We start from the raw sequence: 72,089 nt of genomic DNA on the forward strand, positions 1-72,089 counted from the left end.
CTCCACCACCACTTCTGACCAAGGGGATTTAAGACGATCTACGTAACCCTAGCAGTATTTAGGTAGAACCAAGAGGACCAGGCTTTGTGTCTGGCCCCAAGCACATATTCAGTATTGATGTTGATTTTGCACTTTGTTGGACTTTCGATACTGGAGCCTGACAGTAAAGCAAAGATGGCAAGCCACATTCACCATGAGAATGGTTCTGCTCAGAAACCAGTCACCGCTGCTTTGATATTTCCTCTTATAGGTTTAATCCCTTACCAGACCTGCCCCAGTGTAAACACTTTCCAGTGACCAGCTCTTGGGCAGTCTGACCTATTATGTCGCTTTCCCTGTGATAAAATATGGCCAAAAGCATCTTAAGGAAGTTAAAGGGTTTATTATGGTTCCAAAGGGACAGTCCATCATGGCACCTATAATGTGGAGGCAGGGGCAGAAAGTTGGCTGATCACATTTTTATCCATACACAGTGTATTGGAAGTGAGGCAAAGATATAAACCCTCAAAAAAACTTGATCAGTGACATACATCCTTCTCGAGCAAGGTTCCATCTCCTAAAGGTTCCACGGCTTTCCCAACTAACACCACCTACTGGTGTTCAAATACACTAGTGTGTGTGTGTGTGTGTGTGTGTGTGTGTGTGTGTGTAAATGTTTATTATTTAAAAGACCATACTTGACAACTGAACTACTGCCCTGAGTTCAATGTTCATCTTCAGAATCCTGTACACCAACAAGTACAGAAATGTAAAATTGTTATTTACATTTTACTGGATGGATTAAGAACTTCAACACTCCTTATTGAATATGTGATAAAATAATATAAAGTATAAAGAACATTTATATATAAAGATATATATATATGTATATATATATCTCTTTAAGTTTTATAAGCCTGTAAAAATAAAATTGACATAAATTAGAGGTTAACTGCCTTCCATGCAAGGACAAGTGAGGGAAATGTTGAGGAATTAACGATCAAGATTAGGCAAGTGTGGACATTTGTAGAAGCATGAGTAACTGGGTGGGGGGGGGAGGGGGGGAGTTTCTGGTGAAGGAAGTAAAGCCAGATACATCATGCTGCACCGACAATGTTGAGATGACAGAGGACAATGGAGGGCGTCTCCCCCTTGTGTCTGAGACTCACAAAATCAGTTGCTTTGCTTGCATAACATATTTGGCTTGCTTGGTGCTGCCAAAGGGCAACATTTCCCAGCTATTTATATTAATTTAGAGGAATGAAAGATTCCTAAAGCTGAAATCAGGCCACCGAAGATACAAATTAGTTCTGTTACAGAAAACTTAATGTCAGAGCTCATTTCCTGGAACATGGTAAATATATCCAATGGTTTGTTTCCCACAGCAGAATATTGCCACAGTTTTAGAGCAAAACGGGGAAAATAAAAAAAACAGCTCCCCTGTTAACAGGCTGACTGTACTTCTTGGGGCAGAAGAATACATACCCAAAAGCAAATGTTATGCCTCAGAAATAACTTCTAAATCAGACTGCTAATACTGAAACATCTGTTTTAAAAATAGGATCAGAATCTCCTTGAGTTATTAGTTAGCAACTTTTCTTTTCTCCTTCCCTCCTCCACTTTTCTCCCTTTCTGTTTCCTTCCCTTCCCTCCCTCCCTTCCATTTTTTTGGGAGGAGGATAGGGTCTCATGTCCCCATACCAACCTTGAACTCACTATGTTGCTAACTAGGCCTGACTTCCTGATCCTCCGGCTTCTATTATAAATTCTGGGCTCTCATCGATGTGTCATCACACTTGGACTAAATAACCTTTCTTGTGGGAATCACTTCAGAAGGCTAATAGCTGTCATTATAATGAATAAAATAGTATATAAATCAAAGTATTTTAAAAAATAGGTGAAAAGATCGTTGGTTAAGTGGTTAAGAGCACTGACTGGTCTTCCAGGGGGCTGGGATTTGATTCCCAGTACCCCACATCGTGGCTCACAAATGTCTGTTTCTACAATTTCAATGTATCCTGTGCTTTTTAGACCTTTTCTGCCTTCTGTGGCAATAGGTACTCAAGTGAGGCACAGACACATGCAGGCAAAACAGGTGTATACATAAACAAACAAAAGCAAGTAAAAAGAGTTAGTCCTTCACAAAGGCTTCCCAGCTGCTGTATCTAATTTTTCAGTAAATCTTGCACATAGTAAATACTAACCTCATATTCTTAAATAAAATCACTTTTGATATAAAATACCTTTTTAATAACTACAATGTTAAGAAACGTGTCATATTGTAACAATATTCTACATGTGGCTTGAAATATTATTTAGTTTCTACACATATGCTGGTTTACTTATGTCCATTCTTTGAGTGCCTATGGGAAAGACAGCAGGTTGAGGTGAAGGCTGTAAAGGTCACGTGACTCACCAAATGCCTCAGGTCCTTTTATATTTTTGTGCTTCATTTTCTGTCCCTATAAAGTGTGAACTAGAAGAATCAACATGAGTTACCGCTTCACCATTCCACAACCCCGGGACTGTACCCTCAAATCAACTGGTGCAGATATGTAAACAAGGGACCCTGTTTCACCATTCCACAACCCCGGGACTGTGTCCCCAAATCAGATGGTGCAGATCTGTAGTATTTTTTTTTTTTTTTTTTTTTTTTTTGTCAAAGCCCTTTCACACTGAACTGTAGTGCATACTTATTACATTTAACACTTTCTCTGTTCCCATGGTAAAAATTTTTTGACAACTACTTTACCTTATCTATACACCCACCGACTTTCTGCCTAGTCACTGATGTACCTATTTCCATATTTTGAACTTTCTACCTATCGTCATCTACTGATCTATCCCACCTACTCATCCCTTCTTCAACTCATTACTAAGCACATAATCTGTGCCAAGCTTAGCTTGCAGTGATGAGGAGACATCCATGCAATCCATTATAGCTCACTAAGGTAAGTAATAAAAAGTACACATAAAATTATATGCATTGCAAAGTTGGCTTGTGGGACAGACAGGGAAGTTTTCCACTCTGAGGTAAGAGTGTCACAGTGGTGAAAATTGGTAGGGACAGATGGAATATAAGAGACAAAATGACACATGTTCAGAATAAAAGATCACAAGGAGTGGGAAAGAAATGTGCTTGCTTCTGGTGTGTTGCTGATGACGCTTGAAGAGAGGTTAGAGAGTAGGAGGTCACGGGAAATGAGGTTGGGAAATTTGTGTTTCATAATCCCCTCTATCTATCGTATGAAATATGTGTAAGCTTGGGTAAATTTGTTATATATCATAAGCTGGTTGACATGTTCAAAGGTATTAAGTGAATATTTAAACATATTTCTTTCTTTGAAAATTTCATACGTGTATCTAGTATACGCAGATTACCCTCTCCTTCCTTCCCATCCATTCTAATCTTCCTCCCATTCCCATCAATGCTCTAGCATCCCTATCATTAACTTTCCAGGATTCATGGCATTTGGGTTTGTTTTGTGACCCGTTTAGCTTAACCAGGGCATCAGTATGATGGTGGCATTTGAACTGTCCAGGAGAGCCTGGTGGAGTTGCTTGTGAGTGCACACAATGACACTTACATCAGTCCTTAGCAAATAGTTCAGCTGTGATGGATGTGATGCCTAGATCCAGTCCTCATCCATGCTTGACCAGTGACCAGCCATTACTGTGTAGATTCGGTGCAGATATCTGTAGCTGCTGCAGTTTGTGGTATCAATGGCTGTGTCATGTGCAGAGGATGACATTTAATCTGATGCCTCAGCTCTTAACATTCCTTCTGTCTCCTCTTCTGCAACCTTTTCTGAGTCTTAGAGGGGGTGGCATAAATGTCTTGTTAGGGATGAGCAGTCATCTCTCACTTTTTCCCAGCACTTTGTGCAATGTATCTCCAAGTGCTGCGTTCAGTGCTCACTGGAAAGAGGCTTCTCTGATTAAGTCTAAGAGTTAAGATAATATTGTCATGGGGCCATTGTACCTGTTAAGACATTAAAGGTGTTCTCATTGAAAAAGTTATTTTTTAAATGTGTGTATCTGAGTACAGGTACCCAAGGAGGCCTTGGATATTAGGCCCCCTTGATCTGGAGTTAATGGAGTTAACAGGCTGTTAAGAGCTGCCCAGCATGGGCCCTGGGACTGAACTTGGGTCCACTGGAAGAGCAGTATGTGCTCTTAACCATGAAGCCATGTTTTTTCCAGCCTTGTGTTTTTATTTTTGAATATAATATGTCTGACAAGATGACATTGATATGTGGCATAATAATTGAAAAATTATTTAAAATATAATTCACATAGTAAACTGGGAGATTTAACTAATAGAAAAAAATCCCATGCATATTAAGTAAAGAAAAGATTGATTAACAATAATTACTTCTCTGGGGGGTGGTCTCTAAGGGTCTGTCACGTATTCATTCTTTTTTTTTTTTTTTTTTTTTTTGAGACCGGATTTCTCTGTGTATTGTCAAATATTCTTATGCATACATTTATACAACATTCCCATTTTAAGCCTAGGGCTATTATTTTGATTTATATTCAGAGAAATGAGAAATGCTTCCATCTTCAAGAAAATCTTAAAGAAAAATAATAGTGCCACAAAGGAAAATGCTAAATTTGGAAATGTTAAAGTAACTAAAATTTAAAGAAAGGGGCTTTCCTGTCTTCTGAAATCCTCCCAGCTTCCCTCGGTTTGAGCTGCGTTGTGTCCAGAATTCCTCTTTCTGCTAGAGCTAGGCCCCAGAAAATTCATTAACGTTCACTGTGGGGAGCAGTCAACGTTATTTGGTATAGAGATAAGGACGTGGGAATCTAAAGGCGTAACATAAATCCTTAACTTAATTAAATAATGGCTGTAAACAGCCTCGGATATTAGGAGCCAGCAGAGACAAAAGCAACTTAAGGGAAGCTCTTGTTTGTCTCATAGGAAACAGGCCAGCATCTAAATCCTCTGCAGTGGAACAACCCCTCCTGCAACAACAGGTTGTCCTAAAAGAGAAGCAAATGAGGGACACATTGTATCTATCCTTAAAAATTCCAGTCCATAGTTTTATAGCACTCCCAAAATAAAGTTAAGTAGATACGTATAGCACTCCCAAAATAAAGTTAAGTAGATACGTTCCCCCAATTTTACAGCAGTGCTTGTCCTTTAGAAAATAAACTCCATTGAATATATATTAAGGCATATAACAGGGTGTTGAGATTAACAGAAAGTAAGGTGGTTATTAAAGGCCACGAAAGGACATATTCATAATTTTGTGATTACCCTCTTTATTCTACCATGGTCTACACCAGACACATGTACTCATGTCACGGAAACTGTGAGCACACTACATTAAATTCTAGTCCCCAAATTGTCTCAAGGCCTTCCAGAGTTCTTTATCTGGTATATCTGCTATTTTGTATCCTTTGGCCCATATATTCCCATATTTAACTATCCATTATTATCTGTATATTTGTCTTTTTTGTTTTGGATTTTCAGATTTCACATATAAGTATGATCATGGCTTCTTTATTATTATTATTATAATTATTATAATTAGTATGGTTTTCCATTGCACTTGGAGGTTTTCCATTGCACTTGGAGTAACGTCCTTCTTGCCTACCTCTTGATTGGCATACTTCCCATTCATTTCCTTGCTTTTTTTTTTTTTTAAATGCCATGAAGAATACCCCATTATGTTCTCTTTCTCTCTGTCACTCTTCTCATAGTTTGTTTATTCACTGTTTATGGACACCTCAGTGACTATATCTTTGCCATTGTGTGTCACACTGCAATGAACCGGGGAGTGTAGTTAGCTATTGCTTCAAACTAACTGACTTCATTTCCTTATTAGGGAGAAATTCTCAGAAGAAGGATCTCTGACGTCTTCAGGAACCTTTGCACTTTTTTTTCCCATCACGTCTCTGCCTCTGTCAAGTGCCCACTAGGGATGTGCAAGGGCCCGTACGCTGTACTCTCACCAATACCTCTCTCATTTTCTGTGTGTCAAGGCTGCTGCTGCCGCTTACTGACACATGCATTTAACAGGCAAAGGCTCTTGCCGTTTACGTCTCGAAGTCAAATAGACAAGCTAGTGAATAGTCAGAGGGACCAAGCTGAGCAGGATAGGAGAAGAGCGCTGCTCTCAAGCAGGAGAGCATCTATTCCTCCCAGCAACATCATTGCCCCAACACGATGGAAGCTGATGATTCCAGTAGTTTCTCTGTCCTGTTTTATTTTTAAAAAAGTATTTGTAATTTAGCAATATAGATGACATTTTTAAAACACTCTCCTCGTAAATGCATTTTTGGAAGGGCTTCAGCTCGTTGCTACCATAATTCAGCTCCTTGTTACTCGGCCTGTCAATGTTTCTCTGTGCCAGTCTCTCTGGCTGCCAGCACCATTCACCCCATTGTACTTGCAGCACACGTTTTGAATTATTTGAAATCTACCGTCAATTTCATTATAAAGAACTTGAAAAAAAAATCTATGAGTGTTCATTCACTAAACAAGAAGTTTAAACAATTACAAGCATGATTTGTCACACATGTATCTGTTAACTAACGACCAATTTAAAGGTAAATCACTGATTAGAAATATCGAGGAAGAATGATTTAGTTTGACTCAGTTCCTATAAAATGAACTTTCTGTTGTGAGATGATATGTTGTTTATAATTTTTTTTTAAAAGCCACTGGACATCAAAACAGCAAAAACAGCCATACCAGTTAGCCAGGCAGTGGTGGCACACACCTTTAATCCCTGGACTCAGAGCAAAAAAGGCAGATGGACCTCTCTGAGTTCAAGGCTACCCGGGGCTGTACAAGATTGAATCAGTCTGAAAGAGTAACCGAGCTTATGCCTTTAATCCCAGAACTCATGAGAGGTATTTACGACAGCAACAGGGTCTCAGAACTGGCATTCATTCTCCAGCCACATTGAAGAGAAGTAGACTTTGGATTCTCCAGCCAGACTGAGGAGAGGCAGCAGTCCAAGGCTTGGTGAGAACTCATGGAGACAGGCTCAGCCCTTTCGGCCTGAGGTAGAGGTAAGAGCTAGTGGTTTTCTGACCTTCAGCTTGAAGTTTGAACCCCAATATCTGTCTCTGGGTCTTTTATTTTTCGAGTTACACTCTTTTGTTTCTTTTCTCCTTTTTTTTTTTTTTTTTTTTTTTTTTTTTTTTTTGGCTGTTGCTCTGGCTATGTTAGTACTCTCTCTGTAGACCAGGTTAGCCTTGAACTCAAGAGATCTGCCTACCTCTGCCTTCCAAGTGCTGGGATTAACTGTGTGGGCATCCCGGCTTTGCTGTTATTTCAGTAAAATCCCAAAGACTACTTTGCATGGTAGGGAAATCAATCTCCACAGTGGAATAACCCTTGGTAGAGTTCAATTTGATTGGAAGTGGTGTAATTAATAGTTAAGGAAAATGTGGATGGGGCGGCAGCTAAGGGCACTGGCTGTTCTTCCAGGTTTGAGTTCCAGCAACGACAGGGCCGCTCACAACAGTCTGTAAATTCCAGTTCCAAGTGGTTGGCCCCTGTTCCTGCTCTCTCAGCCAATGCTGTGGTGACTGGCACAGTCTACAGAATTGGGACAGGGCATCAGATTGACCTCTCAGCTCATTCAGTGTTTAGGTGGCACCAGAATGCTCAAACAAAATGTGTGAAGTACCAGTCTCTGTTCACAGCAGGGGAATGCCTCTGGAGACTTATTATTTTTAAATACAAATGAGAAAGTGAGATGCCACGTTCAACTCAATTAGCACTTTACATTTGTGTCTTTGTTGCACACTGTCTGAACAAGTAAGAGAAGACTATTTGAAAATCAAACCAAATTACAGATAAACCTGAAATTACGCACAAGGCTTGATCTGTGTCCTTGAATACATGAATACTAAAAAAGAGAAAATTCACACTTCATAAAATTTAGAGCTGGAAAGTCTGCTAGTTAAACAATGATCGGCACAGTTTTAGTCTGAGGAAGTATTATATCAAGGTTTCGTGGCTTAATGTGTGTACAGTCCAGTTGGATTCAGATCTCCATTTACTAGCAGACTGGCTATAGAAGTTGAAAGAACTGACCCATCTTTGGTTTGGTGTTAGCTCTTTTGTGGTGAGTGGGAAGAGACCTTTAAAGATATATATGCATGTATGTAGATCTATCTATCTATCTATCTATAATCTAGCTATAATCAATCATATGTATCGATAGATATATATATATCTATATCTGTAGTTGGCTCTTTATATATAGATTGTATCTTTAAGATATAGCTATATATAAAAATAAATTTCTCTCTATATATACATGTCTCTATATCTATATTTATCTATCTATATATATATACATATACATACATACATACATACATACATACATATATTTGACTCTCCATGTCTGTGGCATCTTCACCTGTGGATACTACTAACAGTGGATGAATGCAGAATGCTGGGGGAAAATACTGCATCTGTGCTTTATGTGTCTGACTTTCCTTCTGCCATTATACTTTAAGCAGTATAGTATGACAAGTGTTTATACAATGCTTGCACTGAATCAGTGAGTGCTTTAGAAACGATAGAAACTATGCCAGTGGAGATGCATATGCAGATTTTACAGTGTTTTATAGAAGACACTAGACAATTGCTTCTAGAGGGTCTAAACTTACATTCTGGGGTGACTCTACTTCTTTGAATGGCCAACATAACAGAACAATAGCTATAGTAGACCAATGCTTCTATGGGGTGGCTCTATAGATAGAGTTTTTCCAGGTAGATTTTATCTTTATTATTGATAAGAAAGCTGAAGGATGGAAAAGTTAATTTGAATTCAGGTTCTTTGACTGTAGATCCTGTTCTTTCCACCATGAAACACTGCCTTGGAAATAATCACTGAAGCAATCACAATCATTCTTGCTGTGGAAATGAGAACTCCTACTGATCGCTGGAAATAGAAATGCTATGTGAAAAGATTTATATGCTTAAATTTTCTTGGGTACTGATAACAAAATTAGATAAACCCTGGCAGAATATACCTGCAGCATATTCTACTCCATCCATCATCCATCCATCCATCCAAACATCCAACCATCCACCATACACACACACACACACACACATACACAATATTTTTCATCAACACTTTTCATCTATTGTTACAATATTTTCCCTGATCATATATCTTTGAAGCACTATTAATTAAATAAAATGTTATCAGTAGGACAATTTCTTCCTAGTCATCAATTACAAAAGCTGAAGCCACAGATCTGTTGATGAATTCTGATATCAACAAAGTGGGTTGAAACACCTATGTGAGTTCAATGTGATGCTTGCCCTTCTAAGTTCTACAAGATTTAGGAAGAAGATACAAGACTGTGTGGGATATTGAGAATATGTGTTGAGCTGGAAGCTTGACAGGAATGTAGGCTTGACTTAAATTATCTCTCCCCACCCTCCAATTCTCCCCACCCAGGTATTTTAATTAGTCAGCTAGATTGATAGCAATCAGGATTTTTGTAAAGTTGACAATTGAGTTAGAAAACATTTCTGAATTACTAGCCTACAATCCACACCACCAGAGAAGCCAGGAAAAAAGGAGGACCCAAAATAGACATACATGGTGCCCCTGAGAAGAGGAAAGGGACAAGATCTCCTGAGCAAATTGGGAGCATGATGGAGGGGAGAGGGAGTTAGGAGAAAGAGAAGGGGAGAAGAGGAGGGGAGATTGAGTCAGGGAAAAAATAGAGGAGAGCAAGAAAAGAGATACCACAATACAGGGAACCATTACAAGTTTAAAGAGAAATCTGGCACTAGGAAAATGTTCAGAGATCTACAAGGATGACCCCAACTAACAATCTAAGTGATAGTGGAGAGGCTACCTTAAATGCCTTTCCCTGATAATGAGATTGATGACTACCTTATATGCTATCCTAGAGCCCTTATCCAGTAGCTGATGGAAATAGAAGCAAACACCCACCCACAACTAAACACTGAGCTTAACTCCTGGAATCCAGTTGCAGAGAGGGAGGAGTGATGAGTAAATGGGTCAAGACCAGACTGGAGAAACCTACAGAAACAGTTGACCTGAACAAGGAGGAGCTCATGGACTGATAGCTGAGAAACCAGCATAGGACTGACTCAGACCCCCTGGTCGTGTGTGTCAGTTAAGAGGCCTGGGAAATCTATGGGGCTTCTGGTGGTGGATTAGTATTTATCCCTAGTATATGAATGGACTTTGGGAGCCCATTTCACATAGAGGGATACTCCCTCAGCCTAGACATATGGGGGAGGGTCTAGGCCCTGCTCCAAATGTTATGACAGACTTTGAAGATCCATCCCCCTGGGAAGGCCTCACTCTCCCTGGGGAGCCGAAAGGAGATAGGGGAGGGGTTGGAGGGAGCAGTGGAGGAGGGGAGGGAGAGGGAACTGGGACTGACATGTAAAACAAGCTGGTTTCAAATTTAAATAAAAAGGGTGTGGGGGGAACATTCCTGAAATGTCTGAATGAATGTTACAAAGAATTTGATGTTCAAGGCAAAAAAAGACTCATTGGAGAATGGAATAGCTAATTTTTTTTGGTCATTTTTTCATGACAAAGGGCTACAGAGTGAGACATTTTGACAAACATCAAGATACCATTCAAATGACCTAAGTGACAGCAGAGAGCAGTCTGAAGGAGTTCAGACATCAACTATTTTAGAAGTTGATTGTTCTCAATGTGCATAAGGATATAGTCTCAATTCTACTCAAGCAGATAAAAGCCATGTGAGGTTTTGCAAGAAAAAGACAGTGTTTGGCAAGTTTTTTTTTTTTTATTTTAATAAATGACTTATAAACACATTCTAGCTAGATGCTCTTGAACAACACAGATTCTCTCATGCTGGTGCTCTTAGTCACTTATAGTCTTGTTTGAGATGCCATTCTGTTCCTGAGTCGTTTTGCAATAAAAATATGTTAGTAAACCAGTAAGAGAATACATGAAAATCAGGAATAAGATTTGCTATATTTAGAAATAAACTCCAAAATTCTTATGACCACTTAGGTCTGTTTTGTGTGCTAAGTTTGTAGATGCTGAAGGTAATTTGAAAGGGGAGATGACATGTTGGATTTATCATTTTTAAAAGCATCAGTCTGATACTAAACTTGGAAGCTTTTATTTGGAGGTTCAAGATTGTTTGATGCTGATATTGTGACTTAACAATGAAATGATACAGTAATATGTTTTGTACTTGTGACTTTTAAGTTGATGACTGTGAGAAGGGAGAGGCTATCTTCTTGACACATATGATTATTTGAAATAATGCTTTAGCATTCTGGAATCAGCCTTTCCAGGCTCATAACTATTTGGTTGACTGTTTAAGGGCTTGTTGTTTATTAGGTTTATAAATTATTCTTTGTAGGTGTTTGAAATGCTTGAGGAATTAGATTGCATTAACATTTGCAATGGTAATTTAAAGTGTCTGAGGGAATCGAATTAATTGTGTTTATAGGTGGTGGTAAATGTTTGGGGGAAATTAATCCATCAACATTGTAAGTCAATTGAGGAGCTAATCAAAGATTAAGGAAGAAGTACATTTTTATATTTCAGCAAAATATTAGACTAGATAGAGATTGACTACATAGAATTTCTTTGAAGATTTGAGAATAAAACTATAATTTGACATGATGTCAATAACGAGACATTCTCTTATGTGTATGTGTGCATGCATGTGTATGCATACATAAAATTCGATTCTTGGAAATCAGGAAAAAGAATTGATTTGTGGCATATTTGGGGAACTTTTGCTCAAAGTGTAGCCTTATTCTTGCATCAATGTATATTTAAAAAAGGGTGTATGTGTGTGTGTGTGTGTGTGTAGAAGCATGTGTTCATACATGTACTTGTAGATTCATTATTTAGTCCATGCATGCATATGTAGACATCAGAGGACAATGCTGGTGGCCTTCTTCTGCTGTTCACCACTGACATATGGTTCTCAATGAACCCAGAAGTGGCCATTTAGTTTAGACCAGTTGGTCATCAAATCTCCAGGGACCAATCTATCACTGTCCCCTCAGGACTGGTGTCACAGAACTGCTGGACTTGGCCTTTATGTGACATTTAAACTAAGACTTCACACTTGAGGGGCAAAACCCTTTGCCACTGAACCAGCTCCACAGTCCTACTGTATTTTAAGATTTATTAGTATTTTGAAAAACTTTGTGTGTATCTGTGAGTGCCTGTATGTTCATCACATTTGTGCCTGTTGACCTCAGAGCCAAGAAAAAGGAAACTGGTCCCTTGGAATTGGAATTGTAGGAGGTTGTAAGCTGCCATGAGGGTTCTGGAAACCATCCAGCATTTATTGCAAAGAACAACAAATGCTCTTAATCTGAGCCATCTTTCCAGTGCCTATATGTATGTTTTAAAACCAACTTAATTTTGAATGGTAGGAAGTAACTTCCTTTTTTTTTTTTTTTCTTAATTTATTTTTATTATTTTCTGTGTTTGAGTATTTTTCCTGCATGTAAGCCTGTGTACCACATGAATGCTTGGTGCCCAAGGATGCGGTGTACTTCCATGTGAGTATGGGGAAGTGAACCCTAGTCTTTCACAACTAGTGCCCTTAACCACTGAGCCAATTTTCCACTCCAGAGAAAATTGTGTTCATTATTTCATCAAAACCCACATGACCTTTGCTGTAGAACTGTACATTCTACAATTGAAGTGCAAAGTTACCACATCTGAGTCACTGTTAAATTGCTGAATTAATTTTTCCTTGTCAGACAGCAAGTTAGTAATTATGGAGAAAAATACATTTCTGGTCATTAAATTATCAGACGGTAACTGCCAAGTTCAACATGGTTCAATTAAGGAAGACAAGAAGACAATTTTTTTTTTGGTAGTCTGGATCATGAGACAGGATAGTCCTCACTTGAAAGACCCTTTTAAATCCTCAGTATTTGTTTTCTTTGTAGCTTCTCAAACCTTGATATAGAAGGAAAGAAAAAAAAAAAAAAAAAAAAAAAAAAAAAGAAACTTCAATTTTCAATGGACGAACACTTCTCCTAATTTGGGAGAAAAAGAAGATATGTGTTCTAGGCTTAAGTTGATAAAAGTAGATCTTTTGTGTTTTAGAAAGCTACAATTCTTCTCTGAGCAACCCAAACTCCAAAAATTAGTCTTCTGTTGTAATTGAGAAATGGCAGGATGTAAGAAGGAAAATGTGATTTCTTTCTTTTTTCTTTTTCTTTTTTTGTTATTGTAACATCAGTTAGCTATACTTTTTTCTTTTTGCAATTTTTTATTTCCTACTTTTTTATTTTAAATAATTTATTCATTTTACATACCAACCACAGTCCCCCTCCCCGACACAGCCCACCTCCCACCCACCCCTCAGAAAGGGTAAGGCCTCCCGTGCAGAGTCAACAAAGTCTGGCACATTGAGGCAGGACCAAGTCCTCTACACCCTGCTGTAGCACTAATAATAAAAACCCAGAGACAGATATTGGGGTTCAAGCTGAAAATCAGAGAAGCAAAGCAGCTAAATTGCCAGAGAACTTTTACCTCTACCGGGGCTGGGGCAATTCTGACTTCAACGGGACTGGAGACTAATTGCTCCTATCATGTATTCCTCTGTAGTGCTGGGATTAAAGGTGTGAGCTCTGTTTCTCTTTTAGACTGATTCAATCTCTTGTAGCTTTGGGTGTCCTTGAATTCACAGAGATCTATTTGTTCTGTTTCCTGAATCCTGGGATTGTGTGCTATCACTGCCCAGTTTCTATGACTATGGCTAGCTTTGCATTCTGATCTTCAGTGGCTTTATTAGGTCATAAACAATATATCGCCATATGCTGCATTGAGGCTGAGCAAGGGAATGGGTTCCAGAAAGCCAGCTCGTGAACCAGGGATAGATCTTGGTTCCACTGCCAAGGGTCCCACAAACAGATCCAGACACACAACAGTTATCCACATGCAGATGGCCTAGCTTGGTCCTATGCAGGCTCCACAGCTGTCGGTCTAGAGACTGTGAGCTCCCAAGAGCTTGGTCAGCTGTTTCTGTGGGTTTCCCCTTCATGGTCTTCACCTTCTAACTGATGAAGCAGATACAGAAATCCACAGCCAAGCACCAGGCCGAGCTCCAGTTGAAGAGAGGGAGAAGGGATTATATTAGTATCTATACTTTTATGAATATACCTTTCTTGTTTTCCCTAAAATAATATTAATTATAGATGCTTAATTTTCTTGAGTGCTTACCTTGAAGAAATACTAGGGATTTAAAGTTAATTATTTTATTTAATTTTTTACAACAGTCTTGAAATATAAGTACTTTTATTCCTTCAATTTTACAAAAAGGACACTTGAGATTAATGTAAATCAGTAGGGGATATGGAAGGATATGCAAAACCCATTCCTCCCAGATACATTTATATGGTATGCTTCTAAAATAATTTAGCAATCAGACTTCCTGCTATGAAAATTTGTGAGATTAGATATAATTTTTGACAATCCAGTGAATTCACATTCGTTGCCCTTGCAGTGTTTCCCCCTTATTGGAAGGGCATTGCACAATTCCATTTTTAATGACTTGTAAAGCCTATTCCCATATCAGTATTACTGTTCCCTAGACAATTTAATTTCAATGGCTTTTATCTTCAAATTTGATATCTCTGGTTAAATGTTCCTCCAACTTGTTTGCTTTGAAAACTTAAAAAAATTGAGGAAGACCTGGAAGGATAGTCAAATGCAAACCCACATAAATGTATTGATTTTTCTGCTTGTCTCTGCTCACTTCATCCATGCATTCCCCATTTCTCTCCTTTTGTGTCTCCTTTGAGGTCTTCTGCAATATTTACGACTGCACATGAGTATGCTTTGCACCTGAGCTATCTAAGACAGGCCTGAATTTTAGGTGCCAGTAGATAAATTACATTTCTTGTTGAATTTGTTCCTAATAGTAGAGTAACCCAGTTATTTCTGAATTTTTGTCATGTCTCCAATGTCCTTCACCCTTCAAATACCCTTTCTCTATTTAACACACATTTCGACACTCTATCTTTTTGTTGGTGAAATCTTTTAAAAATTTGATTTATTTTAAAAAGAAGTTTGTCTTTTCCTTTTAAAAAGTTATTTTATTTTTTACTCTGTGTGTGTGGAGCCGAGGTTAGAAGGTCAGTTCTTTGCACTGGACTTAAAGGCATCTGTGAGCTGCACTGTGGTTGTTGGGACTTGAACTCATGTCCTCTGGATGAATAGCAATTGCCTTAACTGCTGAGCGTTCTTTTCAGACTCTTATTTTTCTTTTAATCAATTTCATTAAGATAGGGTCTGTATGCTAAATAACAAATGGCATTCATTTAAGGTGTGCAATTTAATAGTTGTATTTTTAAAAATTAGTTTACAGACTAATAGGTTTCCAGATGAATTTTCATACACAGATATTTTAGTTGTCATTTGACTAAAAACCACGACATAATCAAGATGAAAATCTTTCCTATTACACTCCTGATTCCTCCTCATTATTCTGCATTCCACCAACCCTCTTGCCTTTGACTGAGAATGCAATTTACCTCTTATCATCACAATGATGTGCAACTTTTAGAATTTATAAATAATTTCATACTGTATGGAATTCTGATGCCAACTTCTTGAACTAGAAATGAAAATTAATCTTAGCTGGCCTTAGCTCTCATTTTAGATTTTTGTCTTATGTTTTATATGCTCAGTTGCCTTTTATTTCAAGCAGAAAAGAATTCAGTAGAGTCAATAGGAAGTGAAGTTAAAGTTCAGGATGTACATAACAAAAAACACACTGTCCGTTTTTTGTTTGCTTTTTTTTTTTTGTTTTTGTTTTTGGTCAGCTTAGCACAAGCTGGAATTATCTGAGAGAGGAACCACAATTGAGAAAATGTCTCCATATATTAGGCTGGTGGGCATCCTTTGGGGTATGTGCATGTGCAACTTCTCGAATAATGATTGATGTGGGAAAACCTCTACCACTGTAGGAGGTGCCAGCCTTGAGCAGCTAATCTAGGAAAGCAGACTGAGCAAGCTAGGAATCAGCATTGCCCTTTGGCTTTTACTTCAGTTCCAGCCTTGAGTTCCTGCCCTGACTTCCCACTGTATTGAAGTATGACTGAGAGTTAGAGGCTGATACAAACCCTTTCCTCCCTAACTTACCTTTGGTCATGGTGTGTTTTATTACAGCAGTAGACTCTTGTAATACATATTTGCATGATTAGTTGCAAGAAAAATAAGACAGCATGATAGTGTCACTGTGGGGGTTAGACATGTATATATCAGAGATAGAAATGAATAATTACTATTATGAAAATAGTGGTGATAAGTTATAATATATTGCAATTATGCCTGGAAAGATCTATGTCTTGAATAAAAAGGTTAAAAATCTTGTGAAACTGGCATATTTGTTTAATGAGCCATTCTACATATACGAGAATGTTTTTCATATACTGCTGTAGAAAATGTAGCTAAAGATGCTACCCAGAAGTACATGTGTGTGTTTGTGTGGATGGGGAAGAGAATAGCACTTAGTATCTTTATGTACATCGGAGTTAGAACTGAACTGTTGCCAGGCAGTGCTGGCACACACCTTTAATTCCAGCACCCAGGAGTCAGAGGCTATAGGATCTCTGTGAGTTCCAGACCTGCCTGGTCTACAGGGTGAGTTTCAAGACAGCCAGGGCTACACTGAGAAACCTGTCTTAAAAAAAAAAACCAAACTAAACCAAACCAACCCAATACCCCAAACTGAACTGTCCTACATAGTTGCCAAAATCAGAGAGGACATTATATTGTACAAATGAAAGAGTAATGGAGGCATTAAATTATTGGGGTTTATATTTTAATCGAGAATCTGTAAAATTTTTATTGTGATAAATCAAGTTTCAATTCTGTTTCCACAATTTTAGTTACACTGCAGATGTCACTGCTTGTGATTTAAAGCAATAATTTAACTAATAAAAATTACATTGTGAAATCCACAAGTCATCAGAAATAGATTCATAATATAAACTATTTTAAAAGTTTATGATTCATGTCATGAATCTTTAAAGGACACAACAAAAGTTTAATTCTTTCTACTTAAAATATTTTTAGCCATGTATCTACATTTGTATATAGGTAACAGTTATTTTGGGTTATTTTGGAGTGTTAATTAAATTATATATTTCAAAGCTGAGGAGAGTTCCATACTTCTTCACTGTATTTGAGAGCACTCAGAAATAAATATGGTTTCTTCTAAGTTCAGCCTAACATCTAAGCAGTAGGATTTTAAGAAAACTCCAATTCAAACAAAGGTCTAAAGCGAGACATAAATCCAGAAGCAATATACAATATATAACTAGCAATTGCTTAGCAATTGTGATACATAGTTAAAAAATTTCATTCTTGCTCATTAAAAGGACCAAAGGCTATTCTTCCTGCCTCTCTCCCTCCCTCTCTCCCTCCTTCCCTCTCTTCTTTTTTCTCTCCTTTTCTGCCCTCCACCCAGCACGCTTGTGTGTGTGTGTGTGTGTGTGTGTGTGAGAGAGAGAGAGAGAGAGAGAGAGAGAGAGAGAGAGAGAGAGAGAGAGACTGAGCAGAGGTGCCTGCAGCTTTAAAATACAAAACAAAGTGAGCAGCTGACCAGTAAGTCTGAAAACAGAGGTGTAAGGGCCTGGTTAAAAACATATGTCTTCTGTCACGTGTTACCCTTAGAACTGAAATAACACTAAAAAGAGAAAGAATTGTGATTTAGTTGAGGGTGACAAAAATTCATCTTTCATCTTTTTTTTTTTTTGCTATCACTTTTCTGGTGGAATCATCATCATGAATATTTTTTTCTACATCTACATATCTCACACATAGGTCACATGATTTAACATCTATTTCCCAGATCTTTCAGGGCCCTTCTGGGACTGTTGCTTAGGAAACGTGAAGCTGGGACAAGGTTCTTAAGCACTAAGTACCCTTCTTCAAGGTGGTTTGACAGCTAATGATCTGGGTCATGAGTGGTCTAAATTTGCACACTGGACTCGTTCCATGGTCCAATTTAATATTCCAAAGCCAAACCTCTGCTCTAAAATGTCTAGTTTTGTTATCATTCACAAAGTATTTCTCCTTCAGTTTACCTCACAGCCCACCCCCGGCATTCTCAGTCTGTTCAAACCCAAGCCATTTCCCAAGACCCAGTTCATTTCCCGTCTTCAACAAAGTCAGTATCTCAATATCAATAACTCAATAACTCAAGCCCATGTTTGCTTTCTCTTAAGAAAGTCTTTAAAAATCTTAAGTGCTAAGTTATTAGAACCCAGTGAAAAGTTAATTTACACTCTGGAAAGTTATTTACACTCTGAAACAAGGCAACCTTTATCAGTATTAAGGAAAAGAACCAGCCTTGTTTTTCACATGCTTTTCCATTTCCTCTCCTGCACCCAAAAGAAAGCAAGACATTTCCCAGTTTTAGTGATTGCCTGCTCTATGCAAGCCTGCCTCACACACGAGTTCATCCTCCGTGCACCATATAGTACAGAAGTAGTTAAGGATTTGTGCTATGGAATCAGTTCCGTCTCTGCTTTTACTAACTTGGATGTTGCTTAGGGTCTCAGTTTCAGGAAGCTTATTGGTAACAGGAAGAGCAATGATGCATTCCTCATGTCCAGCATCAAGGCAATGTCATGTAACAATATGACACATCTGGGAAGCATAGCCCATTTTAATAACTTAATAACTATTACCTTCTGTATTTCAAATAAATGTTTTAAAACTATTTTCCATGTAATAAAAAAATCTTCTGTTAAGAGTTTTGGAGTGATTTTCTAGTACCATGCATTCTGGGCATCCAACCAATGTTTAGTGAATCAACAGGAAAAAGAAAAGGAATGAGAACATGCAATGTCTATGATCAGGCAAGATAGCTCAGGGACCTTATCCCATGAGGAAGGTAACATTGTTCTATGTATTATTACGAAGAACAAAGACATCATCATTATCAACAAAGAAAACTGCCTTGGAAAGGTGGCATAATTTGATTAATGTCATAGAACTTGTATGTGCTAAAACTTTGGTTTATTTTCAGAGATTTTTAACACATTTCAAATTTTTGATTCAATGTCAAGTAGCTAGCTCTATTTTGCTGAAGCAAGTAGAATGACACCACAAGAAAAGTTACGGTGACTTCTAAATAACACTGTAGACTGCAGATTTAATAATTTTGTACTGAAAGTATTCTGTAAAATTTTGATTTCTTTCTTTTTATGGTCGTGGTTAAGATACCTATATAACATAAAATTTATCATCTTAAATGCTCAAGATGATAGTGTGTGTGTGTGTGTGTGTGTGTGTGTGTGTGTGTGTGTGTATGTGGTTGCATCTGTATGTCATGGGACAACACATCTCACACATACTTTTTATCTTGCATAACTGATGTTTTGTATCCATTGACATCTCTTTAACTCCTCTCCCTGGTTTCTAGCAACCTCAGTCCTACTTTCTAGTTTGACTACTTTCTATACTTCATATAGAAAGAATCATGCCATACTCTTGTTTTTGTGACTACGTATTTTGATGAGCACTGTTTTCAAGATTCATCCTTGTAGCATATAACAAGATTTTCTCACTTTTTAAGGCAAAAAATATTTCACTAGATGTATGTATAAATGTACTACAGTTTTTTTTTTCATCCATTCACTCATCTATAGATATTTAGGTTGCTTCCACCTCTTGGCTATTGTAAGTAATGTTGAAACAGTTATCTGTATGCCAATATTTGTTCATGATCTTGCTTTCAATTATTTTGGTTATATATTTGGAAGTTATAATACTGGATTATCAACTCAGGAATAGTCATCATTTCTCCATGGTTACTGCATGTTTCATATTTTTACTACCACTGGTCAAGTTTCCAATCCTCCATATCCTTGTCAATGCTTGCTTTTGTGTGCACTATTCAAAATGATGGCCATCCTAATGAGTGTGAGGTAATGTTTTATTATGTTTTGATTCGTACTCCCTGCATGATTAATGACTTGATCATATTTTAACACCCCAATCGATTATTCATATATAATGTTTGATAGAACATGTCTTCTCAAGTTATGTTTTTGTGATTGAGTCATCAGCCTTTTATTTGGTTTACATATTAAGCCCTTATTAGATATATGGTTTGAAAATATTATTTCCCATTTGGTAGATTTCCCTTACTTCTGTAGTTTCATTTATTTATTATTGAAAATTTAAAGTTTGATGATTTAAGTTTGGATTTTAATACCTGTACTTTTGGTGTCATATCCAAAAGTTAATTGCCTAAGCCAACATTGAGGAAACTGTCTTCTAGGTTTCTTCTAATAGTTGCATAATTTCTGTCATAAATTAGGACCTTCAATAAACCTTGGGTTTACTTTTGAATATATTGTGCCTGATTTCATTTTTTTCACATAGATGTTCTTTGTTGAGTAGATAACCTTTCCCATAATATCTAGTTTTGATATTCACTGAAGATTTGTTTGGATGTATACTTCATATTCTTTATTGGGCTCCACTAGGGAGATGTGTCTGACTTTACATTAGCCCCATATTGTTTCCACTGCTGTTACTCCATAGTGTGACTCTATGAGAAGAGGTGTGAGGTCCCTAGGAGTATTTTTGTCTACAAAATTTCTGTTATCTCATGTGCTTTGGCATTCTATATGAAGTATACTTTTTTTTCTATTTATATAAAAAATTCCCTTAGTATTTTGGTAGGGATTATGTTGAGACTATTAATTGCTTGGGCATTATAGACATTTCAATAGTATTAATACATCCTGTGATTCTTAGGCATAAGATGTTTTTCTGTACTAACAGCTTAGAAATGTCTTTAGAAGTGTTTCATAGTTTTGTTTGTACAAGTCTGTTACCATCTTAGATATCCTTATTCCAATGTAGTTTACTTTTTGTGATGTTGTGAGATTGTTTTCTTAATTTTAGCTTCAACTTTTTGCATGTAGAATTTGTGTCTCATGAATTTTGCTGAATTCAAGAATAGAATTTTTAATAGAATATTTAGGTCTTACGTGTGTAACATCATGTTATCTTTGAAAAGATAATATGTTATGTCTTCCTTTCCATTTTGGTTGCCTTTTACTTTTTCTTGCCTAATTGCTCTGGCTTCTATTTATAACATCACACTAAATAAAAGTAGTGGGAGTGAATCTTTCATTCATCAAACACAATCCCAGGGATATAACTTCTACCTTGTTCAGTGCTTTTTGCTTTTAATCACAAAAAGTTACTGCATTTTTGTCATGTGCACATTCTGCATCTACTGATACGTGGTGTTTTTCCTTAGAATTATTTATCACATTGATTAAGATGTGTGTTGAATCATCCTTGCATTCTAGGAAGAAAGCCAGCTTGCAATGGTATATAATAATTTCAATATGCTTTTAAATCCAGTTTGCTAGTATTTTGTTGAGATTTTTTTCATCAGTATTTGTGATGATTAATTTTTATGTTGCCAACTTGATGGTATAAAAGATGCTCACATAGCTGGTAAAATACTGTGTCTTAGTATTTCTGTGAGGACAAATATGGAACAGATGAACATCTGAACTGAGAGACTCATTATAGTGACTTTTCTTTATTCAATGCAGGTGGACACAATCTGTACATGGATGAATGAAACAAAATGATGGGAAGGAAAATTTGCTTCCTGTTTGATGTGAGTCATTCATATTTTCGTGCTCTTAGGTTTCAGTGTTTCTGGTTCTCAGACCTTTACACAGAATGTATCTTTCATGATCATCTCTCTTTCCACATTTCTGAAATCTGTAGATTTGAAATGAATTATACCATGTGATTCTTTAGCTCTCCAGTTTGCAGATTATGGAACTTCTTGGCTCTGGCTTTCATGATCATGTCAGCTAATTCTTTGGAGAATCTAAAGTCAATACTCATCAACTCATTAGATATATTGGTCTACAGTTCTTTTTCTTTTTAAACTTCTTATAGCATCTTGGTGGCTATCATGGTAGTGATTGCATCATAAAATGGATTTTTATGGATTTTTAATATTTCTTCCCCTCCAATATTTAACAAAATTTGGAGAATAATTAGTGATTTTTTGCTTACATGTGCTCATGTATATACAGGTTCACATGCATTTATGTACATGCATGTTACATGTGTGGAGGTCAGAAGACAACCTCAGATATTATTTGTCGGATGATTACCCTTTTGTTTTTTGAGTTGGTTGGCTGACAGTGAGTCTAAGGGTTCTACCTGTCTCCCCCTCCAAGGACTGGGATTATAAGCACATGTCACTACATATGAATTTTTAAAAGATGGTGTCTGGAGATTGAATCCAGGTCCTTGTGCTTGCAAGATACAAACTAGCCTATACTGTGGTTTATGTAAAAATCTTGTCCAACAAAGCTATCTGTAGGGTGTCAGGTTTTTTGTTTTGTGTTACCATTATTGCCACTCTAATCTTTTAACTACTAGTAAGTGTGGTAATATCTTTTTCTGAAAATAAGCCTGGGGTAGTGGAGCATGCCTTTAATACTTGCTCTTGGGAAGTAGAGGCAGAAGGGTCTCTATAAGTTCGAGGCTACCTTGGTCTATATATACGTAGTTTCAAGATAGCTGGAGCTACATAGTGAGACCTTTTCTCTGAAAAAGAAAGAAAGAAAACCAAAACATCATCTAAACAAAATAAAAACAAAAACAAACTTCTTGCCTTTTAGGAGATTCAAATTTTGCCAGACTTCGCAACCAAGTTAATAATATACTTTGAGATCAGTTAAGACTATGTACTAAATATGCTATCTTACTGTGTTCTCAGTCTGTTTAATTTTTACTTGCCTTTAAAGAAAAAAAAATGTGGCAGGCATAGTGGCACACACCTTTAATTCCAGCATTGGGAGTTAGAGACAAGGGTATCTCTATGAGTTCAAGGCAAGACTGGTTTATAAGGTGAATTCCAGGACAGCCAAGTCTATATAGAGAGAGCCTGGCTCAAAAGTAAATAAATAAACTAAGACACACACACACACACACACACACACACACACACACACACACACACACACACACAGAGAGAGACAGAGAGAGAAGAGAGAGAGACAGAGAGAGAGGAAAAAGAAGAGGAAGAGAAAGAAGAAGAAGAAGAAGAAGAAGAAGAAGAAGAAGAAGAAGAAGAAGAAGAAGAAGAAGAAGAAGAAGAAGAAGAAGAAGAAGAAGAAGAAGAAGAAGAAGAAGAAGAAGAAGAAGAAGAAGAAGAAAACAATGTAAAACAATGTAACCATCTTACTATAACTTGGACTTCCTATCTATCAACTTAGTCAGCTCATGTTGTAGCCTTATGCCATGTGCTTTGACCTAAAAGATTATATGCACTTGAGACCTCGTGTGTGTGTGTGTGTGTGTGTGTGTGTGTGTGTGTTGCTTAAAGCAGCCATTAAGTTGTAAACAAACTCTCATGAATGTCGAATATAGGTTGATAACATTTGTGTGTGTGGTTTTGAGTGCTGTTCTGGTTTAGTTGGGGTCTGAAAGTAACTTCTTCCCTTAAAACTTTGTTAAAGATTTCTATTAAAACATTCCTAATTTCCTTCTCATGCCATGTTTCTGTGCTGCTGAGAAAAAAGTAAAAGTTAGGCACAGGCTGGGAAAGGATCCTACAGAGATAGACACAGATAAGACCACACACCTCAAACTACAGATAGATAGAAGATACAGGGCAAGAAATGGGGAATTCAAATTTTAGCTCGAAGAGAATGTCTGTTTTCATTTCCTAGTGAAATGGATGCAAATAGGCCTGTTCAGATTTTTTATTCTTCGTGGTTCTTACTGAGCTTTAGGCTCATAAAAGTTTGTCCACTTCTCCTAGATTATCCTAGTTTTGCCATTTTTCAGTTTCCTTATAATCCTTTCATACATACCCTGCTCCAAGACATTGCACTATATTCTCTTTCACTTGTAACTTTTACATTTTTATTGAAATTTTGTTCTTTTTTATTATTTGGTCTAGCGATGGGTTTGTCAACTTTGATGATCTTTTCAAAAAAGGACAGAGTGTAATACCATGGTTTTTTCTGTCTCTTTTCCTATTCTGCATTTTGCCTAGTTCTACTCTAATATTTGTTATTTTATTTCTTCATATAGCTTAATTTGTTCTTCATAATTGTACAACACCATTTAAAGTAAATCTTTTTTAATCTACCATCCATCTGTCACTTATCATTGAAAATATGGAACTGAGCTTCTCTAAAATAATACTTATGATAATTGGACTCGGGGACAGCATATAAAGACTTATTGAAATTATCTTGGAAGTATTAACAGATATACCTAGTATGATATTTTAATGTATTTCCAATTCTTATGATATTTAGATATTTAGATTTACTCATTGCAAGTAAATTTATGCTGATGTTCAATGTTCTACAGCACTCTCTGAACAATGCTATGCATTTAAAGTGAGCTTTTTGTTGTATAGAAAGTACTGATGATAATGTCTTTGTTTTAAATTTATAAACACAGTCATACTAACCAACAGTATTTTTTCTTCTTCGGTAAGATTATTTTGAAGTTTCATTTTTCATTTTGATAAATCTATAGTGTATATATGGATTACATTCAAAAACATCAACCATTTTGTGACAGGTTAGCCAAGGAAAATTTTACTTAAGAAAACAGAACATAAACAAAAATATCAACTGCCAAGAGAAATAATAATACAAGAAACTTGAGTGCCTGAGGCTCTTGGAGTATGTGGAGCTTTTTGGAATCATTACCTCTGCACATATAGAAGGCTGGCTGTCTGTCTTTGCTTTAGGAATATTTATGTTGATTATTTATATTGCAAATAGTGGACAATTTTTTGAAACTTCCTTAGAACACCTAATTATTGACTAAAATGAGAGAAAAAATGTAGATTAAGAAAGCTAGAGTAAGAAAAGAGAAATGAAAATAAATCTCTTTGGTTTTTACCTTAAAATTAAACAATGATGCCTTATCTGAGTATCATGTGGTTTGATGTCAGAAATGAAAAAAAAAAAAAAAAAAAAAGGGCACAAAGGACACTGAAAGAATTCTTTAACTCCCTATTTCCTTTCTTCTTGTTCTTTTTCTTTTCTTTCTTTCTTTCTTTCTTTTTTTTTTCAAGACAGACTTTCTTTGTGTAACAGCCCTGGCTGTCTTGGAACTCACTTGGCAGACCAGACTGGCCTGAAACTCACAGAGATTCGCCTGCCTCTGCCTCTTGAGTGCTGGATTTAAAAGTATGTGCCACAACCACCCAGCCAACCCAATTCTATCTCACTTTAAAAACAAAAAGGGCAACCCTGTCTTCCAATGTCACCTGTGCATTTACAAATTTTAGACAAATTCTTAAACTTATTAACTGATAAAGTAAATTAAAAATTATGGCCATTGTTTTTAACCCAGACAAGAGAATTATAAACTCATTATACATTTCTACTTTAAATGGTAATAAAGCCAAGTTTCCAAAATATTATTAATGTTAAATAATAAGATTCAGATTACATACTATAATTTGCAATTATTAACAAGGTTCTATGTAATAAACTTGAACACTTTGAAGTTATTGTAAATGTCTACTGGATATTTTTCCTAAGCAGTCAGTTTTGAAAAATTACATCTTTAAGGACCATATTTCTATTGAAAATTAAATACTCATATTCTTTCTGCTATTGTGCTTTGGGAGTTTTAATTTGGAACCTATTGGCTTTCTGATGAGGCATCAACATAGGACATGGTTTAAATATTCATAATTTTGATGAGAACACACGGAGTGAAGTGTTTACTCCCAACCCCCAGCCTGAGCTTTGTTGAGAAACAGACACAGGGTTTGAATTTGGATTGAGTTTATCTCAGGCACAAATCCGACATCTGTGTGTATTTATCAGGACATGGCTGAGGTGGGTGGAATTAAAGCTTAGTGGTGCTTGCTTGTGTAAAGACGTGAGGGGGAGGCAGAGCTCCATTGGGGACAAGAGCCTGTTCTGTGAGGAAACTGCTTTTGCTACCCTGTAGATGTCACCTCCTCAGCTTGCTGAATCACAAGCCATATGCCGGGCTGTTCTAGGCTGTTCCCTGTGCACAAAGGCGACAATTTCCTTTTCTTGATGCTTATACATTTTATTTTTTCCTAACTAGGGTTTCATTGTATGATAATAAAAATTGAATTTGGTAAATATTAAGTGCCTTAGTATGGCCAAAGCATGAAGTAGTATTTAAAAATGAAAGGATAGACATCTCTCCCAATGAGCTGCCAAACCAATGAGAACTGTTACACAAGGTGCACTTGAGAAACTTATAGGGCCAGCATGATGGATCAGCATGTAAAAGCACTTCCTGTGTAAGCTGTGTGATGGGAATTCAGTCTCCAGAATTCACATAAAGGTGATGGGCAAAGACTATGCCTCAAAGTTATTCTCTGATAGCCACAAATGTGATGTGTCGTGTGCATGCATGCATGTGTGTGCACAGGTGTGCTCGTGTGTACTCCCACACTCATCTCCACATAATGATTGCCAATTTTTAAAAAGAAAAAAAAAAGATAAAAGTTGCAGCAAAATTTAAACTAAGTATGAACTTAGCTTTTTGTGAAGTGGACAACTCAATGGAATGTAGTATTCCTAACATGATTTATACAGCATTTTTGAGATATTATCTTGGCTACACACAATTAACATGTGTATATTAAATAAGTAGAAATGGCAGAATATCATGCAAGGGGCTTACAGAATTAATTGTGCACAAAATTGTTAAAAAATAGGACTTTAAAGTAAGGTGTGCTTTTTGGGACAAGTACAAGTGACACAGAGTTTGTTTTCTCTGGTAGACAAGCATGGAGTTCATGCCCAGATATTCCAATACAGGTCATTCGTTTTCAATTTCCACATAGTTAATTGTATATATTTATGGAGAACAACAAGATATTTCAGTGTGTGTGTGTATGTGTACAATGTGTGATAATCAAACCAGAGTAATTGCACATATGTCAACTCAGATTTATCACTTCTTATATTGGATTAAAACAGAAGTCCTGGGAATCTTGTGATAAGACAGATTTTGGTTTAGTAGATTTGGGTTACTACCTTAGATCTCAGCTCTAAAGAGCTCTAAGTGGTATCAGTGGTGTGGGACTCACAGACCACACTGTAAGCAATTTATTTTTCAACTCTCCAGAAGGCCACTCTTCCCTGGAATTCACATTGTGTCTAGAATATTGATGATGTTTTAGATGGAGACTTTTCCTCTAGGGGTAAATATAAAAGCAGCAGGTGACGAACTGACTAGTGTTCATGGTATGGAAGGTACCTTGCATATTATCGGAGGAGACAGGTAAATGCTAGCATGGATGCAGTCCCTTTCATCCACAATGGGAACCTGCCTACATTGATAGACTGGAGAAATAGTGGCACAAATATTGTGGGAATAATAAGCCACTCTCTGATTGGGCTTAAGACCCACTCCCTGGGATGGAGCCCATGCCTGCCACTACTAAGTGGTCAAGATTCTGACACCAGGTAGGTCATGGACCTAGGGGAATAACAAATGTTATTATTTTGCTAGAGGAAAGTAGCAATAAAATGACATTTTTTCTATACCTGCAGTTTTCAACCTGTGGGTTTTGACCCCTTTCTGGGTCACATATCAAGATATCCTGCTTATATAATTCATAACAGTAGCAAAATTGCAGTTATAAAGTAGGAAGAAGATAATTTTACAGCTGGGGGTCACCACAATATGAGAAGAACTGTGTTAAAGGGTTTCAGTATTAGGAAAGTTGAGATCACTCCTCTATACCTATAGATCAGTATCTCATCAGCCATCATCAGAGTTTTCTCCTGCAGGAGATAGGAACTAATATAGAGACCCACAATGTAGAGAAAACCTTGGACACTCAGTTCTAAATTGGAAGTCGTTAGTAAATCCCTCTCCTCAGGGCTCAGGAAACTCTGGAGAAGAGGCGGCAGAAGCTGGTAAGAACCAGAGGGGATGGATCACACCTAGGAAACAGTGTCTTCCAGACACAACAGGACTGATGCACACATGAACTCACAGAGACTGGCAGTATGCCAGGTCCTGAAGAGATCCAAACCAGACAGGGTCTCAGCACTGAGAGCATGGGAAGTGGACACAAGTTCCCATCCCCAACCAAGAGGCTATCTCCAATCAACAACCACTCACAAGGGAAAACAATATGAATTGGTTTTTGAAGATGTATATAGCAATATCCAAATAACGATCTCCTGGGTAAACATGATAACTGAATGAATCTTTCAGAAACACTTATACAACCATCATTTGTTGTTGTTTTTATTATTATTATTTTACTTTCTTCATTGAATAAGCCACATAGAGAATAGATGTGAAGGGCTGGCTCCATGTCCAGCAGGTGAACAATACAAACTGTATTCAAAGGTATTTTCTGAGATTTAATTTTTGTCTCATAATGCTTTTTAAAAATTTACTGGTCTTTATTTTGGTTTTTGATTTTATGTTTTTATGGGTTGTGTGTGTGTGTGTGTGTGTGTGTGCATTTCTCATGCAATTATTTTGTTTTTTATTTGTTTATTTGCTTTGTTTTATTCTTGTGTCTGTTTTTCTTTTTTATTTTCCTGTTCATTTTTTTTTAAGAGAGAGAAAAAAGTTGTAAAGTTGGACAGGTGAGGGATAGGGATGATTTGGGAAGAGACGGAGAAGAAACCATGATCAGAATATTTTATATGAAAGCAATTTTATTTTCAATAAAAGTAAAACAAAATAAAGCAATAGGAAAAATAGTGTCTCACCATCTGATAACGAGGGAGTGTTTTCTTCCTTTAATTTGTAACATCAGCGATTCCTTAGGATTTTGGTTACAAACAACCAATCAGTGTCACATGGCTGTAAGGAGAAATTTTGTGGTTCTACTGCAGAAGTAGCACTCTGTTAGTATCTCATTCATATTGGTGTCTGGGAAGTGACATCCTGCAGACTAAGAAACCATCTGGCCTGATTGGCCTGTCTCCAGAAATCTGATTCAAGCTAATTCAGTAGTGTGCAGTATCCTTTTAGACTGATTGACCATTTAGTCAAGACTAATGTGTTACTGTGATGAGCAGCGGTAATACATCCTTGTGCCAAAATTTCTTGAGCTCAATGAAAGAAATGCATTGTTGGAGAGGAAAGTTCGCAAAAATTTCTTTTGTAACTGCTTGTTTCAGATCTGTGATTTTTGCAGTCCAGGCAAAGGAACTAGATAGACACAGTTAGCTATCAAATTCAGTTTAGTAAAAAAGAAGGCTATGAGTTAAGGCTGCATAAAATCACCATTGATAAAAACACAATGTGTCTTTATTTTTCAGAGAAAGATTAACTAGGGAAGTAATTACAGTACTTGCAAAAACTTAACCACATCTACAAATATGGCAATATGAATTTGTTTTTGAAGATGTATATAGAAATATCCAAGTAAAGATCTCCTGGGTAAACATGACAACTGAATGAATCTTTCAGAAACACTTATACAATCATCATTTTCTGACGGAAGTTTTTATTGATCCCCTCTCCCCCCAGGCAGACATACAAAACATCATTGTGACTTCCTGAAAGTAATTAGAATAGGTTCTGAGTTCAGATCAGGAGGGGGCAGATAGAATACGTTTCTCTTCCTCCTTCTACAATTTCTTACCAAATGGAGAGATTAGATCAATTAGATACTTCAATATTTATAATTATTATTTTTATTTCACAGCATTAGTTTGCTAAACAAGTTTATTTGGATAATTAGAATAGTAGTGATATTATCACTGGAATTTGAGTAGCAATCAATTTTATCTTAAACTAACCTACCATATATTGGATTTCATCAAGATGGAAACTAACCTGATGACATGAAGTTGCAGCTCAATGGTCCCTGACTGTGTCAATGTACCTTGTTTTAGCACAGTAACTCTCTTCTCCAAGGACAAGTTGTGTATTGTATCTTATGACATAAGAGATTACCATAATGGATAAGGTATTTTTGTAAGGAACAAACCTTGAGATAGGGTGATTATCATAGGTTACCTACGTGGGCCCAGATTCATCAAGTGGATAGTTTTGTTGTCATCATTAAATTGTAAAGATAAGGCAGAAAAAGGAGAAGAAAGCTGAGTGTGAGAAGAATACTGCCTGCTCTTGCCTTGTACTTGCAGGGAGAAGTACACAAAGCAAAGAATGTGGATGGTTTTTGGAATGTGGGGACCGCAAGGAGACGCTTCAGAGGGAAAAGAGCTCCAAATATTGCTACTTTTCGTTTAGTGAACCCTAAACTGCTGAGTGTCTTTCAGTAACAGCTGAAGACACATACAAACCCTTTCCCATATATCGTACAAAAAGAAATTTACATTGTTTCCATAATTATGTTTTCTTTAAAAATATTTACTTTTATCTTACGTGTGAGTGTTTGTCTGCATGTGAGTGTGGGTACAACATACACCTTGGTGCCCCTAGTGATAAGAAGACAGTGCTGGGACTGTTGTAACAGATGGTTGCTAGCTGCCATGTGGGTGCTGGGAACAGAATTTAGGTTCTGGGTAAGAGCAGCAAGTGGTCTTAACCTCTGAGCTGTTTCTCCGGCTCCTAAAATTTTATTTTCTTGACTATATCCTTTTCCTTGACCTTTTAATAAAAATGGCCCTGAGTTCAATTCCTAGTACCTTCATGTTGGTTCACAACCATCTCTTCTGGTATACATATATGCAGACAAAATGTGCATATACATAAAATCTGTAAGTAAGCAAATCTTAAAATTTTTATCTTAATTTATTTGTATGTCTTTCTCTGTCTCTTTGTCTGCCTGTCTGTCTGTCTCTCTGTGTGTCTGTGCATGTGGATGATGGTGAAGGTTGGTAGAGCATCTCAGAACCCCTAAAGTTGCAGTTATAAGTGGGCGTGATGCCTCAAACATGGGTTCTGGGATCTGGATTCATGTTCCCTGGAAGGGCAGCAAGTACTCTTAATGGCAGAACCATCTCTCCAGCCCCAGAGGAATAGTCTTCCTTGAGCCATTCACTAAGGATGCTGAGACACCACTTGATAGGTAGATTTGGAATTCAAAAGATATACTAGGCTTTGAGGGTACCATTTGGGAGTCACTGGCAAATAAGGCAATGCTGTGCCTTTGAGGGAACCCAGAGTGACACCATTCCAGGGACAGTGGAGTGGAGGATGAGCAGCTGACAAAGCGTTGGACAAACAGGGTCAAGATTTACAGAGAACCCACCTCACTCTAGTACTCCATAGCTAACTCTTACTCTGTTTAGCATTCTGGAAAGCTTTAAGGGATTCTGGGTTTGGAATGGAATAGACAATATGGACATTTAAAAGACATCAAAATACCTTCTTCACAATGATTCCACACTTCTCTGTGCTTGGTCTGTCTATTAGAATGAAAAACAAAACGAAACAGCAGCAACAGCAACAACAAGAAACCAGCATTTGGGTCATTTTTTTCTTTTAGAGGGTAGTTGTTATATGTAATGACCTGTTTTTCAGATTTTTGTTAGGTAAATGTTAATTTTAAAGACCGTACTTATCCTATCTGCCATAATTGCCATAGTCAGCATTTGTAATAATTATAGTTACTTGGTCATTTTTATCCATTCTTTTTCATAACCAGAAAACTTGTTTTGGGCTTTCCTCCCTTTATTGGAAAACATTTTAATTTGGCCCTACATCAAGGGACTTGCTTTTTCTTTTTTTTTTTTTTCCTTTCTGATAATCCACAATTTTCTCTTCTTGTCTCCAGTCTGACTAATATTAATTGGTCTCTTCAAGAAATAAGAGTTAGCATGGGGGAAATAATTGCTTCATTTCATAAAATAGTTCCCAATAGAGCAATATCATGAAATGCAGGGTAAGTCATAAAAATGTTAATGAGTGTGAAGAGACACAAGGGTAACAGGGATTGCACCTCTACCAGAGTCAGAATCCATGGAAACTGATGCATCAGCCTTTGGGACTCGTCTGGAGACCTTTGCAGGATAAGAGCTCTGTGGAGACATAGACCGAATTCCACAAGAGCAGTTTATGGGACTTCCATTCTATGCTTGTAGGGATGGAGGCTGAATAATTTCCTACCATAAAACATCTGTCTAAATACAAATATTCATACTGCACATATTTAGGGGAAAAGTGGTTAGTTGCATATTAATAATATTTCTTTTTTAAAAGTGCCTTTTCGTTTAATATTGGGAATTGATTGAAGATTTGTCTTTTCGGTAGGTAACCAAAACTGCTGAAAGCAGTTTTGTGTATGTCACAAAGGACAGATATAGATCTGTGTTATACAGCTCAATTAATTATAGGATGTCCTTAATTTTCAATCATGCTCAAATATGCTTCTCCATCTCTCCTTTTTAAAACAGGTGCAATTTACTTTTGGAGCAATTGTAGGTTTCTAGTAAAATTGAATATTGAGTAAGGAAATCCTTAGTATACATGCTAGTCCTCATTCCTAATTTAAAAATGATACTTTATTTTGGTTATAATTGACCAAATGGATGGAAACAATACTTTTAGAAATGTGGAGGTCTAATATACTCCAGTTTTCTTCGACTCTGACTATAAAAACAGATCACTCTCTTTTCTGGATCCCCAACTCTGACTGTGTATAGTGAGTCACTTACTTCTTCTGGAAAAGGTCTTGGGTGGTTATGGAGTAAAGATATAATCAGAGTGATTTTAGAAGGGCTTGATGCATCAGTGTCCCTGAACAGAAGAACAACTTTAAAGGAAAGAAATAATCTAATTTCCAAGTTGCACAGAGAGCCAAAAGGATGCTAAGCAGTGACCTCTGTGCCTAAGAATAGGCAACCTTCCTGAAGAGGAGACAGCCATGTCTAGATGCTGGGCAGAAACTCAAGCTGACTGCCAAACTGCTGATGTAATGCTGTGCAGGACTGACCTGCTTGTCAATCACTTATGTGGGATTTCAGTGTGTAAGGAATCCAGCAGGTTGAACAGGAGCCTGCTGATACCTGAGAGAAAATAAGAACATATTATAGAAAAGGGTGGGCATGAAGGAGAGAGGGAGAGATAGATAGATAGAGAGAGAGAGAGCTAAGCCAAAAAATAATAATTCAGGAACAAAGATAAACTTTGTTTCTTTGGTGTGTGTGTATGTGTGTGTGTCTGTAAGAAAATCAATTGATGGTTGAATGGCAAGTTAAGTAGTAGAGTAATTGGCTAATTAATGGGTATAATTCCAGGAGGAAAATGGTGCCAAGTCACATGATGTATTTTACCTGATTTTTTTTCAAATAAATGCTTATTTTTCTGACTGTAAATAAAAATAGATGTGAAATTTTCAAATCTTTACTGCTTAGAATGTAAGAGTTGCTATTGAAGATTACTTAGACAAAAGTGGAATTAATGAGATATTTAACCCTTTGCATGAAAATGAAGGAAAATCCAATCTGAAAAGAAACCAACAAACACAAAACAAAACAAAATGAAAATTTTTACCCAGAGGAGAGATAAAGCTGTGTTTACTGTGTTGAAAAAGGAAAACTAAAGAATGATGGATGTTAAAAAAATGATACGACAAATAATCAGTAAAAATAAAAGATAAAATAAATGGAGAAAAAGTTTTAGAAATGAAGAATGAATGTCAAATGTGACTTTTAAAAGTAAAAATTAAAGTACATAAAACATTAACAAATATGTCTAAGAAAAGAGACATTATTAGGCTATTGTTTAAATTATGCCATAGTATGGAAAATTAAACCAATGAAGGATATAAAAATATGAATAACTAAATAATGCATTTTTGAAGAAAATTACAACCTGTGTGAAAAGGTTTAAGTTTTTGGTGTTTAAAACACCTAAAACAAACAACTGTCTAACAACCATGAAGTGAATATACAAACTAAAATTACTTAAGGAAGGTTTCCTTAACAAACATATATATGGACCAGTTGTGCTGTGAAATTGAGCCAAAGATCAATGGAGCAATAACAATTCTTCAGATATCAGAAAACACACAGATTTTTATGAACAATGCATGCTAAAGAAAACCAGCAAGGTTTTATTTAAAAAAAGTTTTAAAAAGAATTAAGAAAGTATTCAAGACTGATGTGACAATATTAAAGCAAGTAGACATTCAAATTATGAACTTTTCAGAAAAAAAGAAGAAAAGGCACTAAAATGTATGAAACAAGGATTATTAGAGATAACAGAAAGGAAAAACTCTAGTAACATCCCACCAGCATGATTGCCAAAACATGAGCTGAACAAGGAGGATATCAGCAAACATGCCATGCAGGATGGAGAAAAGTCTATGAGTCCTAAACCCTACACCAAGGACTATAGGAAACAGAGGAAAGTTGGGAACTGGAGAGATACTCTTCTCCAGGGAGGAGCACACCAGTTGGTTTTGTGCCGAATGATCAGCCTTGAAAACATACATACAAGAAGCATTGCATAGACTCAACAGGTTATATTTGGGAGTATAAGTGTACATACAAATACATATGTGCATACAGGGGCAATTGGTGGAAGGAGAGGCCGTGAAGGAGGGGTAAATGGGAGAGCTGGAAGGGAGGGGAGAAGTGTTATAATTAAAATACAACCTTAAAAATAAAATCTAGGACATATAACATGTGTTATCTGTCTTTCTGAGAGTGACTTAATTAAATTACTATGATTATCCCTATTGCTTTCATTTTTCTGAAGATAATTTCATTCTTCATTACTTTTTGGATGAAAAACACTTCATTGTGTATATACATCATATTTCTTTATTGATTCTTTTGGTGACAGACATCTCTCCATTCTTTCCTGAGTGAACCTTTTTTGCAGTTTGAATCCTGAGATCTCAGGTAAATTCTTTCTTACTTTCCCAAGGAAATGTTCAGTGATTTCCAGAAGTATTTCCAGACAGCATTCACATAGGCAAAATAAATGTTATAAAAATCTCAATACTCAAATAGAAATGCAAAACCAATTATGGTTTAAAGATAAAATTATTTCCTAATAGTGATAATGTGATAAAACAATAATCTACTTTAAGTCATAGAGATGAACTTATTCAGTGTATTTTAATAAAACTTGAGCATTACTTAATTGAAAGATTTGTAACATTTGCAAAAGAAAATAAAAGGCAAAATTGAGGAGATAACATGTAACATACTTTTAATAAGAAAAATAATCTAAAGATAAATTATCTAGATGGGTTTTGGGTCCTTTTAGAGTCACCTTTTTTTTCTATTGTTCAATTTCAGAGGCCAAGTCATTGTCTTTCCCTGTGTATTTCAGTTTCCTTCCTCTTAGTGACACAACTAAATTGCTGCCCCCCCCCCATCTCTTTCCCTTGGAGGCTGGTCTTTCACTCTTGGCTTCTGGGTGATGAACATTCCTTGAGTTGACTAATCAGGTAGGTTCAATGATGCTCAGCAGCAAGGTTTTGTTTTCTCTGCTGGAAAAGAAGTTTCTGTTCTCTTGGCATTGCTAAACTACAGTTCAAAGGAAAGCCTGACTACCTGCTGTGATGTGATGGGAGGTGTTAAGGAAGCCTGGCTTTCTGGAAACTGCCATATTTCTGCAAAGAGAAGGAGGGTTTGATCATGAAGCTGACATAGAAGTAGAGATGAAAGACTAATCATTGTGTGAGGTTTTGAAACTTTTCAAAATTGATTCACTTTGGACAATATCCTTAGATGTTTAATGTGCTGTGATTGCATTTGCACTGACTCCTCTCTTCTACCCTCTCCCTCTCCCTCTGAACCTTCCTTCTTCCCAGCCAGACTCCAAAACTCTTGTCTTGTTCGGTTATCAAAGTCAAATCCCTTTCCTTCTTTCATAAATCAAGATCATTTGATAGATTGCCTGGAATTTATCACTAAAACGTTATTGTATTTACAACTACTGGAAGTGACTATTCAATTATGGAATTACTATAGAATTGTGATCTATGCTATGGAACCCATGTCATGCTGAATTCTTTGTAAATATAATAAACCTGAAAGTGTTTTTTATTACAAAACTTAGTCACACATACCTCTGATTTGGGGTGACTTTCATCTAGCAAAACTTGTTTTATTGTAGTGATTCTGCATTAACAACTTAAAAATTAAGCTGGGCAAGGTGGTACCTTTAATCCAAGCATTTGGGTGGCAGAGGCAGGCAGATCTCTATGAGTTTGGACTAGCCCGGTTTACATGCTGAGTTCTAGAACAGCCAGGCCTATACAGAGAGCTATTGCCTCAAAAATCCCAAGCAGCCAATCAACCAACAAACCCTGAAAAATCAGGGGCTAGGAATCAGTAGATGCTGAGGTACTGGAAGTCTGCATGGGACTGACCTAGGACCTCTACATGCATGTGACAATTGTGTAGCATGGTCAACTTGTGGGACTTCTCACAATGGGATGGGGGCGGGGGCTGTCCCTAGACCCTGTTCCTCATACTGGATTGCCTTGCCCAGCCTAAATACAAGAGGAGGTGCTTAGTGTTACCACAACTTGATATGCCATGCTCTGTTGATACTCATGGGAGACCTGCCCCTTTCTGAACAGAAACAGAGGAGGAGTGGTTTAAGCGGGAGGACAGAGGGGAGCAGGGGAGTAAATGCAAGGGGGAGAAAGGGGAAACTTTGATTGGGATGTAAAATAAATAAAAACAAAAGGAAAAAAAATGAGCTTCAAGGCTTTGTTTTGTTCCATTTTTTTCCCTTCCTGACACCTAGTTGAGGCCATTTGGCCTTTAGTTGTAGATTTTATAGGGTGGAATTGATCCATATAATAAAATTGTTTTTCTCAGGTATGTATGTAGAAGGCCAGAGGATTTCTTCTGTACTGGCTATTGTCTTCTATGGGATAGCAGCATCAGAAAGAGAACTTAGAGTTATCGTTTGGTAGGAGATGTTGGCATCCTGATAAATGCCAGTCCTTAACAAGTTGCAAACTAATTAAACTTAAAATATTAAAAGATTCTGTATGTTCACTTTGAACAATTGCTTCTATTTTTTACTTCTATTATTTACAAGAAGTGACAAGGTTTTATTAATATAAAAAAACCAAACATTTTGTAGTTGATACATTATTTTCTAAATAATTGAGATTGATCAAGGTGCAGGCAAATCAAATCTTCTGGGAGATAATTATTTACCAGGATCCATTATTATGTTGCTCTTAAGGCAAAATGCAAATGCAGAAAACTCATCCTTAATTAAAAATAACCACCATTTCAATGAGTAAAATCTAAGCTTGCAACTGGAATTCTGATTCCTTTTCATTTATTTCTAATCTTAGTTCTATGTTAGCAGAGTTCAGTTAGTGACTTTTTTCTTCAAGCTGTGAAGTGGTTGCCCATAATCACAACTCCCTTTCAAGGAAACTGAGCATAGGGCTTAATTACCTGACAACATGGTCAATATATTTATCTGCAGGGAATGCATTTGGAAGCTTTGCTTATAGTGACAGGAACTGTCGATACTGCCTTTGTTTCTGGTAGACTTCTGTGATGACCTCTGGAATGACGTCTAGGGATATCATAGGTTATAAGAAGTTTCTGTATATATTTGGTATGGGTTGAAGGCTTCGGTCAGAAAATTATCAAGCCAGGATCCTTGGCAGAGGTAATAGAACAAGAGGTTCTGAAAACTCCCCGAGTATTGTTTCTGTTTCTGTAAGGTGCAAAACGAGAGTGTGCAGGCTAGTTAGTGAGTGCTCTGGCAAAGACATACTTTCAAGGCACCAGAATGACTATGTCTGATGGCTCAATTTATGTTCAATTTAAATACGGTACTTAGTCTTTTATGATAGGAATCGTTCTGCTTGGCTCAGTCCTGGAAGGATGAACACTGATAATTGTTACCTTTGCAAGGTCTACTGGGATTTCAAGACTTTGCTATTGTTTATTCACTTCGAATAATTGTTATATATTCACTGTATATAGTACTGGGTTTCCTAATAATGTTTACACACAAGTTCATAATACGCTTTGACCATGTTTTTTTTTTTTTTTCTGTGCCCTTCTTACCCTTTCTCCTCCTCCTTCTCTTTAGTCCGCTTTGTTCCCATTTTACTTTTGCTTTCATGTAGTGCATCATTTTATGTAGCACTATCAATCTACAAACAGTGAAAAGATTTGTCTTCCCGAGCCTGATTTGATTCGCTTATTCTGATGTGCCTCCATCCAATTGGAAGCTGTTTTAGGCAGATATTACCAGCTCCCATGTCCAACTGTGTAAGTGCGGGCTCTGATGAATCCTTTTACTTGGGAAGGCATCCTACTCCATTATGCCACGTGCAGGCTGGCTTCACAGGAGGAACATCTAGAGTTATCAAACTCAGAGAAGCCCTACAGTTTGGATTTACTTGCTCTGTAGTTGAAGTCTTGAGATTCTTGGCTATTTTATCTTTATATATCTATTCATCATTACCTTGCATGTGAGTGTCCATAAATGTAATATAGATAAACAGGACATCTCACAATTCTGAATCGACAGTCACATTTGTAGAAGAATCACACTTTGGGATTTAAATTCAAGTGCAGCTGTTCCATGGTAAATGTAGAGGGTCAGTTCCAATACTTCTATAGATACCAAAATCCTTGGTTGTGACAGTCTTTTACATAAATGTAGTTATACTCGTCTATAACAAGTACGGTTTTTCTGCCCGCTGCCGCTCGTCTTGTCCTGCCGCCATGTCACCAGCCCCAAATAATACACAGAGACTCTGTATTTGATACAATACTGTTGGCCCGGTTATTTGTTTCTTATCGGATAGCTCTGTCTTTAATTATGAACCCATTTCTGCTGATCTATGTATTTTCACATGGCCTTCTCTTACCAGGGAGGCGGCTGGCGTCCAGCTCTCTCCAGACTCTCCATCTTGACTCCTCCTTACTACTTCCTATTTCCTCCTTGTCTCCTAGTCCCTCCTATCTTCTTTTCCTATTGGCCAACAGTGCTTTATTATTAACCAGTATGAGAAACATACAGAATGACCTCTCCCATCATCTCCTCTTTTCTGTCTAAATAAAAAGAAGCGTTTTAACCTTAACATAGCAAAATATGTAACACAACAGTTATCAAGTAAGAATCACAGTTAACAATATTTAGTCCATTAACATATAGCAAGATTTGAAGAAAATATTTCATCATCTATTCTAACTTTGTATGTCTAAAGTCTAAGTAACTTATCTTTAATCCTAACTAATGAAAACTATAATCATTACTATCTGTCTTCAACTCCTTCAAAGACCACAGAAGGATAGTATATAAACTCTAGAAATGACAGAGACAACTCACTGCCTGGTCACCCGAAGTTCTTTTGTAATCTTCCATCTTCAGCCCATAGGCCATAGTGTGTCTAGTAGACTCTTTAGCAACGCAGGAAACTTTAAACTGTCTTCTTGTATTCGCAGTTTGTTAGTCACTTTTCTCTGTGTCCTGTATACTGTCTCACAGACTCTTTCATAAAGCAGGATCTCTGTAGCAATGTCCATCTTGAATCAGCAGTCACTTTTCTGTGGGTCCTGCATGTCCAGTTTATACAGCATAAAGTCAAACAGTCCAGACAAGAGTAGTATCTTGTCCACATGGCTAGTCTTGCCATATTGAAAGCAAACTCCAAAACTAGTTTCTTCAATGTCCATCTTCTTTTCTGGTGCAGGTGGTATCGCCAAGAGCAATTATGTCTCACTGTCACGAAAACCCTAAACCATTTTAAATGTCATATTCTGTAGGTCTTTGAAAGGTTTGAAGAATGCCTATCTATCTCAAATACATCTCTGTGTATTTTGAAAAACCTAACTAATCTCTAAGCTTTGACTATCATAGGTAATTATCTATAATCGGTACTACATTGTACATTACATTTCTAACTGAGCTCAATAAATACGATACCTAAACAAGAGGAGAAATATACATATCACAAAATTGACATTAAATTCTATCAATAAATGAAAATCCATTGCTTTCTTCAGACTCTCCATCTTGACTCCTCCTTACTACTTCCTATTTCCTCCTTGTCTCCTAGTTCCTCCTATCTTCCTTTCCTATTGGCCAACAGTGCTTTATTATTAACCAGTATGAGAAACATACAGAATGACCTCTCCCATCATTCGTCTATAACCCACACATATCCTCCTATATTAGTCATCTTTAGAGTACTCGTAATATTTCACAAAATGTAAATGTTTTAAATAGTTGTTATATAATATTGCCTAAAGAATGACATTATTTACTATGGCTGCATTTTATTTATATATTTATTTATTGAGATATGACCTCAACTCCTCCCTCTGGCTGGCCTAGAACTCATTAGGTAGGTCAGGCTAGTCTAGAACTCAGAGATCTGGCTGCCTCTGTCTCCCGAATACTAGGAGTAAAGATATGTGTCACCACCTTGTTATAGATGAGTTTTTTTTTTTTTTAAATATTTGAATTTATTTTTCAAGCCAGGGTTTCTCTGTGTAATAGCCCTGACTGTCCTGGAACTCACTCTGCTGACCAGGCTGGCCTCAAACTCTCAGAGATCCCCTTGCCTCTGGCTCCCGAGCGCTGGGATTAAGGGTATGTGCCACCAAGCTTGGCTTCAGCAGATGCATTTTTTAAGCAGTATTTTCAGTCTACAGTTGAATTCTCGTGCAGATCATACCAGTGTGGAAGTTAGACCATACATAGTACTTGTTTTAGAATTATGCACTGAAATAAATGAGGAAGTTGACTATCAGGAACTTAGCCAACAATTAAGTGTATTTATTTTTTTAGAGAAGTTTCTTGGCATATATAAAACAAGGTAATGATCCCAAGTAAAGCAGCCAATTGGTAAAGTTAGAAGATAGGAGGAAATTACTTTATCGATAACAAAATTAAACATGTAAATATCCACCCTAAACTTGGTGGTTGAATGGAAACGCATGCTTTCTTTAGTACAAAGTTAAGAATCAGTGTCTCAGTATAAATTACCTAAAAATGCAGAAAAGACTCTGTTTGACAAAGCTTTATAATAAGGAGTCATCACTTGAATTGCTTGCTGAAATCTTGTTCCTGGATCCGGCTTGGGGGCTGTAACTCCGAAGGCCTGGAGCAAGGCTAAGAATCCTGCTTTTGGAACAAGTAGATGAGGTTATTTTGATATGGCGGGCTGAGTGATGGCACTTGTAAAATTGCTTCCCGAGGACAACAGATACAGATTTTGTTTTTCTACTTTCAGTTTGGGAACATTCCTAGCACTTAAGGGAGGCCGAAGGGAGTCCCTGGCCTGTATGCCTTAACTGAACACAACCCACAAAAGAAGCAAGCAGGCTCTGGCAGCGGAAGCGGTAGTGAAATTACAGGCCAACGCGGGGCCAGAAAAAGAAGATTGCAGACAAAGACAAATGGGTCCCCCTTCAGCTTAAGAATTCTAAACAAGAGGCCCAAATCCACACATCTGATTGCACCCAGACAGCTGGAACGCCTGCCGCTGCTGAGACCTCACAGTCTAAAGAACCCTAGAGTCCGGAAATGGTTTCCAGACACCGGTCCCAGTCATGGCAGTTTGCAGATAACAAAAAACAGAAGAAATATTTGCTCTGAGCCAGTATGTATTCAGGATGGTTTTAAGTGAAGCTTTATTAGCGTATATTGATTATAAGTAATGGGCTTCACTATGATATTTTTGTACATGTATTTACTTATCACAGATACTGTATGATCCTTTACTGGTCCTCCTCCCTCTCTCCCTCTTCTTCCTTCTCCTCCTCCTCCCCATTCTTCATCATAATCACCACTGCCACCACTATCATCATTTTTATTGTTGCTGTTTTCTGAGACAGGCTCTCCCATTGAAGCTGAAGTTCACCCATTGGCTAGCCTGGCTCCTCCTCCTGCTGCCCCCTGGTCCTAGGATTACTGCCTCAAGCTGTCACACTTGGTCTGTTACACAGGAGGCTGGGTCTCTCACCTTAGGTCTCATATTTACAGAGTAAGCATTTTACCCACTGAGCCATCTCCCCAAACCCCCAAATCTATCTTTCTAATACCACTATTTTTGGGTTCTTGATAATGTCGAATGTGAAATGGGCCCGACAACGATATGGCTGGATTCTTCTGAAAAGGCAATACTTTTCTTGCCTTTATTATGGATTCAGTCACAGATTACACAAACCTCTATTCATTCTATTTTAGAGGGGTTATGACTACAGTAAAATCCAAATGAAGATTTACTTGCACATGATTCAAGCCTTTGCTCTTTGGTTATACACTTCAGGTACTTGCTACTTAGTGTCTACTATATTGGCCATCGTTAAAGGAAGAGTTCCCATAAATACAAATCACAGAAGGAACTAGAATTAATTCTCCACTCTAAGCTAAGTTAAGAAGGTCATTAAGAGCAAATGTTTAATATACTCCTAAAATAGAATTTTGGATTATCTGTAGATCCTAATTTTCTATTCTCCATTGTTACAGATATTAAGAGTTGTATTTATCTTTAATCTGAATTTGCTAGAAAAGTCTTCTTTTAAAGCAATGCAAAGAAGCTAAAAATACCCTTATCTTCCCCAGGGCATAATTGTAATATATTTTTATGTTTAGCTAATAGAACCTGAATGACACTCCAGGCTCAACCTGTCAGGAAGAACAAATTCCCTACTTTGTCAGTTTCTTTTGTTTGTTTCTTTTTCTTTCTTTCTTTCTTTTCTTTTCTTTTTTTCTTTTTTTTTTGTCTTCTTTAAACAAGGTTAGGGTTTGAAAAGTTAGGTATCAGACAGACAGCGATATCCTGGATAAATAAGAATCTGGGGAAACAAATAGGCTGTTGGATGTTTATTTAGGGAAAAATCACTTACACCAGAAACGGATGACTACCAGCAGGTTCCTGTCCCAAGGATGCCTCCAGACACTCTCTGTCTCCAACCAGGGAGCAAGAAAGAGTGCTGGGACTCAGGACCCCAGACCTAGTTCCCCAATGTCACGCCCACACCTGTCCCCTCGCCCCCAATGGGTGTGGTCAGTGCAACAGGTGCAGGTGGGGTGGATATCTCACTATACAGTGAAAAGACATATTCCATACCTCCAGACTATTGAGAGATGGGTGCAAGTAATGAGGCTGTTCTAAAGACATGAGTAATAAAAGTATAACACAAGCCAGGAAGGAAAGCAGTCACTTACTGTCCTCTGCCCACACAGAACCATAGGAAACCCCAGCTCTTCTCCAGACTCACACCAGAAACCAGCTAGCTAGTCTCTAACTGCTGAGCTGATCCTAGGTGGACTGCAGTAGCTCAGTGGTTGTGCTAGGAGTGGAAAGCACCATCAGTGCCTGCTTTTCCCCTGGTTGTGATGGGAGATGTCATTGTGTATATATGTTTCTCATACTGGTTAATGAATAAAGCACTGTTGGCCAATAGGAAAGCAAGATAGGAGAGAATAGGAGTCAAGGAGGAAAGAGGAAGGAGTGAGGAGGAGTCAGCATGGAGAGACCGGGGAGACCAGACGCCTGCCCCACTCCCCGGTAGGTGAAACCACGTGGAAATACATAGAAATGGGTTAATACTTAAGACAGAGCTAGCCGATAAGAAACTAGTACCTGGCCAATAGAATTGTATCTAATACAGAGTCTCTGCGTGTTATTTGGGGCTGGAGGCGCGGCGGCGGGACAAGACCAGGCGGCGGGCGGAAAAACCACATGTCAGCAGAAGTCAAATGTGCTTAGGTTCCTCATGCTTTCACATGTAAGGAGTCTCTCAAGGCCATCATAGCAGGTCCTATTCATTTTTATTTATTTAGTTTGGTAACTAGAGGTACAAAAGAACATTGGGAAGGAATTATAAATGTTTATTCTGAGAGTTGTTCACGTTATTATTGATTGCTTTCCAGTGTATTCAACAAACTGGCAAAGTATGATTAATTTAGTTGATGACTTTCTTTCTACAAGGAATTTGAAATTTCTCAGCTTGAAATATCAATTACAGAGTGCGATTTTCATGCAAATGAGAGTATATATATATTCAAGTATTCATCCAGGTTTTTAAGTCTTAGTGGTCAGGATTATATGAAAATAGTGCTTGCATAAAATTAAATTTGTTTGTGAGGTAGAATACAAAGCAATAACACAGTGTGACAAAGACAGTTCAGATAAGACTGTGACTGTCTAGAAAAAGGAAAACAGTTAAGGGCAAAAAGGATAATGATGACACCATCCATGATTTATTACTTACTTGTGGACCTTGAAGCACACTGTTACCCATTCAGAGAATTTATGTGGCAGATACGAAGACAGATGTATGAAGACAAGATACATGCTTATAGAGTCATATCATTATGCCCTGGGAACACTAAGCCCGGAAACATAGACTTCCGGAGAGGAAGGCAGCTTTGCAGTTCCTATAGAGGACTTCTTTTAGATATACTGAGAATTTACTGGAATTGCAAGAGAGGAAAAGCATTCTAATTAAAGCAACTGACAGTGCAGGGCATTGGGAAATTTATGAGAAGACCAAAGAAGCATATAGGAGAAAAGAATAAGTATCTGTCTCTTTATCTGTCCATCTGTCTGCCTGTCATCTATCTGTCTATCTACCTATTTATCATCTCAATGTATAGATATAGCTGATTTAACCATAGAATGAGAGGGCAGAGAGGGGAAAGGTAAATAAGAAACACGTCTTTAGTTTTAGTTATAAGTCAAGGGGAGTTGTTGAATAAAAATAACTCAAAGCGAGTGGTGTATAGGATTGGAGAATTTGGATCTGGGGAACCATAGAGACAAACAGATACCCGAAGACACAGCATAAAGGCTCATCCAGGTTTCCCTGTACTGTTTGAGAAATAAGTAATTTCTGGTCCCTACACAATGATAATGCCAGTGGGCTAGGAGAACATGCATTATTCTGAGTTGCATTTGAAGGTGTCTAGAAAGAATGTGAGAAGGACACTGTTTTGGTGAGCGACCAGGCAGATCAGCTAGCACCTTTTAGGACAGATGACCTCATTTAGTCTCCACAACCACTCCATGCCATTTGGATTATCATCTCAAAGTCAAATGTGATCTCCCTGACCCCAGTGTCATGCCACAGAACAAACAAGAAGGAACCTGAAGCTGTGCCCGCCTGTAATTGAGACAGATTCTCTTTTGCTTGCACCTCTTACTGCAAGTAGCTGCTCTGTGGCCCAGTATACAGCAGCAAGATGATCATTTCCATTTCCCACCACCTTCCAGAAACAAGGTGTTGGGACCTGACTTGGGGCTGACCACTCTCTGGCTTTATGTCAGAGGAACATATAGTCAGACATCAAGTCACTGTACTTCTTTGAGGCTAAAACTCCTCATTCTGTAAGCAAGACTATGATGCTAAAGCATGGAGATTAGATGCCAGAGACATGCTGTATGCAGCACCGAGAGCATGCGGTGACTCATTTGATATACGACACGAAGCAAAGCAGGCATTAAGGAGTGACTCTTCCTGGCATGAAAGGATGGATGCGGGAGGAGCTGTCAACTGCATAGAAAATATGAGAGGAGGAGAAACTTTCATGAGATTAAATCTCATCTGGAAATAATGAGATGCATTCTAATAACTATTAGATGCAGTAGCGAGGTGTCACAAATATTACTTACTACATACATACGCACACACACATGTATACATACATATATATACATATATATATGTCATTAGTTTGTTGTAGGGCCTTGAATGGGTTGTGCTACAAATTGATGATCTACAAGGTCAGGTCCTCTCTGAGAATTACAATTTAAGAACATTTAAATATATCAAACAGTTCTGAAAGGTATTCTACTTTTCCAGAGAGAAAGGGAAATCATACTAGAGAGTCCATTTCTTATGGCTATTGTCAAAGAGTTGTTTGGACAAATAAGAGGCAATAGCCTATCTGTTGTGACAGTTTATTTTTACTTGCTCTTGCTATGTATGACACAATTTGAAATAAGTTGATGTAGTGATGCCTATTATCTTCACTATCATATCACCATTGTTCCACAGTGGGAGGAAGCAAAAATTATTTCCAAGTGTAAGATCTCAGAGGGGTAGCAAGAGATGGACAACACAAAAGGGAAACAAAGGCACTGCCTTGCTTTGTTGACCAAAGCATTTATTCCTATACAGCTAACTTTAGTTGACAACAGGCAAAATGGCTTATTTAAATCAATTTGTAGTGAAAAACAAAGACGAAGAGTGTATTTCACAAACAATCTGTTTACAAAAACACACCTGTATCCATTTCCTCAACTAAGATACTGATGGCTACACACAGTTACCAGTCTGATTACCAACAGATTCCAGACCTGTTTCTGTACAAGAAATTTTATGAAAGATGTACATTTATTCACTTGCCACTATTATTGAGTGTTTTCTGTATGTAGTTACACTGACCTAGGTGTGAATCTGAAAACAAAACAAAACCAATTCCTTACTAGAAAGAAAGTGTCAGTAGATTTAAAGATAAATATGATTTATTAGAGGGATATGCTCCACAAGAAAACATATGTGTGCTTTATGAGATGGAATTGAAATAGTGGTCCGAGATCCACTTAGATATTTTATAAAGATGATGAGGCATGCACACTGGTGCAACACCAACAGGACTTGCTGATGGGTTGAAGGTCCAAGAAACCGAGACACAGGTAATAAACATTGAGCTCACATTTGAGCAGGAAAGAGTTGGAAGATGGAGAAGCTGATTTGGTACATATTTATTTTGATGTCTTGGTTAGACATACAAATGAAACTCCATTGTTTGGTTTAGTTTGGCAGATTAAGGGATGGAGGTGTAAATCTCATGGACTTTCCATTTTTTGTGTTTTAGTGGTAAGTCCAATTAGGAAAAGTTCAGTGTGGAGAATAAGGGGAGAGAGTGGAAGATGCACTGAAGTGTCTAACATGCAGAGGTCTTCAGAAACGAGTTTTGTGATACATTTATTCTAACCAAGTTCACCTGTGACCCTTATATTAGTAAGCACCACTTAAAAAAATAATAAAGTGAATAAATGTGGATGTGATGGCATAAACTCTGACCCCAACTTCTAGGTCAGCCTAGGTGAAGTAGACATACTGAGTTCCAGGCTATCCTGAGCTATGTTGTGAGATCTTGTCTCAAACAACAATGAAATAAGATATATATATATATATATATATATATATATATATATATATATATACACATATGTATGTATGTATGGTATGTATATATATTCGTATGTATATACACACATATATATATACGGATATATATGTGTATATACAGATATATATGTGTATATACATATATATACACATACCATATATATATATATATATATATATATAAATAAACTTTCTTTACAAAGCAATACTCAACGAATCCAGCCAACTACGTGTGGTTTGGTAGGTAAATATTATCTTCACCATTTTGCTAATAAATACAACAGACACAGAAAAGCCAATTTGATTTGAGTAACATCATCCAGCAGGGGTCTAATAGAACTATTTTGATACCTGAGCAAGAACAGTAGGACTCCTGACCTGATTTCCCAAGCTAAGGAGGTAGCATACAACTAGACTTCTTATGCACATAGAGAATCACAAGCAATGTAAACAGGTTGGACTGGCTACAAATCACAGAGATATGCTATGAATCATCTTCTTACTAGCAGTATGCACCATGAGCAATACATGCAATGGTTGTGTTTAACATAGTACTCTGCAAAGTCATGTTAAGATATGAGCTATGATTGACTTTTCATTCAAATAAGGCTAACTATCATCTTTTGAAATAATGACCAACTAGATTTTCTAAATGATTATTCTTGGTGAGACTCTCTAATTTAAAATTCTATAGGTTAGCTTCCTCACACAGTATGCTATGCCACTTTTCATGTGCAAAAATTTCACAAAATACACACATTCTTTAGTTTATGTACACTCACCCAAATATTCCCATAGCCACACTTCCAAGTTTCTCCCCTGTTTTCTTCTAGTAGGTTCCTGCTGACATGTATCTGTTCACTGCTAAAGATTACTGACATTGATGACCAGTAAGCTGCATTTCTTGGAAGGAGGCCCATCTACATCATTATCTTCTTTCTTTTGGAGGCAGGGCCTCCCTCTGAAGCTCAGGCTTGCCTAGACTCACTTTGTAGCCCTAGAGGGTTTTAAACTCAAGGGAATACTCCTGTCAACCTCCCAGATCCTGGGATTATAGATATTAGTCACCATTGTTACATAAGGCATATTTTCATATATCATTTTAATATCTCTCTTAAGATTGATTTTTAAGTGTGTGTGTGTGTGTGTGTGTGCCACATGTGTGCAGGTGTTTGTGAAGGCTGGAGTTACAGGCAGTTGTGAACCATCTGATGTGGGTCTTGGAGACAACATTCTTGTCCTCTGTAAGAGTAGAGTAGCAAGCACTCTTGACTGCTGGGCGGTATTTCCAGCTCCCTTATATATATTTTAAATGTAAGGACTTGTTTGTCTGGCTTGGCTTTCTTTGGCTGTTCTTGGGATTGAACTCATTGTTTTTGCATCCTGGGAAAATACTCCATCAGTGAGCTTCATTAGCCTCTAGTATTTGTATCAAAGACTCTACAGACCCTAGAGCAGAACACCACAGCAATGAAGAGAAGACATGTTGTGAGTACAGATTCAAAAGATATGATCTTGGTCATTGTTAGTCTTCCTAACAGCTGTGTATGTTTAATTTTGTGTCTGGTTTAACATTCTTGAGGATATTGTGTAAACTTCCTGGAATGTATCACTAAGTCCAGATGACCTCTATGTTTGGTGAGTGCCATCAGCCACCGACCACTTCTGAGACTAGGAGAAGGGACTTCTCCATCTTATAGCCACCCATCTATCAGAGGCTTCTTCTCATGTGATTGATAAAACGTGGGATTATGACTTTGTTTTGTTCTGTGATTTTCTTTTCTATTACAAGTTCAAAGAACATTCTCCACAGGGGAACATATCATTCAATGTAACTTGAATATTTTATCAGTCATGTTAGGGTCAGAATAAACTATGTTATTGTATTTTAACAGAATCTTTTATTGAACAGCATTGTTTACCGCTGTGAGTGGTAAACACTTCTGACTTCTTCCTCATCACTTCGTTTTGGTTTCTTGATCCACTATATTTCATTTCTTTTCATTTTTCACTAATTCTTAGTTTAGTCGTTTCTCTCTGATTTTGTTCTGAAAATGCTTACCGTGGAATGATGTGTTCAACTTTTGGTTTTCATTCTCACTTCACTTCTTCATCTTGAGAGAGGTTAGTGATCTGCTTACAGCACAATTCCATTTCAAATCAGCTCCCCTTAAGAAGAAACAACAGGAAAAAAGAATTTCCTTGTTATTCTTCTGAAGATTTCCCTTTAAACACCTTTTAAAATGAAACACTGAAAAAAATCAATAAAAGGAAAAGAATCATGGATATTATCTTTAATTGTAGGACAATTGGTTGATTTCCTACAATCATAAATGCTTACAATGAGTCTTGACTTAGTCACACTCACTATAATTTGAGTTAAATTTGAAATAACCTGAGTTAATATGTGAACAAACTCCACAAAGCCTAAGTAGGATAATAAATACCACATATTTTCAAGCCTATAAATTTTAGTCATTCTTAAATAGGTTATCCAATCCCAAGTGATCATTCCTATGCACACATACATAGGAAGACAACCTAAATAGATGCATAGACTCAGCAGGATTTCTATCTATCTATCTATCTATCTATCTATCTATCTATCTATCTATCTTTCTATCTAACTACTATCTGTCTACATTTTATATACAGAGAAATGAAGTTGAGAAATAATGAAGGGTATGAGAAGAATTGGAAGGGGGAGAATATGGGGTGGTAATAATGTACATTTAATACTCATTTTAAAAATAAATTGCAGCACAGTGATACTGCTGAATGGCTGAAAAAGAAGAGAAAATGAATGGTAGAATAATTAACATGATTATAATAATTAGATTCTTCTAGCCTTTTCCAATGAATATAGGAGGTCTATACAAACAGGTTTAATTTTGTTTATAAAAAAACAGAAGATACTACTGTTGGCATAAATATACTGATATTCAAGAACCAAGTTAATCAATCATAACATATTGTACCAGTTAGATTAAAAATTCAAGCATATGTACACATGTTAGATTTTATTAAAATAAACAAAACCATATCAATTAAAGTTTAAAAACTTCTCAGTATGCAACTTATTCCCAAAATTTTCATGTTATTTGACTGGTAAGTATATTATTATATTTTATTTGCAGAGTGATTTAATGAAATAAAATAGTATGTACCTAAGACAATTCACTGAGCTATTTACAATAGTCAAATGTGGGAGTCAACTCTATTGTTTCCTAAGTAAGAGGATGTGGAAGGACATTTTTCCTGGAAGCTCAGGCCCAAGTTTATAAAATGAGAAGTAGCCAATACACACGTTCGTATGTTCATAAAGTGTGAGTTGTTGAAGTTGGTCAAGTTCCTGAAGAGCTTAAGGGATGGGGTGTAAGTTTGCTTAGGTGTGCTGATGCCTGCTGAGGGCAATGAAAATTCTTAGCCCAAGGACAAAGTTTAAGGAGGAACTTGCATAACCCTAAGATAACTGTCTCCTGAAATGTGCTCCAGGCTTTACTCTCACTGAATAAAGATTTGTCTATAGACTGGATGTGCTTGTGGGACACATAAACAGAAAAGCACAGGAACATAGAGGTAGAGACAGAGGTGTGGAGAACTGAGACATGGCATCAGAGGAGCTCAAAAATGCTGTCACTCAGAGGTTCAGTCTGTGGATCAATGTCTCTAGGAAGATACTCAGATCTAAGTCATCATCACTCTCTATTTTCCTCTTTCTTTCCTGTTACCCTGTCGATAGAGCTGCCTTGGTGGGATACTTGCCAGGAGGGTCAAATACAGGTATATTTCTAGGTTTTCCATATGTGTGAGATATGCACAACTTTGCTATGTCAAACAGTGATGCACTGAGTGTATCAGCTGTCTCTCGTCCTTCAGTCTAGTGTGGAAGAATTACTTTTATTTATTGGCATCCAAAGGGTTTTGTTCAAGACTCACAGAACATATCAAAATCCATGAACAATCAAGTTCTTTATTTAAAGTTGTGTCAGGTTTGCCTATAACCTATGAATTTCCTGTGGTGTACTTAAAATCACCTTTAAATCACAGTACCTAGTACTGAATCCATCCATCCATCCATCCATCCATCCATCCATACATACATACATCATCTATCTATCTATCATCTACTTTTTTACTATTATCTACATGTAATGCTATAGGAATAACTGTTACACTTTAAATAGTTATGTTTATGGCAACACGATGAGGAAAGAGGCTGTGAGCATATAGTACAACAACATTTGCCTTGAATATTGTGGATGTGATTGTTTAAACCCATGTAAGATAAACCAATAGCAATGGAGGGAAAACTACTTTGAATGTTCATACCACAAACTCTATCTTCTTATACTGATAACATCAACAAAAAAAGCCACACTAGAAGGTTTTACCAGATATAAATTAAATATAGTTCTTCACAGCATTGCGACTCATTCACTGGGATGCTTGATATCTTCACCAGTGCCTCTTTGAGAGCTCTTCAAATCTGAGCAGCAACTAATACAGGCAGTGGTCCTAGAGCTTCACTACATTTGTGGATTTCTTGAGCACAACCAAAAATAAACCACACGGGCTCTTCTTATTCCTTTTAATGCTGGTCTTAGGAGTCCTAGAAAAGTAAAGTGCCATTTCTAGAGATTCCAGTGAGTTTTGTGCTTGACAGTTCCATCTCAGACGATGAATACCTTTCTCTCAACTCTCCTGGATTTGACAGAGCTGTGCTTTATTTAGCATGCATCAGTAACATGAGCAACAGTACCAAGGCAGCATTTGCAAAGTCAGTGAGTGATAAGAATTTTAACACACGCTTAGAGATGTTGGCAATCTTATCTTTTGTTTTATTTAACTTCTTTGGTTAAACTTTCTGCATGTCACTGGGTGTAAAATCACTAGAAAAATTGCTAGCCATAGAGGACAAGTTGTGCTCTGGCCGTGCACTGTCTATAATGCTTTTCAGTGTGTAGAATGCTGCAAAAGGCATGGCTTAGTTCACATTCATAACCAGAGTCCTCATCACTGTAGCGAGCAAAGCCTTCTCAACTGGTACAGCACTGGGGATTCATAAAGCTTTGCTAGTTAACATGCAAATCCTTCTGTGTAGGCATTTTGGAATGCAGTTAGAATGAAGACTTGATTTTTTTTATAGTGTATAGATTTTCTATTACCTCCTGTCTTGTTTATAATCAGTCAGTACTCCCAGTCCATATCAAAGAATTTTTTTAGTGACTATATCATTATACCCTATCCAGAATTATATTCCTCAGCTTTCAGGAATGTGAAACATAACTGAATATTAATGATAAATGGTGATTCAAAAAGTTATCACATTAAATAGAGCAACTGTGTTCTTGAGAGCATTCAAACACAAGACCACCAAAGTAACAAGAATGGTGTTTGTCTTATGTGTTAGGAAATGTAGGAATTAGTAAAGGTCAAAATCCAGGAGCTCTTGATGTAATTTATCACACTTCATTCCATTCTCTCTCTCTCATTGTGTATGTGTGTGTGTGCACATGTGTATATTCATGCACAAATGCACACATTTGACTATTTGAAAGTTGTGTAAAGAAACAGACTCATAATGTCCAACTGGTTTATTAATGCGTTTGCATTTACAAAATAATTTTGCAACCAAATTCCTTATATTACAAAACAAAAATATTATTTTAAGTGGAAAGGTTATGCAAAAATTATTATCTCCAAGTTCAAAATAAATTATTAAACAAAACTTAAGGGAGTCATTGTTTTAGATTAAGCTTCTTATTCTGTTCTCCAAAAGGCTAGGCTAAAAATAATGGTAGAGTTATCCATGCTCAACTCCACATCACCAAGCAGATAGTAAGCTGTTTATATGAGCTCACAAGAAATCAGAATTACAAAGAAGATGGCCAAATTTCCCAAACAAGGCAGATTCTCAGCATAATAATTAAGTTTTCTCAATGTAAACCTCACACAAAAGAAGTAACTTGCTTAATTTGGTGTCAACTAATCTGTAACAGTTCCAGTGTTCTGGCTCCTTGTCCCTGCTTTATAAGAAGATAATTCAGTACCAATATGTTAGTTTTTTTTGTTTCTATTTTTAGCTTTGACTCATCTACAAACCCAAACTACTGCTGAAGCATCAGAACACTTTTATTTGTGGAATAAAATATTAAAATGCTGGGCGGTTGTGGTGCACACCTTTAATCCCAGCTAACAAGCTGATGACTCAGGACTCTTTAATTAACTACATCTCCAAGGGCCTTGCCAGCCTGGGGGTCCACGAATCTGTTCCCTGCCCCTCTCCAGCCTTTGGTCCCTGGCTAGGAAACAAGCTGATCCCATCCCAGCATGGCTCTCTGGCCCAGCAAAGCAGTCTCGGGTCCCTGGACAGAAAGCTTCCTTGCATAGGCACGGATGGTTGCGGATTCGATATTTGTCATTGTTTAGGGGGTTGATTGAAAGCTGTCATTAGTACTGGTCAGGAGAAACAATGAACAAAGGAGACTAGATTCAAGGATTTTGTTCTGAAGAGAAAAAAGGGGATATAGAAATGACAGAATAAAAGGGTAGATTATTGAATCTACTTTTAAACAAAAAAGCAACTACTGATCTTAAACATTTTACATTGGTTTAGATATTTTTGTATATTGATACAAGTTTGAAGTTATTTTTGTTATTATATATATGTATATATATATTTCTACTCTTGTTTAAAATATTTTATATGTTAATATACATTTAAGGTTATTTTTGTTAAATATGTTTTGTTAAAACATATTGTACACACATTTCTACTCATGTTCAAGGTATTATACTTATACAGTTCATTTAGCAATATAAAATAAATTTCTAGTTTTTTTTTCTGCTGTTCACCAAGTCCTGAGAGTTTTTTAAATTTATTTATTTTTTATTTTACAGGTCGATCCCAGTTCCCTCTCCCTCCCTCCCTCCCTCTTACCCTCTCTGCCCCCTCACATGCACCCTGACCACCCTCCCCTCCCATCTCCCCACCCCAATTCCCCATGTAGGGCAATGCCATCCAGGTGGGGTCATGTAAATCTGTCAAGTCATTTGAAGTGGGGACTAGGACTTCTCTCCTGTCTCTAGGTTAAGGGAGTATCCCTCCATGGGGGATGTGTCCACAAGGTCCTTTTATGCACAAGGAATACATACTGGTTCCACTGTCTGAGGTTCTGTGGACTGCTCAGTCCTTCTGGCTGAGACCCATATTCAGGGAGGGGTCTAAGTCAGTCCCATGCTGGATTACCAGCTATCAGTCTGGGGACCCTTTAGGTCCTCCTTGTTCAGGTCAGCTGTCTCAATGTGTTTCTGCCACCTGGTCTTGTCCTCTCCTTCTGCATCTGGATTCTAGTTCGACTCAGTGTTTAGGTATGGGTGTTTGCTTCTGTTTCCAACAGGTACTAGATGAGGGCTCCATGATGGTGGATAAGTTAGTTGTTGATCTCACTATCTAGGAAGGGCGTTTATGGTAGTCTTTTCACGATTGCTCAAATTGTTAGTTGGCAGCAGTCTTGTAGGTCTCTAGACATTGTTTTAGGTTCAGTTTTCTCTTCAAACCAATAATGGTTCCCTCTTTTATGTTCTCTCTCTCTCTCTCTCTCTCTCTCTCTCTCTCTCTCTCTCTCCTGCCTTCTATTCATACCCTGACACAATCTTCCTAGTCACACATGCTTTCCTCCCCTCCCCTTCTCTTTCTCCTACTTCTCTCTCCATTCTCTCCATTCACTGCCCCCCCCCACTTCCCATGTGCTCTGGGGGACTTGTCCCTTCCCCCTTCTGGGACGGACTTTATATGAGTCTCTTAGAATACACCTTGTATCCTAATTCCTCTGGTGATGTGAATTATAGGCTGGTGATTCTTTGTTCTAGGTATAAAATCCACATATGAGCAAGTACATACCATGTTCCTCTTTTTGTGACTGGGTTACCTCATTCAGGATGGTTTCTTCAAGTGCCATTCACTTGCCTGTGAATTTCAAGATTCCATTATTTTTTTTTTTTACAGAGTAGTATTCCATTGTGTAGATGTGCCACATCTTCTTTATCTATTCTTCAGTTGAGGGGCATCTAGATTGCTTCCAGGTTCTTGCTATTACAAATAATGCTGCTATGAACATAGTTGAGCACATGTCTTTGTTGCATGGATGTGGATCATTTGGGTATATGCCTAAGAAGGGGATTGAGCTTCTGTAAGGCAAAGGACACAGTGGACAAGACCAAATGGCAGCCCACAGACTGGGAAAAGATTTTCACCAATCCTACATCCGACAAAGGGCTGATCTCCAAAATATACAAAGAAATCAAGAAACTAGTCAACAAAACACCCTATTAAAAAATGGGGTACAGAACTGAAGAAATCAAAAAGGCTGAAAGACACTTAAGAAAGTGTTCAACATCCTTAGCTATCAGGGAAATGCAAATCAAAACAACTTTGAGATACCATCTTACTCCTTCCAGAATGGCTAAAATTAGAAACACCAATGATAACTTATGATGGAGAGGATGTGGAGAAAGGGAAACACTCCTCCACTGCTGGTGGGAGTGCAAACTCATACAGCCATTTTGGAGATCAGTATGGCAGTTCCTCAGGAAAATTTCTAGTTTTTAAAAGTTATTATTACAAACTATTTAGGAATATAGAAATGCACGTTAATAGTTACTTAATAAATCAAACTTATAGTCATGTTAGGTATGTTTTCAAGGTAAAACAGAGATATATTTTAGATAGGTTGCCTTCAAGCCTTTCAGAGACCTAGAGAATATGGCATTTAATATGTTTTAATAAAATAAGATTTCTATGACATTATGACTTGTCTGTTCCTGGCAGCACTAATCTGCTTCAGAGAAGATGATGGTCACCAAAGAAACTCCATTTGGAATTTACTTTCTTTGTGGCAAAAACTTAGCCACTGGGCAAGAAACTGCCCTTGCCTTGACTGCTGACAGTATGCCATCCAAACTGGACAAGCAGGACACACAAAAAAAGTGACTGCCGAAATTTGCCAAGACAAGGCAGGTCAGTTTTTCAAAAATCCTGCTTCACAGAAAAGTCTGTTAGAGATTCTAGGCTTGTAGGCTAAAGATGGATGTCCCAGTTTTATAGAGGAACCTTGGATGACTGTCCAAGCAGCCAGCTGTTTCTGTCATTCCTTAGTTTTAGAAGTTGTTTGCTCTGTACTTTCTGTTCACTCAGGTAATATTATTTTCTTCTAAGGTCTCTGGTAGAGTTGAGGACTAGATAGTTACAGTTTTACTTGTTACCAAATTCAGAAAAGTCCCCCTACAAAAAAAAGGTATAAGCTGTATAAGGTGGAAAGACATAAAACGATGGTTTTGGGTTGGTAATACAAGTTAGGACAAAAAGTGAATTGGTACAACACTTTGGAGTCACCAAGATAGGATAGACAATGGAGTATTTTCTCTGAATTTGTCAAATGCAGGACTGTAGAGAGAGGAGGCAGAAAGTGGTAAGGCTGGCTGACAGAATAGCTCAGTCTTTTTGACGGGGGAAATGAAGACGCAGAAAGCTGCTCTCTGTTCTCTGATCTTTCAGGTTTTTACCTCAATATTTGACTCAGAAATTATTGTTGATAAAGATTAATGCGATTAATGCTTCAAAAATCTAAAGAGACTCTGGGAAGATTTTGTTTTGGATGTTATTGCTAAGAAGGTCTACATTGAGAAGGATCCGAATCACAAATGCATATAGTCTAAACATGAAGTAGGAAATGGAAAAGTAAGATGATGACAAATGCTAACATTGGGTTAAGGACAGTTGGCTTCATCAATCTTCCACTCTCTTGCTTTACCAGCTACTACAATCATGAAATCAAGTAATGTAAAGTATGAGAAGAAGAATTTTGAGTTTTAAATGTTCAGAAAGATTGAGAGAGCTTTGTCATAGAAGCTCATTGGAATGAATTGAATAAATTGTTTCAGGAAACCATAGTCAAAAGCTGCCCAGGGGTAATGTAAGGTAGAGGCTAATGATTGATTGGAGGACATTGGTTATTTTAATAATAACAAATATAGGGGAGTGCTATCCCCCCTAGTCACTCCTGTCAAGACCCCATTCTTGATTATGATTGCTTGTTGGTAAACTTAACCTGTTTTTGAAATCATGCCTTTTTGTCATGTTTCAAATTACAGCCCTATGAGTAGGGCTGAAAAAGTAGTGTATTTATAGTACTTAGGTTAATATATTCTTTAATGACAACTTGAAATAATTACCCAGACCAACTGTGTTTTGTATATTAGAAAGAACATCATACTTCCTCTGGGACATTGTAGCTAGGAGAATAAAATCCTGAAGACACAATTCTTGCTTTAATAAAGAACATTGCTAGGACACCAAATATGCCAAGGACAGTTCTTCAGAGTCCGTAGGCATCAGTGGCTTAATTAGAAAAAGTCACAACTGTAGGAAAGTATATTTATTATCATATTATTCTTCTTTTCCAAATGTTTTAGTGTCTTGAGTGATAATTTGTATGACCTTATGTCATCCATGTATAATCACTCATCAATTTCATTTCCATTGAACAAGGAACATGGTTTCTCTTCACATGTTAGAAAGGAAGGCAAATTTTGATATGGCATTCTTTCCAAGTGTCTGCATGTCCCCAGAACTGTCCCTCCCACCTAATGGAATCATTAAGGTGGCTCCACCGGTGTATAAACAGTGTAGTCATAGTAATCTCTTTCCTAATTATGCTACATCTTCTGACCTCATTTCAAATTTCTGAGGAGTAAGGACAGGGAGAAAGAAAGGAGTAATAGAGAAACCAAACTAAAAACAATTTATAGTCTATTTATATGCCAGATATGTTCATATTTATTACATTTTAAGTAATCACATGGTTTGCTAAATGGTTCTGATATTTTAGAATCTTACCAATAAATCAATTAAGCCTGAAAATATGGATCTCATAGAAACAGAATATGATTACTAAGAGGGCAGGGAGGGTTAATAAAGTGATCAGTCCAAGGGTACAGCATTTTTTTGAGATTAAGCAGGGAGTTCCATAAAACTACTTTTTATACAGCATGGGGATTGCAACAGATAATATATTAAATATTTGATAATGGTTAGACTAAATATTTGCATCCAAATAATTATGTGAGGCAATTGATATGTATGTTAAGTTCACTTAGCAACATAAATATATATCTCAAATTCCAAATATTTATAATTTATAAAGGCAGGGTTTTTCTGTGTTTCCCTGGTTGTCCTGGAACAGGATCTATAGACCAGGCTGGTCTTGAACTCAGAGATCTGACTGTCTTTGCTTGGATTGAAGGCATTCACCACCACTGCCAAGCTACCAAATATTTATAATTTTTATAACCAAGAAAAAAAATAAAGAATTAGATAAAATAACTTTGCCGAAGGCATAGAGTAGGTGGTAATTCTGGGTTTCAAAGAGATCAGTTTCTGATCCTCTGGCCTTGGTTATTTTAAAAGTGAAAGTTGGACATAGAGACAGCTTACCTGAACAAGGAGGAGCTAATAGGCCACCAGACTGATAGCTGGGAATCCAGCATGGGACTGACTCAGGCCCCCCTGAATATGGGTCTCAGCCAGAAGGACTGAGCAGTCTAAGGGACCTCAGACAATGGAGCCAGGATGTATCCCTGGTGCACAAAAGGTCCTTGCGAACACATCCCCCACGGAGGGATAACTGCCTTCATTTAGAGACAGGAGAGAAACCCTAGTCCCTACTTCACATGACCTGTCAGATCTACATGACCCCAACTGAATGGCATTCCCCTACATATGGAATTGGGGTAGGGGGATGGGAGGGGAGGGTGGTTAGAGTGCATGTGAGAGGGCAGAGAGGGTAATAGGGAGGAAAGGAGGGAGGGAGGGAGGGTGAGGGAATTGGGATCGACATGTAAAATAATAAATTAAATAAAAAAAAATGCTTTGACTCCAAAATTTAAGTTCAAGGACAAGTTACTGGGGAAAAGGATTTCTATTTTTGTTTCCACAGAAAATGAAAAGCTGTGGATTCCTTCCAAATTTATGTGGTTTAATCAAGCCAGACTGCCTGAAACAGAGTACGAGGTGATTCTACATTCAAAACAGCTGGACAAAGCAGCCTTACAGACTACAGCCAGGATTTCTGCATCTTCTTAGAATCCCCTATGACAGCGCCCCTTACCAGCAGGAAGTAGTTTGGAAAGAACGACACCCAAATTCCCAAATATTGTGTATAAATGTTTGTTTTCATTTAAATGGACTTGGTTATATATATATATACATATATAATATGTATAAAAAAAAGTGAAAGTTGGGTGGGCAGGATGCTCAGTGGGTAAAGTCACTTGCTGCCATGGCTGACAGTCTGAATTCCATCCTTGGCACCAATATAGCGGAAGGAGAGAACTGATTCCCACAAACTGTCCTCTGACCTTACCCACATGTAAAAATGTGAAAGTCATCCCATACTGGCACAACTTAGAGCTGCAAACTGAACTGAGCCTTTCTTTCTCTCAACTTGTTATACAAAGAACACCACCAGCCGAAGGACTTCCATTGAGACTCTAAAACTCCTCCTCAGAGTTTAAACCTTAAACCTTTGCTTTCACATATCTTTCAGAACTGAGTTTTCACAGTCTGATATTTGAAAGATCCTGGACCACATCCTTATGTTTCAAAGACATCTCATTATTAAAATATAAGACCCATCAACTTTCCTTTTCCCCTATGTTATTCATGGGTTTTCTCTGCTTCTTTGTAAGTTTAAATTTAACTTAACTATATTAAGAATAACTGCATGTCAAGCTTGTTTGTAGGAATAGTTCTTTTTCACAACAGAGCCCTGCTGGACTTGCCTAAAACATAAGTCACTGCAAGACAGATCCGCAGGTAGTCATCTAGAGATCCCAGTGAGCCTGAGTATTGGAGAGCTTACAGTTTTGTGAACACAGTTAGTGTTTAATTTTAGGCAGTTCATAAATGAGAATCTAATGGATGATGAAGCAAGATGCTGTTGTGAACAATGATAAAAACTGTGTCAATGAATTGCCTCATCAGAATTATTTACAAGTACTTATGCTACCGCTCACAGATACCTTAAAAAGGAAGACATCATTTGGAAGAGAATATTTTAATGTTCCAATATTAAGACCTGGTAGAATATTTATTTCAGGAGATGAATTCAATAGATACACATACAGTCTCAAATTCTTAAACAGCAACTCCTGTGTGAAGTTTCCACTTTCCCTTCTTCTTATGATATACAAACTGTATTAAAAGCTGCAACCCAGGGACTTTCCAAGACTGTATATAGTACCTCATCCATCTAACTTTATGCTCAAGTAACTTATAAATGAATAAAGGAGGAAATAACTGAGTCATCGAAGAAAATCGAAGAAATTAGGTCTGATATCTTCTTGACCAATGTTCAGGAAGCTTTGTTTGGAACTATGAGAAATCTGACAGTTTTAAATTTATCTCCTCCAAAACGTTTAAAATGTGGGAAGTAAGTAACAACTGTTCTGGCAACTCAACTAGCCACATCTGGGGAACTGCTAAGACGATAACTCCGAATCAACTGGGAGGAAAATGAAGAATTATTCCACAGTCTGCTCTCTGCCAGGAACAAATGGAAGCTACTAATATCAAAGAGATAAAGAGATGTATGGTTTTTCCTCACACAGACTTGGCACCTGTGAGTGATATGTGGGAAAGATAGTTTTAAAAAAAGAATAGATGAAGGCATTTTTCTAAGAAAGGTACTTTTGTAACTTTTACGTCTTTTTGACTTCCTGCTAGGCAATAGGAGTTCAGAAACCACAAGGAAGTTAAACAAGGACTGGGGCTGGCAGGATGGCTCAAGGGTTAAGAATGCCAGCTGCTCTTCCAGAGGTTCCAGGTTCAATTCCCAGCACCCATATGGAAGCTCAAACCTGTCTGTAACTCCAGTTCCAGGGATTCCTACACCCTCACACAGACACATCAGTGTGCATAAAATAAAAGTAAATTTAAAAAATTATGAAGAACCTGAACTATATAAATTCTATTTGACTGCAAATGCAATTTCTAAAATGGATTTTTACCCAAGAGAATAAAGAAATCACATTAACCATCCCCCCCCACACACACACCAAAAGAAGACAATGGGAGATGTTTCGTGTAGGTGAAGTGGAATCTGATACTTATAGTGGCTAATTAACATCAAAGTTGAGTTAATTCAGCACAATGAAAATGATCAGATTTTGTTTCCAGAGTGAGTACAAATAAAAATCTAATACTATTTTGTGTATGAAAGAGGGGCTGGAACTGGGATTGACATGTAAACCGTGTGTGTGTGTGTGTGTGTGTGTGTGTGTGTGTGTAAAACCTTTGTAAGAGCACTTCACCATTCCCTCTTCAGGACAGGTGGTTTAGCAAGATGATGATGGTGATGATGACAATTATTATTTTGTGACCTCTCTGATTTAAATTTCTGTGACTTTTAAAAACAAACAAACAAACAAACCAACAACCCCAAAACCCAAATATGAACTTACCCAGGCCAACAAATTTTAAGCAAATCTAAAGAAGAAAAGGCTAGACAATGAATTTAAGCTAATGTGAAACTGATGAATTCTGATTAAGAAGTAAATTTTGCATAGGAAGCTGCATCATGAATCTTAAATGCTCCATTATTAACATCACAATAGACAATTGGGTATAAGTTGGGTAGGTCTCATAGAAAATAGGTAATATGATTGTAGAATTCTGTGGAATAATCTTTTTGTATACTCTGAATATGTATTATTCTCATTGGTTAATAAAGAGATGACTGGCCAATAGCTAGGCAGGAAAAGGTTAGGTGGGATTTGAGGACAAAAAGAGGGAGTGGCGAAGAAGGGCGGAGTCACTGAGTCACCAGCCAGATGTAGAGAGAAGCAAGATAAATATTCCATGATGAAAAAAAGGTACCATCACATGGCAGAGGATAGAAAAGAAATATGGATTAATTTAAGTTGTTAGAGCTAGTTAGTTACAAGGCTAAGCCAATGCCTAAGCTATTGGCTTAGCATTTAGAATTAATATCCAGTCTCTCTGTGGTTATTTGGGAGCCAGAAGTGCCACAAAAAAAGTCAGTCTACAGTAGAAAGTGACTTCAATGTACATACTGCATCTACAATAGTTCAACCATGTAAAATAAGGAACTAACTATTGAGTGTAATGCTAGACTTCAGTGTTGTCACTCAGTGTCTGTGTCACAGTCTTTCAGCTGTGTAATGGAACCTTATCAAAATTGGCCATGTGTAAGCACAAAGAAAATCTTGATTAAGCATCTCAGAATTATAGTGAGGCCAAGAATTAACTGAAAACACAGCTATCTGTAACTTCAGTTCCAGGGAATCTGATCCCCTCTTCCGGTCTTGAAGGCACTACACACATGTGATGCATATACATACGTGATGCAAACACTCAAATGCATGAAATAAAAATAAGCAAATCTTTAAAGTAGGGTATTCAAAATCATTTTTGGCACCAAGTATAATTGAGGCATGCTTGAGGTTCTGACTGAGCAGGGGGTTCAATCAGGAGAGTCATCTTAACTTGAGCCCAGGAATGTAATGTAAGCTTAGGCAACATAGATACTGTCTCACACAAAACAAAACCTACACAAAGAGCAAAGAAAATTAAAACAACAAAAGGAGCTTCTGCAGCAAAGTATGAAAATAAACAATTGGATTATTATTGTTGAGAATTATGTGTTTATAGTAATCCTGATGGAGTAATCTTATAAACACATTGTTTAGAACATAAAACAAAAATATTGCTAAGGAGTACTTCCAACAGAAATACTTGGCATGTGACAAAATCTCATACTAAGAGAGAAACAGAAACATTAAATGATGTGGTATGAAGAAGACAGGGATGAATTGTTTTGCAAAACAAAATCAAAGTAGCATCTGGTTGTGATGGCGCATGTCTTTGACCCCAGCACATGGGAGGTGGATACAGCAAGTGTAGGGGCTAAGGTCATCCTCTGATTCTGTTGTGGCTATTCTTGCTTGTCACCTTGACTACACCTGGAATTAACTAAAACCCAAATGGCTGGATACAGCTGTCAGAGACTGTCTTCTTAATTCAATCAACAAAGTGGGAAGACTCACTTCTAATCCACATCTTTTGGGTGGGCTGATCTACTTGTAATCTGGGTCACACCTGCTGTCAGCCTGTATAAAGTACGCAGAAGAAGAAAGCTTGTTCTCTTTGCCTGCTTTCTCTTGCTGCCAAGGCCATTTTTAAATTGGCATTAAACCAACTTCTTCAGGATTCCAGCATATACTGAAAACAAGCTGAGACATTTTGTCTCATGGACTAAACAAATACTTGATTCTTGGACTTTCCCATGGTTGAGAGCCATTGTTGGGCTAGCTGGACCACAGTCTCTAGCCATTATAACAATTCCCAAATATATATTTTATATGCACATATGTATATGGAGATTCATTCTATAAGTTTTGTTCTTCTAGAGAACCCAGACTAATACAATTACAAAGCAAGTTTGAGGCCAGTTTGGGATGGATGAAAGCTTGCCAGAAACAAACTATCATAGCAGGAACTAATCAGATATAATACAGTAAAATGAGAGTCAGATGCTTTAAAAAAATGCCACCACCAAAGCATGAATATCTAGGTAATCTTGTCATGGAAAGTTGTAAAGCTAAACCAAAGAAAATATGAAGTTAAATGATATAATTTAATCTTAGGTCGTTTCACTATATCTTAAGGAATGAGTTCAACAAAGGGGACAATATTGTAACAAAGTTTGTGAAAACATAAATATCTAGAGTAATATAATAAAAAACACTCAACCTAAACCAAGACTGCTAAATAATTCAAACTGGAGAAATTCAAATGATGATAAAGGTACTCTCACCCTTAAAAGTAATCCAATGAAAATCTTTACAGTAGTGTCAAAAATTTGAAATATGTAAATTTTAGCATCAGTAAAACACTTAACAAAACAAATATCGTATTCAATTTCCACGAGGATGTTTTCTACAGCACTATGAAGATTTTTAACTTTTTTCTTAAAACATATGTGCATGTTCTCTGCAAATGTTGGTAGAATAAAATCACATTTCATATACTGGAAGCATAAAAGCAAACAATTTTTTTTTGGTCATAAACATAAAAAATTCAATTCCTTTCTCTATTCTCTCCTCTGTTTTGTTGCTTGGTGTGTGTGTGTGTGTGTGTGTGTGTGTGTGTGTGTGTGTGTGTGTGAACATGCAGTGGTCATGTACTTTTCCTCCCTCATGTTTTCCCTCCCTCCCTCCGTCCCTCCCTCCCTCCCTCTCTGCCTCGCTCCCTCCCTGTCTTTCTGACAGTATCTCTTTGGCCAGGAGCTCACCAAATAGGCAAGATTGGCTACCCAGCAAGCCTCAGAGATTTCCCCATTTTTTGCCTACTCACTGCTGGGATTAAAAAAAAAAAAAAAAGGCTAAGTTCTGGGAATTGAACTAAAATCCTCATGATTGGAATGTAAACTTACTGAATGAAACATCTCCCTAGTTCCTTATCATTACCTTACATCTAACAGTCAATGATCTGATGAAACATATTAAAACTGAATGAAGAAGAGGATACATCTTATCTCACATAATTTAGTTTCAAGGGCAATTCAGATCTATAGTTTAAAGGTCACTTGGGGGTCTGGGGAGATGGCTCAGTGGTTAAGAGCACTGGCTGCTCTTCCAGAGGATCCAGGTTCAATTTCCAGCACACACACATGGCAGCTAACTGTCTGAAAGTCCAATTCCAGAGGATCTGACACCCTCTTCTGGCATTAGAAAGTACTGTATGCATTTGGTGCACAGATACACAAGCAAACAAAAACACCCATACAACACAATACAATAAAAAAAGCCTCAACAAATAAATATATAAAGCACTTAAAGACAAGCAAAAGAAGGTGATTGGACCAAGTTGAAATATTAAATTATGCCCCAAGTTTAACCATTTGTCATCCTTTGCCTGTGAAGTGAACCATTTAATGCCTTTGGAATCACTTCCCCTCTTCTGGAAAGCGAAGATAATTAAACCTATCCTGCTGGGATGATAAAATGGAATAGTATATTTGGATGCAGCTTTGAAACCTACCAAATTGGGTTTTCTCAAAATACTGTGACTGTACTCATGGTTTCATGGGCAGTATAATTCTAAATTCTTCTTGCAGTTATCCAGTTATTTTGTATCCAGGCCAGGGGCAGGCTTTCCTTTTATGTGGTGGGGTTATGATACTACTTTTGTAGACACAGACAAAAAAAACTTACTCTCTCAGAAAGTGTATACTTCCTTACCTTTCAATGTGAGTTTTATGTATTCATACATTACAACAGATTAGGTGTTTCCAGAGAAGCATCACTTTCCTGTTTGTGCCATTGGTTTTAATAGGCACTTCCTTAGTTTCTGCAGCATTGTTTATTTACAATTTTAAAACAGCATGGCATGCTTTTAAAAGAATACAGCAATTTTAACAGACTTTCCTCTATATCCCCAGGGCTACATGGTAGCCGGGATGTTCAGTGAGAGTTTGTACCTACTTTTAGTGTGACAGTAGACAGCAAGGAAGGGCAATTTGCAGAGAATTGAGCTTAGTCTTGGCAAATTTCTTTTAGATAAATTTTGTTCAACCTTTAACCTTTCATCTGAGGCTCTTCCTAGGATAATGACAATAAAACAAAAATTAATTTCCTCTCATATTTCATAAAGTTTGTGGTGACAGTTTGAACCAAGTCAGGAACTAATAAATAGTAAGCCACAGATGAATTTCAGAGAAAATGGTTCTTCAACCACATAAATTCTGGGCTTCTCTTGTCTACTACGTACACCCCAGATTTAGTTATAAATGGTGAAGGAGAAGGTGCCACTGCTTCTATTTCAACCAGAATGATAAAGATTGGAGGGTCCTTGGCTTGTCAAACACAGCTGCCTGGACCCTAAAGAAGAACAAAGTGATGCTTGAATTATCAGTGTTGTATTGCAGTGGCTGGACTCTGCAGGCAGAGCATTGGCAGGACTACTTTCCAAACCTTTGGTTTATTACTATAAACATTTAAGAAAAGCCTCAAGACGAGGCAGCTAACTCATTCCCTATTATTATTTTAGACTTTCTCATAAAGCCTTCAGAAAGCTACTCTCATATGAAGACATTTCACTGTTAAAGCAGTACCAGAAATCTTGCTTAGAAGGCTAACCAGAAAACGAAGTCATGAATTGTATATTTAATAAAGTTTTAATAATGCTTCGAAGATGAAAGTATTGAAGACAAAAACATAGTTATAAAATGCTGCAATGTCATTTTAGATATAAAACATAAATTTAAATAGCAAATGCTGACACAGACCTTGACTATTTAAATGTACATATACTAATTCCCACTTATATAAAGTACTTCCCAAAGCTTTTATTCTATTAATTCTCAGTATGTGTGCTAGTACACTACATTATTTACAAGATAAAAAGCAATAAAAAAAATAAGCTGAACTATAGGCAGATTTCTGAGTAATGTAGAAAGTTATATACTTGTAAAAGAAGTATATTAGTAACTCCTTATTTGACATATTTTATTCACTATTGTTTAAAATTATTTCCAAAAAGGTGAAGTATTGATGTAAAAAATATAGGCTCATGTTTTTATTTTGAAAGGATTATTATAAATACAGCAATGTCAGATATATATATATATATGTACACACACATATATACACACACACACACACACACACACACACATATATATATATATATATATATATATATATATATATGAAAGAAAAGCTTTAGAAGATTAAAATGGGTTATTGAGAATTTATGAAATTTTCTTCCCTTGGGTCTTGTTATATAAAAGAACTGGCCATCTGGCTTAGAGATGGTAGGCACAGAAGATTGTGTGACAAACCTTCTGTTTTTTTTCTCTTAATTTTATGAACGAATTTGAGAGAACTGAAGTGTCAGAGACAGTCACCACTGCACAGAGAAAGAAAAATTTGAGAAGGATTCTAGGAAATCACTCCCACCCCAGAGTGACTGTGACAGTCGGTGATGTGGTTTGTTTTTAGATACTCCAGGAGCTTCTCCTTTGTGAGGAACTCAGAGGTTCATTCTGTCTCCTGACACTAAGATCAGAAGCTTCATACCCTCGATTCAGGAACTCACTGGCCTCACTGGAAAGAAGAGACACACCAGTAAATAAAATATAAACATAGTACAGTATAGAGGCTCATGCGAGGTTCATGCTGTGGAATAATCTTTTGTAAACTGTAAAGATTTACCACTGGTATCAATTTAATAAAAAAACTTATTGGTTAATAACTAGAATTGTTGGGGGTAGAGAGAATGATGGGAAGAAGGGTGGAACCAGGAGACTCCAATAAGATGCTCAGCAAGCAGGGCATGTAGAAAATGAGGTAACAAGCCATGAGCCACATGGCAGAAGGTAGCTAAAAAAAAAAATGGATTAATTTAAATGTAAGAGTTAGCAACTAACAAGCCTGAGCTATCAGTCCAGCATTTACAATTAACATTAAGTCTCTCTGTGTCAGTTATTTGGGAAGTGGACTGCAGGACAGAAACTTCTGCCTGCAGGTTCACAGACAGGAAGTTAGTGAAGAAAGTGCTCATGGAAATGGAGAAAAACGACATCTTAATCTTGGCCAATGACTATGAATTTGGCATAATGGGCAATAGTTCAGTGCGAGGAATAGAGGGGCCCATATAGGGCAGAGGGAAAATGTTTCTGATACACTCAACAGGCAGGCAAGGTACTGTAGCTAAATATTGTAAGCAGAGGTCAGAATTGATTCTAAAATTAATTTTGTGGTAATATGGGAAAATGATCCACGAGGGCAAGGCACGATTCAGGGAGGTGAATGTGAGAGGTGTTAAAAGAGCCCAGGGTCACTGGGTATGGTGGCACACACCTTTAATACCAATAGTTGGGAGACAGAGGCAGGTGGATCTCTATGAGTCTGAGGCCAGCCTGGTCTACAAATCGAGTGCCAGGACAGTCAAGGCTGTCACACAGATAAATGCTGTCGTGAAAAAAGGGGGGTGGTGGTGTCTTAAATTCAGTAATGAGTGCTCAGAAAAGTAGAGCAGAATCAAGAGGCACAGATGATAAACTGGCTGGCTTGAATTTAGGATTGTGGGATGGAAGAAATCAGGGAGTCTTTCTGAGGAGACACAAGTGGTTTGTTTATATGCTTCCAAGAGTCAGGGGAGTATGACTATGAACCTATACACTATGCTCAGGGATCTTCATTGTTCCCATATTCTGATCTCCAGTGGTTTCAGCTTGATCTTCAGAAGTGTAATAGACACACAGAGAAAGGGACACTTTACTCAAATGCAAGATGTGTTCCATTGGTGCTACCAGGGTAGTTACCCACCACAGCAATAAGTGACACTTGGGAAGAGGTAAACTTACTTTTTCTTGAATTTTCTTGCTTTTTGTACTACACCCTGGGGCACTTTGAACTTGGTGAAACAATTTCATCTTCTGTTAATCTTTCCTTTCTAAGCTAAACAAAGGGAATTAAGTCAAGACTTTTAGCTGATACTAAATATATGAATGAAATTAACAGGAGTACTATGTTTATATGATAGTATCTTTCTTATTATGTTTTTTCTCTATCATTTTTCCATTATTAACAGTGGTAGGAATTTTATTTTTATTTCTATATCAAAAGATTATGAAGTTTATGGAGAAATTAAGAAGAACCAATGAAATGCTCAGACATGAACACTATAATGCAATTTGTTTCTGCACTTGGGACATCTTCATCAAAAAAATAGGCATCTGTGTCTGTAATCCCAACATTTGGAAGGCTGAGAAGGGGGGACTACTGTAAGTTGAAGCCAGCCAGTGTTTATCCTCATATACAGAATACTTAATATTTACCATCTTATTTCAGGGTCAGTGAAATAACAGTAGTTCTCTCTCTCTCTCTCTCTCTCTCTCTCTCTCTCTCTATATATATATATATATATATATATATATATATATATATATTTCTCTCTCTCTCACACACACACACATATGAGAAGATCAAGAGATCTTTCACTCTATGGATGGGCTTTAGTGAGTCTTTATTATTTGAAATTACCTGCAACTATCTGAATCTATGATGTTATCCCCTGGAAAGAGAAACAACACTTGTTTGTAGCTTTGGGTTTTCTTTTGAAATTTTGCTTTTTGATTCTTAAGGATCACGGACTAATAGAGAAAAAGAAAGACAGAACTGAATGGAGAAGATGGCTACAGACCATAGCCATCGAGGCACGGAGAAACATCTCTTTGAGTGAAGGAAGTAGGCCAAAATGGTGCAATTTTGGTTTGAAAGGGAAGAGATGAATCTTAGAGCCTCCAATTGTTATCTTTCCTAATTATCACAGTCCAAGGAGACAGGGTTCATGGGGGTGGTGGGAGTGTAAGCCAGACAGTCGAAGGAAAGAAATTAATAGCAGCGAGATGGTGACACAAGTGTGAATTAATTTCCTTCATCTGAAGCTGGCTGACAAAGAGAAGACTGGCTACAATTGCAGCCGAAGGGCTCAGTATCCCATGAAGTTTCTCTGCTTGTCTGGGTGGTTTAAACGTGGGAGTGATCCCATGTTAATAATACTTACGCGAGGGGATCGCTTAATAACGAGGAGGTTAAAGTTTGGGACGCGTTGAAGCAAGGTTATTGTAGGACTCAAACACGGAGGAGAGCTAGCTAGACCTGGGGCTCTAGGGGAAGGAAAGCAGCTTAGTGGATGAACTGACAGGGGCTTGGAAGTGGTCAGAGAGATGGATGCCTGAGGGCCTCTCAGTCCTCAGTACAGTAGAATCCTGCTGAGGGTGAAGGAGACCAAAGAAGAGGCTGCCTTCTAAACTTCTAAATCTCTAGTGAGCCCACAAGCCGCTGGCCAGCTGCTAAGCAGCACTGGGGAGTGCCAACCGAAGGATAAGAAAAACCTTGATGAAAAGGCTTAGGAAGGCATGACATTAGAAGAGAATACTTTAGGGAGCCTTGATCACAGTACTTTATACAAGTGACCCATACAGCAGGGAGCCTGGGCATGTAGCATGCTAGCCAAAGCACTGTCCATGGCTGGAGGTTTCTACAAAGCGCCTTTCTCGATGCTCCAAGCTATGGTAGCAGCTCTTTTTCTTCCAAATGCCTGAAATGCTACCATACTACTCGCTAAAGGAATCTGCTCACCAGTTGTCCTTTTCATTAGTTTTTTTTTGAAGTCAATTTTTCTTTCTGTTGTGGTTTAATTTTTGGCATTAACGGCTCCCATTTTAAAACCAAACCTCCATGGCTCCCTCCAGCTACCTTTAATCTTCTTTTTGAGAACTCCTCAAAGATTTGTGCTATATATAGTATTCACTTTTCACCACCACGTCTTTTCTTTCCTCTTATTATTTTAAATGACATGCTTCAGAATTATGCATAAAATTTTATTTAGGGTTTTGAATAGGTAAGCGTGTGCCTACAATTCAAAGGCATTAAGTGTTGCTCAGGGGCAGAATGGTTGCCTAGCAAGTACAAGACCCTGTGCAGGTTCACTCCTCAGAACTGAAAACAAAACATAACAGAACAAAGCAAAAGACCCCTTTTCCCAGAGCCTCATCTTTCCTTATGTTCTACCACAAACTTTCCCTCCCTGAAAGCAATCGCTGTTGCCTCGTGATTTTTCAACAAGTTTTCGAGTCGAACATTATTTTTCTTTGTTAATCAGCAATGAGCCATAAAGCCTGACTTTTTTTTGTGCATGTTGAATGTACTTGGAAGATCTTTTCACTGTAACACATGGAAAGCTGCCTTTGTAATTTTAACGGCTGAAATGTCTTCTCACTGAGTTGATATTCATAGTTTATTTTGTTTGTTCAGTTTATAGACATTTATGGTTTTTTCAATTGTTTGCTTAACTTTGACCATATATTAATTTACCTAAATATAACTGTGTGCCAAAGAAAAATTCCAGACGTTAGAACTGCTAGGTTTACTATTTTTGTTTAATGTTAAGAATCAATATTTAGTCATCATTATCGTTTTGATTGAAAGTACGCATATGAATATTGTTATAAATGGACAGGGGAGAGTGGGGTAGAAATAATGTAAATACAGTACTCACATAAGAAATTCTAAAAATTTAAACAAAATAAAGAGTGCCACAGTGTGAGGATTATTTTCAAAGCTAGTATCCCTGTGTACCCTAGCTGATGTCTAGCTCTCTATAGGTTAGGCTTGAACTCAAAATTAACCCTGAGATATACATTTGATCTTGAATGTCCCCAAAGCCTTGTCTGTCTGTTGAGGGTGCTTGGGAGGTGGCACAACCTTGAGCAGGTGGGGAGAGTGGAAATTAGGTCATTAGCTGTGTGCCTTTCCTTGAATGGGACATACCTTTCCTTCTCTGGCCCTGCCCTCAGTGATGCACAATGCCATCACAGGCCCAGTTATCATAGACTGAAACCTCTAAAATTTGGTTTTTTTTCAGGTATTTTGATATAGTCAGAGAAAGTTGATTAACCTGAAGGTCATTTAAATTCTAAAATAATTTTTTGTCTGCACGTTACTGAAGGCTTCTGCAGCCTGGACATAACTTCACCTTCTTCCTTCTTACAGCACTTTTTTCTTTTGAGTCCCCTGGTCCACATATTTTGTGCAATTCTCCCAACTCCTCTGATTGCCCCTGCTTAACTTCCTCTCCTTGGGCCTACCATCTACAATATTCATGGTTTGGACTGTTCTAGATTGATTCTCTAAATGTACTGCCTTCTGATATTTCCCTCAAGCTCTGTCCCAGTGACCTCCATGACGCCTCTGTACAGATGTCTAATAAGCTGCATGGAACCTACTTGTCCCTGCCAGTGGGTCTCCCATGTTGCCAAGCGACAACTGCAGTTTCCCAGACGCTCCACCTATATAAATCTCGGCATGAACTATGATTCCTTGCCTTCCTTAAGCAACCACATCTATCCATCAAGTCTCACCTCCTTTACCTCCAGAAACTTCTAAAATCCCA

The sequence above is a fragment of the Phodopus roborovskii genome, unplaced genomic scaffold (genome assembly GCF_943737965.1).
Source record: "Phodopus roborovskii unplaced genomic scaffold, PHOROB, whole genome shotgun sequence".
NCBI lineage: Eukaryota > Metazoa > Chordata > Mammalia > Rodentia > Cricetidae > Phodopus > Phodopus roborovskii.